Source organism: Haliotis rufescens, unplaced genomic scaffold, assembly GCF_023055435.1.
Source record: "Haliotis rufescens isolate VD_foot unplaced genomic scaffold, xgHalRufe1.0.p SCAF_11, whole genome shotgun sequence".
In the NCBI taxonomy this organism is placed as follows: Eukaryota; Metazoa; Mollusca; class Gastropoda; order Lepetellida; family Haliotidae; genus Haliotis; species Haliotis rufescens.
The window spans coordinates 35699340-35771428 of record NW_025963791.1 but is presented as its reverse complement, the minus strand read 5'-3'; the positions used below and the strand labels follow the sequence as shown (position 1 = coordinate 35771428).

At 40.4% G+C, this 72089-nt stretch overlaps 1 protein-coding gene across 2 annotated transcripts; it reads left to right on the top strand.

The window, feature by feature from the left end:
• The first annotated feature begins 39288 nt into the window (after nucleotides 1-39288).
• On the top strand, nucleotides 39289-66365 carry LOC124152298 (diencephalon/mesencephalon homeobox protein 1-like). 2 transcript variants are annotated; one of them, XM_046525195.2, is made up of 7 exons: nucleotides 39289-39481; nucleotides 48729-48852; nucleotides 54856-54947; nucleotides 55191-55292; nucleotides 59667-60358; nucleotides 61000-61079; nucleotides 64608-66365. In XM_046525195.2, exons 2-7 carry the CDS (start codon nucleotides 48765-48767, stop codon nucleotides 64775-64777), a joined length of 1224 nt encoding a protein of 407 aa, XP_046381151.2. In that variant the 5' UTR covers nucleotides 39289-39481; nucleotides 48729-48764; the 3' UTR covers nucleotides 64778-66365. The 2 variants fall into 2 exon arrangements, with proteins under 2 accessions (XP_046381151.2, XP_046381150.2); XM_046525194.2 differs by lacking the exon at nucleotides 39289-39481 and adding an exon at nucleotides 44034-44191.
• The last annotated feature ends 5724 nt before the right edge of the window (nucleotides 66366-72089 follow it).

Here is a 72089-nt window from a genome sequence, read left to right as displayed (position 1 = left end):
CCCATCACACCACTGTTGATCGTTATCACCCCGAGGATTGTGTTAGAATAGTGTCCCAGCACACCACTGTTGATCGTTATCACCCCGAGGATTGTGTTAGAATAGTGTCCCAGCACACCACTGCTGATCGTTATCACCCCGAGGATTGTGTTAGAATAGTGTCCCAGCACACCACTGCTGATCCTTATCACCCCGAGGATTGTGTTAGAATAGTGTCCCAGCACACCACTGTTGATTGTTATCACCCCGAGGATTGTGTTAGAATAGTGTCCCAGCACACCACTGCTGAATGTTATCACCCCGAGGATTGTGTTAGAATAGTGTCCCAAAACACCACTGTTGATCATTATCACCCTGAGGATTGTGTTAGAATAGTGTCCCAGCACACCACTGTTGATCGTTATCACCCTGAGGACTTGTGTCAGAATAGTGTCCCAGCACACCACTGTTGATCATTATCACCCCGAGGATTGTGTTAGAATAGTGTCCCAGCACACCACTGCTGATCGTTATCACCCCGAGGATTGTGTTAGAATAGTGTCCCAGCACACCACTGTTGATCATTATCACCCCGAGGATTGTGTTAGAATAGTGTCCCAGCAAACCACTGCTGATCGTTATCACCCTGAGAATTGTGTTAGAATAGTGTCCTAGCAAACCACTGCTGATCGTTATCACCCCGAGGATTGTGTTAGAATAGTGTCCTAGCACACCACTACTGATCGTTATCACCGAGGACTTGTGTTAGAATAGTGTCCCAGCAAACCACTGCTGATCGTTATCACCGAGGACTTGTGTTAGAATAGTGTCCCAGCACACCACTGCTGATCGTTATCACCCTGAGAATTGTGTCAGAATAGTGTCCCAGCAAACCACTGCTGATCGTTATCACCCTGAGAATTGTGTCAGAATAGTGTCCTAGCAAACCACTGCTGATCGTTATCACCCTGAGAATTGTGTCAGAATAGTGTCCCAGCAAACCACTGCTGATCGTTATCACCCTGAGAATTGTGTTAGAATAGTGTCCCAGCACACCACTGCTGATCGTTATCACCCTGAGGATTGGGTTAGAATAGTGTCCCAGCAAACCACTGCTGATCGTTATCACCCTGAGAATTGTGTTAGAATAGTGTCCTAGCAAACCACTGCTGATCGTTATCACCCCGAGGATTGTGTTAGAATAGTGTCCTAGCACACCACTACTGATCGTTATCACCGAGGACTTGTGTTAGAATAGTGTCCCAGCAAACCACTGCTGATCGTTATCACCGAGGACTTGTGTTAGAATAGTGTCCCAGCACACCACTGCTGATCGTTATCACCCTGAGAATTGTGTCAGAATAGTGTCCTAGCAAACCACTGCTGATCGTTATCACCCTGAGAATTGTGTCAGAATAGTGTCCCAGCAAACCACTGCTGATCGTTATCACCCTGAGGATTGTGTTAGAATAGAGTCCCAGCACACCACTACTGACCGTTATCACCCTGAGGATTGTGTTAGAATAGTGTCCTAGCACACCACTACTGATCGTTATCACCGAGGACTTGTGTTGGAATAGTGTCCTAGAAAACCACTGCTGACCGTTATCACCCCGAGGATTGTGTTAGAATAGTGTCCTAGCAAACCACTGCTGACCGTTATCACCCCGAGGATTGTGTTAGAATAGTGTCCTAGCACACCACTGCTGATCGTTATCACCCTGAGGATTGGGTTAGAATAGTGTCCTAGCACACCACTGCTGATCGCTATAACCCTGAGAATTGTGTTAGAATAGTGTCCCAGCACACCACTGCTGATCGTTATCACCGAGGACTTGTGTTAGAATAGTGTCCCAGCACACCACTGCTGATCGTTATCAACTTGAGGACCTGTGTTAGAATAGTGTCCTAGCACACCACTACTGATCGTTATCACCCTGAGGATTGTGTTAGAATAGTGTCCCAGCACACCACTGTTGATCGTTATCACCCCGAGGATCTCTGTTAGAATAGTGTCCCAGCACACCACTGCTGATCGTTATCACCCTGAGGATTGTGTTAGAATAGTGTCCCAGCACACCACTGTTGATCGTTATCACCCTGAGGATTGTGTTAGAATAGAGTCCCAGCACACCACTACTGATCGTTATCACCCTGAGGATTGTGTTAGAATAGAGTCCCAGCACACCACTACTGATCGTTATCACCCTGAGGATTGTGTTAGAATAGTGTCCTAGCAAACCACTGGTGATCGCTATTACCCTGAATGTGAGTGTGACAGTGACTATGGCTTTGTTGTGAGTGTGACATTGACTGTGGGTATGGTGTGGTGTGAGTGTGACAGTGACTATGGGTGTGGTGTGGTGTGAGTGTGACAGTGACTATGGGTGTGGTGTGGTGTGACAGTGACTATGGGTGTGGTGTGGTGTGACAGTGACTATGGGTGTGGTGTGGTGTGACAGTGACTATGGGTGTGAGTGTGAGTGTGACAGTGACTATGGGTGTGATGTGGTGTGAGTGTGGCAGTGGCTATGGGTGTGATGTGGTTTGAGTGTGACAGTTGCTATGGGTGTGGTGTGGTGTGAGTGTGGCAGTGGCTATGGGTGTTAGTGTGAGTGTGAGTGTGAGTGTGAGTGTGAAAGTGACTATGGGTGTGATGTGGTGTGAGTGTGACAGTGACTATGGGTGTGATGTGGTGTGAGTGTGACAGTGACTATGGGTGTGATGTGGTGTGAGTGTGGCAGTGGCTATGGGTGTGATGTGGTTTGAGTGTGACAGTGGCTGTGGGTGTGATGTGATGTGAGTGTGACAGTGACTGTGGGTGTGGTGTGGTGTGGTGTGAGTGTGACAGTGACTGTGGGTGTGGTGTGGTGTGAGTGTGACATTGACTATGGGTGTGATGTGGTGTGAGTGTGACAGTGACTGTGGGTGTGAGTGTGAGTGTGGCAGTGACTATGGGTGTGAGTGTGAGTGTGGCAGTGACTATTGGTGTGAGTGTGAGTGTGACAGTGACTATGGGTGTGAGTGTATCAGTGACTATGGGTGTGAGTGTGACAGTGACTATGGGTGTGGTGTGGTGTGAGTGTGACAGTGACTGTGGGTGTGGTGTGGTGTGAGTGTGACATTGACTATGGGTGTGATGTGGTGTGAGTGTGACAGTGACTGTGGGTGTGAGTGTGAGTGTGGCAGTGACTATGGGTGTGAGTGTGAGTGTGGCAGTGACTATGGGTGTGAGTGTGAGTGTGACAGTGACTATGGGTGTGAGTGTATCAGTGACTATGGGTGTGAGTGTGACAGTGACTGTGAGTGTGAGTGTGAGTGTGGCAGTGACTATGGGTGTGAGTGTGAGTGTGACAGTGACTATGGGTGTGAGTGTATCAGTGACTATGGGTGTGAGTGTGACAGTGACTGTGAGTGTGGTGTGGTGTGAGTGTAACAGTGACTATGGGTGTGAGTGTGAATGTGGCAGTGACTATGGGTGTGAGTGTGACAGTGACTGTGAGTGTGGTGTGGTGTGAGTGTGACAGTGACTATGGGTGTGATGTGGTTTGAGTTTGACAGTGGCTGTGGGTGTGATGTGGTGTGAGTGTGACAGTGGCTGTGGGTGTGAGTGTAACAGTGACTATGGGTGTGAGTGTGACAGTGACTGTGAGTGTGGTGTGGTGTGAGTGTGACAGTGACTATGGTCGTGGTGTGGTGTGAGTGTGAGTGTGACAGTGACTATGGGTGTGGTGTGGTGTGAGTGTGAGTGTGACAGTGACTGTTGGTGTGGTGTGGTGTGAGTGTGGCAGTGGCTATGGGTGTGATGTGGTTTGAGTTTGACAGTGGCTGTGGGTGTGATGTGGTGTGAGTGTGACAGTGACTCTGGGTGTGATGTGGTGTGAGTGTGGCAGTGGCTATGGGTGTGATGTGGTTTGAGTTTGACAGTGGCTGTGGGTGTGATGTGGTGTGAGTGTGACAGTGACTATGGTCGTGGTGTGGTGTGAGTGTGAGTGTGACAGTGACTATGGGTGTGGTGTGGTGTGAGTGTGAGTGTGACAGTGACTGTTGGTGTGGTGTGGTGTGAGTGTGACAGTGACTGTGGGTGTGGTGTGGTGTGGTGTGAGTGTGACAGTGACTATGGGTGTGGTGTGGTGTGAGTGTGACAGTGACTGTGGGTGTGGTGTGGTGTGAGTGTGACAGTGACTATTGGTGTGAGTGTGGCAGTGACTATGGGTGTGAGTGTGAGTGTGACAGTGACTATGGGTGTGAGTGTGAATGTGACAGTGACTATTGGTGTGAGTGTGAGTGTGACAGTGACTATGGGTGTGATGTGGTGTGAGTGTGGCAGTGGCTATGGGTGTCATGTGGTTTGAGTTTGACAGTGGCTGTGGGTGTGATGTGGTGTGAGTGTGACAGTGACTGTGGGTGTGGTGTGGTGTGGTGTGGTGTGAGTGTGACAGTGACTATGGGTGTGATGTGGTGTGAGTGTGACAGTGACTATGGTCGTGGTGTGGTGTGAGTGTGAGTGTGACAGTGACTATGGGTGTGGTGTGGTGTGAGTGTGAGTGTGACAGTGACTGTTGGTGTGGTGTGGTGTGAGAGTGGCAGTGGCTATGGGTGTGATGTGGTTTGAGTTTGACAGTGGCTGTGGGTGTGATGTGGTGTGAGTGTGACAGTGACTGTGGGTGTGATGTGGTGTGAGTGTGGCAGTGGCTATGGGTGTGATGTGGTTTGAGTGTGAGTGTGACAGTGACTATGGGTGTGGTGTGGTGTGAGTGTGAGTGTGACAGTGACTGTTGGTGTGGTGTGGTGTGAGTGTGACAGTGACTGTGGGTGTGGTGTGGTGTGGTGTGAGTGTGACAGTGACTATGGTCGTGGTGTGGTGTGAGTGTGACAGTGACTGTGGGTGTGGTGTGGTGTGAGTGTGACAGTGACTATTGATGTGAGTGTGGCAGTGACTATGGGTGTGAGTGTGAGTGTGGCAGTGACTATGGGTGTGAGTGTGAGTGTGACAGTGACTATGGGTGTGAGTGTGAGTGTGACAGTGACTATGGGTGTGATGTGGTGTGAGTGTGGCAGTGGCTATGGGTGTGATGTGGTTTGAGTTTGACAGTGGCTGTGGGTGTGATGTGGTGTGAGTGTGACAGTGACTGTGGGTGTGGTGTGGTGTGGTGTGGTGTGAGTGTGACAGTGACTATGGGTGTGATGTGGTGTGAGTGTGACAGTGACTATGGTCGTGGTGTGGTGTGAGTGTGAGTGTGACAGTGACTATGGGTGTGGTGTGGTGTGAGTGTGAGTGTGAGTGTGACAGTGACTGTTGGTGTGGTGTGGTGTGAGTGTGACAGTGACTGTGGGTGTGGTGTGGTGTGGTGTGGTGTGAGTGTGACAGTGACTATGGGTGTGGTGTGGTGTGAGTGTGACAGTGACTGTGGGTGTGGTGTGAGTGTGACAGTGACTATTGGTGTGAGTGTGGCAGTGACTATGGGTGTGAGTGTGAGTGTGGCAGTGACTATGGGTGTGAGTGTGGCAGTGACTATAGGTGTGAGTGTGACAGTGACTGTGGGTGTGGTGTGGTGTGAGTGTAACAGTGACTATGGGTGTGATGTGGTGTGAGTGTGACAGTGACTATGGGTGTGATGTGGTGTGAGTGTGGCAGTGGCTATGGGTGTGATGCGGTTTGAGTGTGACAGTGGCTATGGGTGTGAGTGTGACAGTGACTATGGGTGTGAGTGTGACAGTGACTGTGGGTGTGGTGTGGTGTGAGTGTAACAGTGACTATGGGTGTGGTGTGGTGTGAGTGTGACGGTGACTGTGAGTGTGGTGTGGTGTGAGTGTGACAGTGACTGTGGGTGTGATGTGGTTTGAGTTTGACAGTGGCTGTGGGTGTGATGTGGTGTGAGTGTGGCAGTGGCTATGGGTGTGAGTGTAACAGTGACTATGGGTGTGATGTGGTGTGAGTGTGGCAGTGGCTATTGGTGTGATGTGGTTTGAGTGTGACAGTGACTATGGGTGTGAGTGTGACAGTGACTATGGGTGTGAGTGTGACAGTGACTGTGGGTGTGGTGTGGTGTGAGTGTAACAGTGACTATGGGTGTGGTGTGGTGTGAGTGTGACGGTGACTATGGGTGTGGTGTGGTGTGAGTGTGGCAGTGACTATGGGTGTGGTGTGTAGTGAGTGTGGCAGTGACTATTGGTGTGAGTGTGAGTGTGACAGTGACTATGGGTGTGATGTGGTGTTAATGTGACAGTGACTATGGGTGTGATGTGGTGTGAGTGTGGCAGTGGCTATTGGTGTGATGTGGTTTGAGTGTGACAGTGACTGTGGGTGTGATGTGGTGTGAGTGTGACAGTGACTGTGGGTGTGGTGTGGTGTGGTGTGGTGTGGTGTGGTGTGATTGTGACAGTGGCTATATGTGTGATGTGGTGTGAGCGTGACAGTGACTATGGGTGTGATGTGGTGTGAGTGTGACAGTGACTGAGAGTGTGGTGTGGTGTGGTGTGAGTGTAACAGTGACTGTGGGTGTGAGTGTGAGTGTGGCAGTGACTATAGGTGTGAGTGTGAGTGTGGCAGTGACTATTGGTGTGAGTGTGGCAGTGACTATGGGTGTGAGTGTGACAGTGACTGTGGGTTTGATGTAGTGTGAGTGTAACAGTGACTATGGGTGTGAGTGTGAGTGTGGCAGTGACTATGGGTGTGGAGTGAGTGTGGCTGTGCCATTGATTCTAGACTGGTGCAATGAACCTGCTTGAAATGCATCTCACTTCCCGGCGTACCAGTCTCGTAATTAGCTAATGTCTGAGTACATACATACCGTAGACCTACGTGTGCTGCTTGTCAAGGAAGATGAAAGGGGGATGAGAACGCCATACTTCTATACACATTACAAAATGACAGCACAAAGATCAAATAGCAAGAGGCCAAGTTTAATGTTATTAGTTTCCCTGCTTTAAAGATGAAGCCTTTGTTCACAGCAATGTATCACCTGTAGTTGTGGCAAAAAACTCCCTGCGTCTGTAGCAATGTGATACATGTGTGTGTGTGGCAATGAATGACCTTTGCCTGTGGCAATGTATTAAATGTATGTGTGTGTGTGGCAATAAATGTCCCTCGTCTGTAACAATATATTACATGTGCCAGTGACAATGAGTGGTGTCTGTAGTAATGAATTACTCTTGGATGTATAAATGTATTACATGTGTGTGCGTGCGTGCGTGCGTGCGTGCGTGTGTGTGTGTCAAAGAATAAGCCTTCTCTATCGCGATGTGGAGAACATTTTCAAATTTGACGCATCAGTGACAAAAATTATGTCCGATGCAATTCTTTATTTTGACTTGTACCATATGTTCCCGTGTTTGTTTTCAAGTGAACAATTGACTTGCCTTTGCATGAGTTTGTGACGGGTGCAGGATACGCTCACCTTTTCGCGTACACATGGTGTCATTTCTATTTGATAGTGATGCATAAACACACGCTCATGATATTGACGGAATCGTACAATTGACTCTGCTTTTTGCAGATATTTCTAGTGGATATGGAAAGTTTTTGTTCGCTTCATTTACATGTGTGTGTGTCAATGAATGTCCCTCGTCTGTAGCAATGTATTACTCGTGTATGTGACAATAAATGTCCCTCGTCTGTAGTAATGTATTACCTCTGTGTGAGTGGAAATGAATGTCTCATGTCTGCAGCAATGTATTACACGTGTATGTGGCAATGAATGGCCTTTGGTCTGTAGCAATATATTACCTGTGCGCGTGTGGCAATGAATGGCCTTTAGTCTGTAGCAATGTATTACATGTGTGCGTGTGGCAATGAATGTCCCTCGTCTGAGGCAATGTATAACCTGTGTGTGTATGTTGCAATGAATGTCCCTCGTCTGTAGCAAAGTATTACCTGTGTGTGTGGCAATGAATGGCCTTTGGTCTGTGCAATGTACTACCCGTGTGTGCACGTGGCGATGAATGGCCCTTTTCTGAAGAAATGTATTACATGTGTGTGTTGACATGAATAACCTCTATCTGTAGCAATGTATTACATGTGTGTGTGGCAATAATGACCTTTGCCTGTGGCAATGTATTACACGTGTATGTGGCAATGAACGACCCTTGTGTGTAGCAATGTATTAAATGTATGTGTGTGTGTGGCAATAAATGTCTCTCGTCTGTAACAATATATTACATGTGCCTGTGGCAATGAATGACCTTTGTCTGTAGCAATGTATTACACGTGTATGTGGCAATGAGCGACCCTTGTGTGACGCAATGTATTACATGTGTTTGTTGACATTAATGACCTTTGTCTGTAGCAATGTATCACCTTGTGTGTGTGGCAATGAATAGGCTTTGTCTGTAGCAATGTATGACACGTGTGTGTGGCAATGAATGGGCTTTGACTGTAGCAATGTATGACACGTGTGTGTGTGTGGCAATGAATGTCCCTCGTCTGCAGCAATGTATCACCTTGTGTGTGTGGCAATGAATGGGCTTTGTCTTTAGCAATGTATGACACGTGTGTGTGTGTGTGTGTGTGTGTGTGTGTGTGTGTGTGTGTGTGTGTGTAGCAATGAATGCCCGTCGTCTGTAGCAATGTATTACACGTGTATGTTGCAATGAATGGGCTTTATCTGTAGCAATGTATTATCCGTGTGTGTGGCAATGAATGGCCTTTGTCTGCTGTAATGTATTACATGCGTGTGCGGCAATGAATGGGCTTTATCTGTAGCAATGTATTACACGTGTATGTGGCAATGAATGGGCTTTATCTCTAGCAATGTATTATCCGTGTGTGCGGCAATGAACGGTTTATGTCTGCAGCAATGTATTATATGTGTGTGGCAAGCAGTGGCGTTGCCTGCAGCAATGTATTACATCTGTGTGTGGCAATGAATGGCCTTTCTCTGCAGCATAGTATTACCTGTGTGTGTGTGTGTGGCAATGAATAGCCTTTGTCTGTAGCAATGTATTACAGGTGTGTGTGGCAATGGTGGGCCTTTGTCTGCAGCAATGTATCACCTTGTGTGTGTGGCAATGAATAGCCTTTTTCTGCAGCAATGTATTACATGTGCGTGCGACAATGACTGTGTTTTTGTCTGCAATAATGTATTACCTGTGTGTGAGGCAATGAATGGCCTTTGTCTGCAGCATAGTATTACCTGTGTGTGTGGCAATGAATGACCTTTGTCTGCAGCAATGTATTACATGTGCGTGCGACAATGACTGTGTTTTTGTCTGCAATAATGTATTACCTGTGTGTGTGGCAATGAATGGCCTTTGTCTGCAGCAATGTATTACAGGTGTGTGCGACAATGAATGTTTTTTTGTCTGCAATAATGTATTACCTGTGCGTGTGGCAGTGAATGGCCTTTGTCTACAGCAATGTATTACAGGTGTGTGCGACAATGAATGTTTTTTTGTCTGCAATAATGTATTACCTGTGTGTGTGGCAATGAATGGCCTTTGTCTGCAGCAATGTATTACATGTGTGTGCGACAATGAATGTTTTTTTTGTCTGCAATAATGTATTACCTGTGTGTGTGGCAATGAATGGCCTTTGTCTACAGCAATGTATTACATGTGTGTGCGACAATGAATGATTTTTTGTCTGCAATAATGTATTACCTGTGTGTGTGGCAGTGAATGGCCTTTGTCTGCAGCAATGTATTATATGTCTGTGCGGCAATACATGTGTCTTCAGCAGTCTATTGGGCGTGGATTCCCTCAAGTTCCCAATGTATCCATTTAGACTATACATTGAATGCTGTTAGTTAAACCTTTTATTCATTCTGGCTATTCTCAAGATGTGCCATTCACGCGAATTGTCATCACTTCACAGAAAGAAGACACAGTTTGAAATTGTACCTGAATTTACGTTGAAATGTCAACTATCGATGATCAAACGCGACTGAGTAGAGTGATCGCAGAGACTCTTGGTTGCAAGCTATGCCAGCGGTAGACGACGCATTGTCTGAACACAAAGGCATGTGTTTGTATGTTTGCCTTTAAGAAAGAAATCAAAACCAAATACTTGATCAATATTAAACAACGCCAAGGTCAAATGTAGATCTCAGGAACAGGTTAACAGGTCAGCTACTAAATAACCTAAATTCACTGAAAGTTCAAATATCTTTTTAAGAAAAAATAACCTACTTTGGCCACCGGCTGTGATATAAATGAAATTGAATCAGTTAATGAGATGATAACATTTAATAAACTATTTTGTAATTCAGTTTTTCCAAAGAAATGGGTCATTTAATGTAACTACAAGTATCTCCATACCTTTGAATAAAATCTAATGAATTAATTTGCCAAGTAATGCCAAGATATCATTGATCAAATCCATCAACTTTCCAAGCAAATCGCTTCCACGACAGACCTAATAGATTGCCGTCACTCCTGGTGATCATTCTCATTGGTGATTTTCACCTGACTCTTACGCATTGTCCTCTTCAATGATGAGTCGACACATTAAATTGTTATAATATTTCACGCGACAGGTTTAGCTTTACTGGAATTATTACAACTATTAAAGCCAGACATTCTACTTATCCGATTCCGATGTCCATAAATCGAAAGAAAGAAGATATTTGGGTAGGGCTGGTGCCATTCTCCAAATTATGTTTACAGGGCAAATTGGAAACTCGTGCTGGCAATAGATATAGTATGTTTTGTGTTTCAATTAGTTTTCTCATTAAATATAGTCATAATGTTCCCCCAATCAACAGAGACGCCTTGTTGGAGAGTCCGTAGTGTACAGGTAGGTAATATACAATCTAAACTCTAAAGTTTCGTAAATGAATTTAATATGATGGTACCTTGTAAATGAATTGGAAATGAAATGGTGATTTGAAGAGTGATTGTTCATTTGTAAAATAATTAAAATCGTTCATAAAGCCTCGAATGGAAAACTGTGACAAAAGAACTGAATTGATTCAAGCTGTTAAGGGTATAGATCTTTGTGATAATTTTCACTTTGAAAGAATCAGTTCGTTGTATATGGTATTAGGTGTCTCTGGCAGTTCATCATAATCAACTTTATGAAACAAAATGAGGTTCTATTTTGAAAGTACCATTTTGAAAGTACTATTTTGTTGTAAAGGGTATTCAGTCTCAAACGGAATCAGATCTGACAAAGGAGCCCAATTAATCGAAATACTACTTGGAAATAAATGTTTAGATATTTTGGAAAGACCGAGTATAAGATCTTAAACGATATATGAATGACAAAAGAGCAAAAATAAACAGATTACATAACTCAAATGTCCAAAACATGATGCTGGCAACTATTTCTAATATTGTTAATAGTGCAAAAACAGCGTTCAATTTATAAAGCCTTCACTGAAAAAAATTACAAACGAGCTCAAACGCTATAAACTGTTTTCGAGCAAAGGGTTTTGATGATACTTGATTTAACAGACGTTCATGATTGTTGATGGATTTATGTCTGAGTTTACAAACAGAACAAATGATTTCATGGGATTCAAACGCTTTTGAAACAATTTGAAAAGCACAAGTCTGACATTCAACAAAAGCATTTATTTTTCAAAGACTAATGTTCGATTCCTTGACAAGGACAAAGCGTAATACTTGTGGACCCGTGAAGATCCGGGTTAGAATAGATTTTCAGCAACCCATGCTTGCCGTAAAAGGCGACTATGCTTGTCGTAAGAGGCGACTAATGGGATCGGGTGGTCAGGCTCGCTGACTTGGTTAATGCATGTCATCGTATCTCAATTGCGTGGATCGATGCTCGTGATGTCAATCACTGGATTGTCTGGTCCAGACTCGATTATTTACAGACCGCCGTCATATAGCTGGAATATTGCTGAGTGCGGCATTACACAACAAACATAATACCTGCAACATAAGAGCATTCTACATAATGAATATATCCCTCTTTCTTGATGGAATTGTGTCATACTGCCGAATTATCATCATGTTCTTCTAGCCCGTGGGAATTCCGGCTGATAATTGGTCCCCAACAACCAATGGTAGTCGTGGTCTGGATCAGTGATTGGTTGAAGCGTGTCACTGTGCCCGACGGCGTGGATAGAAGCTCATTATATCAACCACTGGATTTCTGGTGCAGACTTGATTATTTGCGGGCAGCTGTCACATAGCTGGAATATTCCAAACAATCAACTTCATGTGATATCGGCAAAATATTGTACCTTGTTTCAGTAACATTCACTCAGGTTTGTTGGTTTGTTGTTTAACGCCGCACTCAGCAATATTCCAGATATATGACGGCGGTCTGTAAATAAACAATCCAGTGACTGACATCATGAGCATCAACCAAGTCAGCGAGCCTGACCACCTGATCCCGTTAGTCGCCTCTTACGACAGGCACAGTCGCCTTTTACGGCAAGCATGGGTTGCTGAAGACCTATTCTACCCCGGATCTTCACGGGTCTCACTCAGGTAATGTACCCGGAAGTCACTAGGTAGTCCCTAAGCTTGACCACTGTTCAGCTCTTCCCTTGTTCGACCAGGGGGCACGGGTGACCCTGTCGTCTAGGGCGCCGGAAGTGTGTGTCACAACACATCCGCAGCGAATAACAAGTACCGTTTTGACTGGTCCTAATAGAACATGAATTGAGAATCTAAAACCGACGTTTGTAATTATCTGTTTTCATTGAATGCTTGGACGACACAAATTACACATTTACTGCTTAAATTAAACAACCAAGTCGGTTGCAGAGTTCCGTCCCTTTTGACTTGCTAGGAACCTATGATTGTGGGTTCGAATCCCGGTTCGCCCCGATTATGTTTCTAGGTTTGTCAGCACCATACCCGTGCTCGTGGGTTTCACTGAAGTGGTAAACGTCTGAGACCTACATCACTTCGGGCTTTCCTCCCACATTAAGTTGACACGCCGCAATATAACTGGAATACTGTTAAAAGCGGCGTTAAACCCAACTCACTCATTCACTCCCCTTATTCGACCATTAAATATACACCGAGGAATCAAAACAGCCTCAGGCATACGTTTTAAAGGAACTCTCCAAACTTAAAGTTATGTATCGGGACACTAAGTGAGAAATGGCGTACCTAATGTTCGTCCTGTGGGTGTTGATATCACCTTTAATGCCGTTTGCCGACATATGACGTTTTTCACAAACGAAATTAACGCTGTGGACTATCACCACAATCGACACTGAAACACGTACGCGCTCATTTATTAATAAAAGATCAGGCTACGACCTTTTGATCACAAATGCACGTGACTCACGCTTGTGTGTGAATCCCATTTACTGCTTAATAGTAACCCTGCTGCGACCTTCAAAGTATCGATGTAGGCTATCTTCCATATCATGACGTGAATATTAATACACGTGAAAAATATATGCACAGCTCAACATTGTTTTTCGGGACTGTGAAGCCATTTGCGAGGGGGGGGGGGGGGGGGGGGGGGTGCTCCGGTAGAGTAGGGGATGCTTACCCATTTCGGGAATACCTGGCGTTATCAGTGATTTTCAGTGAGTGAGTGAGTGAGTTGGGTTTAACGCCGCTTTTAACAGTTTGCCAGTTATATCACGGCGTGTCAGCTTAATGTTGGAGGAAAGCCCGAAGTGATGCAGGTCTCAGACGTTTACGACTTCGCTGAAAGCCACGAGCACGGGTATGGTGCTGACAAACCTAGAAACATAATCGGAGCGAACCGGGATTCGAACCCACAATCATAGGTTTCTGGCGTGTCCAAGGGACGCAACTCTGCACAGCGAATCGCGGCGCCTTGGACGACTGGGCCACCCGTGCCCCCGGTGATTTTCAGTGATCCAGTCGTTTAAATTTCATCGCAACTGTTACCTTATACGCCCAATGGAATCTGTTTCTTTTATTCAAAAGACGCGGTGACGTAGTTAGTCACGGCCAATGCATTAACGTGGGCTGGGATTTTGGTTGGAGCAGAATAGTTTTTCGGTCGCTGACAAAAGGAGCTAAAGAATCGATAACTAAAAAAATCATAATTTTTGGTGAAACTTTTTTGGTCCCTTTCGCAGGCTTATTATACAAGTTTATAGAATTCCCTGTTCTTCACTACACAAAACTGTCAACAGCTCCCAAACGCTTGGTGTCAAATTCAACCTGAAACAAGTTAATCCGTACGGTTTTGAGCAATCCACTCTACCGAGTATTTCTGTTCCTCGTCTGTCGGGATAGAATATAATACTGTTATTTCCTGATATATTTCAATGTTTCAGTACAAGACTCTTTATCAACACGGAGACTGTATGCATCAGAATCCGCACGGTTGGAACAAGTCTCTCAGGAAATGTAATGTTTACAGGTACGTGTTTATATGGGGCGAGTGAGTGAGTATGGTTTGACGCCGCTTTTAGCAATATTACAGCAATATCACGGCGGGGGACACCAGAAATGGGCTTCACACATTGTACCCATGTCGGGAATCTAACCCGGGTCTTCGGTGTGATCGGCAAACGCTTTAACCACTGGGCTACCCGACCGCCCCAGTGTATTAAAAGAACAAAGTCGAGTTGATCAGGGATGAAGGGATCTCAGGAAAGTTCAAAATAACACTTACTATTAATGTTTTGTTTTATACTCAGTAAGTCCAATTGAAACTGAAGCTGAAAGTAAATACTAGCCGATAAACGTGAAAGTAATTTGAGTTAAACATCATATTGTCATTACAGACAAACAGTTTTCTAGTAAACAACTTTCTTAAGGATGTAATGAGATATTCTCGAGTTTCATGTACACTCAAGCTTAATGCTTTAATATTTTATCCAAAATCTTTCATGACCTCACCCGACACTTTTTCCCTTTAAAAAGTTTCACTTATGTATGTAATGCCGTTTTTATTAAAATCTGTTTTCCCTATCTCTGTTCTACAACCTAATGAAAACAGTAAATACTGGTTAAAAGTTTATATAAGGCCGAGTCTGGTGTCCCTGTCGAAACTGTGCTTCAAATTATATTAGCAAGTTTCGGCATACACGGGATCCAAAGCGGCTCAAAGTATCTCGGCATTGACTGGCAAATACATCGGCTTTGTTTGTCTGTATTTGGCTGTTATTGGAACCAGTGTTTAATGTATTTTGGTATCTACTTGGATTAAGCTGCTCCTTTGTTTGGAGGATACGGTAATTTGCTCAGATAAATATCTAATCTCTCCTGTAAAGGAATTACAAGAAAATCTAGAGAAAGCATTTACGGCCATGTCTAAAAGCATCAAGTTGAGGAATAAAAACGGCGATATTCCTATGTAGAAAATTAAATCTCACTAGGGGTTTGATCATAGCTCTTATAAGCGTATTTCCCTGAGTATATCAGGCAGTAATTTCATTACTGAGAGACACTGCATGCTTGTAATAGAGTCATTTGCTGGTAAATCACCCTGTAAAATTAGTTGCACGAGACCGTTAGTGAAGGATCGTGGATGGTTCAGAGCCACGGGCAACTGGGCGCTGTGTTGGGCTAGTCAAACAAGCTTATCTGATAGGGGATTTCTGGGCCTGATCTTATGATGGGAAAAGCATTATCGGGCATGCGCCCAGTGTTTGTAGATTCTATTTAATCTAATACACGCATCACATTATTTCAATGAGATTTTAATTCTGAGCCGGGACCAATCAGCCACGTGAATCTTGATATAGTTTGCCAGGAATTCCCACATCGGTTCCAACCCACAGTCAGGCTACATACTAATTTATTAAATGCAAAGAATGCAAATTGCATTATGGCCGGGTAATTTGTATAGAGATCGTCAAGCCTATTAGCGTGGCGAAAAGTAACATGATCCTGTGTGCTTGGGGGTCCGTGGAGGAAAGCCGGCGAGTCCGGTCCCCCTCGTCCCCGCCCGACGCCCGCCGTTACTGCCGCTTAATGATGAACAGCGTCTAACCCAATTCTGCGTCCTGCGTTGGTTCGACTTTAATCTAATTGGAGACAACTACATCAAATCAAACAATTGCTAATTGAATCCAATGAACTTTGATATTCGCTAAGGTAGTGCTTCTCCCTGTCCGCTAATCGTGTTTACAGTCGCAAGCCCACGAAGCGCTCGCCTCTTTCGGGAAGCGTTGTGTGCAAGCCGCGAAATAGCTCTACACTACCGCATGCGGGCAGGTAAGGTGGCACTTTATTGTAAATTCAATTTCCATTTTTTCTAAAGTGAATTAGTTTTCAAAAGTAAATGGACGACAAATACTGTGTATGTGCTTCGGGGCAGTCGGCCCTAGTGATCCTTAATTGTAGTCGGGATATAAAGTCTGTTGGAGTCACGGGAGAAATCTAATGAACCGGCTCCCGTAGTTTACCGTTAAACCTAGTTCCAGCATCGACCAGTGTCCGTCGTTTGACCTTCTTTACAAGTAATAACTGTGTGTCATTGTGCCCTTTGATATTAGATTTCATTTATTGTGTTTTCTGACATATGCATGTTTTGCTTCGATAGCATTTTGCCGTGTCTCGGTACATGGTACCGTACATCACTAATTTATAGTTCCTAATGGATCCACTCAAATAGAATAAAGATACAAAGATAGATTTCTGAAAATAGAACGAATTTGAGATAATTCTGTAATTGAATCTGGGCCTGATTCATTAATTGAGGGTGGCAGTTGCCGATCACGTGTCCGTCAGACAGGATTCAGCCCTACTTGCCACCGGATGTAGCTACTACTTACAAAACGTTTCGCTATTTATTGAAATTTATTTTAATTTATTGTTATCTTCGTGGTCAGTTCTAATTGTTTGGATTCATTTGGGAATTGTAATTTATTGTATGCCATCGATTATTGTAAACAAAGGAAAATCCGATTCATTTGAATTAGGTAGACACGAGGTGAATGACGTCACGTAATTGGCGTCAATTGATCTTAACACTGCTCTCGTGCACTGCCTTAAATACCAAACACTTTTCTAGAGGAATCCAGTAAATACCTAACACTGCTTTCGCGTACTCCTTTCAATACCAAACACTGCTCTCGAGCACTTCTTTAAATACCAAACACTGCTTTCGCGCACTTCTTTACATACCAAACACTGCTTTCGTGCACTTCTTTCCATACCAAACACTGCTTTCGTGCACTTCTTTACATACCAAACACTGCTCTCGTGCACTTCTTTACATACCAAACACTGCTCTCGTGCACTTCTTTACATACCAAACACTGCTTTCGTGCACTTCTTTACATACCAAACACTGCTCTCGTGCACTTCTTTACATACCCAACACTGCTCTCGTGCACTTCTTTACATACCAAAGACTGCTCTCGTGCACTCCCATTTTTACCAAACACTGCTCTCGTGCACTTAAATACCAAACACTGATCTCTTGCACTCCTTTAAATACCAAACACTGATCTCATCCGCTATAATACCAAACCTCACAGGGTGTAATCCTTCTATGATACCAAGCTCGGTATCGTTTAGTAATTAGTAATGCAAAACATCGATATCGTGCGATCTTAGTAATAACTCTTTACATTGCCAAACATAAATATCATGTGATCTCAGTAATGCCAAACGTGGCTATCGTATAACCCTTTACATTGCTAAACATCGATATCGTGCGATCTCAGTAATGCCAAACGTGGCTATCGTATAACTCTTTACGTTGCCAAACATCCATATCGTGCGATCTTAGTAATGCCAAACGTGGCTATCGTATAACTCTTTACATTGCCAAACATCCATATCGTGCGATCTTAGTACAGTAAACTACGGTTATAACGAACACGCTTATAACGAACTTACGGATATAACGAACTTACTTTTTTGGTCCCGACTATTTGCTGTAGTTATGCTGTATATATGCTTATAACGAACTACGGTTATAACGAACTAAAATTAGTAGTCCCTTTGAGTTCGTTGTAACCGTACTTTACTGTAATGCCAAACGTGGCTATCGTATAACCCTTTACATTGCCAAACATCGATATCGTAAATCCTGAATAATGCAAATCCTTGTCATAGTGTAATCCGTGATGAGAGAAGACATCCGTACAGTGTAATCCTTTATTACACTAACCTTGTAATAGCGTATACTTTATAATACGGAAAACTGATATTCCGCCATCCTTCTATACTTCTAAGGGGGGCACGGGTGGCCCAGTCGTCTAAGGCGCCGCGATTCGCAGTGCAGAGTTGCGTCCCTTGAACACGCCAGAAACCTATGATTGTGGGTTCGAATCCCGGTTCGCCCCGATTATGTTTCTAGGTTTGTCAGCACCATACCCGTGCTCGTGGGTTTCACCGAAGTGGTAAACGTCTGAGACCTGCATCACTTCGGGCTTTCCTCCCACATTAAGCTGACACGCCGTGATATAACTGGAATACTGTTAAAAGCGGCGTTAAACCAACTCACTCACTCACTCTATACTTCTAAACCGTGCAGTGTATCCTCTGTAGTGCCAAACTTACTAATTGCCATTAACATGTATTGGACGGAGTTCTTTTTGGCATAATCTAGACACAACTTCGATTATGATGCCTTAAGCCATTCATAATTGAAGATAATAATAATTTCAACATATACCTTGAAGTAAATGTATCCTCATTAGTGAAGTATTATCGTCAGACAGACATTGACGGATAAGAGAACTCAAGTCTTTTGCACTTTTGTGTTATGAAATATAGTTTATAGTTAAACCCATCGATTTTACTCTTATATTCATGCGCGGTTTCTGTTATCCTATATATGCATCAACCTATTTATTATTTATTGATACCTTCTTTTTCTGGTTGTTTAAGGGCTAATTGAAGTACGCAGAGGGCATGTTATTAATAGTCATGAGGAATAGAGCATATCGAAGCGTCTATGTTGACACGGAGTCAGAGTGACACATCCCGACCTGGTACGGTACGATATATCTTGACATATTTATTCATACAGTACCAATTTAAAAGAACTTCATCCAATAATATAATTACAATCCCTTTGGACAAGGCAATCCTACTTTTAATCAGTATGATGCAAATAGGATCAGCAAAAGGGATTATGATAACATATCCGACATAATAACTGTGTGAGATTAGCATTAATGTTAATTATTCAGATAAAACTAATTTGGCTGGTAATAATTTCACAAAACTTTATACATATCAATGCACTCAGAACAAAACAAAACATGGAACACGGGCACCCAGAGAATATTGATTATCAGGTCTGAATGGCAGCTCAATGGCCCGTTGTTCTATACACCGCGGTTGACACTGATACGTGCAATAACTAGTGTTTCCACCCATTAACTGAATTAACTCACATTAATAATTCTGGACATGCGTGCATGTTAGGCAGCTCAGGTGTACGCATCAATATTCTCCTGACATAATGCATTGCCGTCCCCTCCGTTACAGACATTACGTTATCAAAGTACCGGGCATGCGCTGATCCAGATTTCAGGAAACAATGAGGCGGAATGGGGTGCATTTGAATACAAAAATGCAAGATGAATGAATATGGTCTTACAAACGCAAATTGTTTCCGAAATAAATGGAAATAGTTCATTTCGGAAACAATGTGTGTTTATAATCCCACACAGAGTCAATTAATTGTAGTTTTGTTGATTTTTTTTTATCCCAATACAAAGGATGCAGCTATATGTTTTGTATTCGTCAACAATTATTAATATGCTCTCTTGATCTGTGTTGTTGGTGGTGTTGGGGGTTCCGAGTGTTTTCGGTCCGCCGGTTGTTTTAAGCCCACCCTCACACTTCTACCCCGATAACAACTTCATACAGTTGAACCTGATTAAACTGGATTTCGTTAAACCGCTTTTGGTTTATGAGAAAATACTGAACATAGAACCTAAGCTTGTTTTTTGATAATGGGTTACATACGCTGTTAGCACTGTGTGGACATGTGTTACGTTGAACCCGTTATAACGGACCTGGTTAATGTGAATACCTTACATTCCGGACATTTGGAAAGATCTATTTTATCAACTGTGTCTGTAGTGTGTGGTTGTGAAGGAAATCTGTCTGGCTTTATATTTTCATGGAAAGTTACGTTGTGGGAGTAGATGTGCCTTGACAAACCGTCTGGACAGACAGGGAGTCATTATTGACGGTCGTATTACGTTTCACTCAGGCTCCTCTCACAGACCACAGTGGGTTTAACGCCACATTCTACAGTATCTCTTTGATATCACAGCGTGTCAGCTGGGAGTTCGAGGAGATGCCGAAGTGACTCAGGTCGTGGACGTTTTCAACTTTGGTGTAACCCGCCTAGCACGGGAAAGTGTCATAGTTTCGAAGAAACTGGGATTCGAACCCATGACCAGCCTATCCTGGCATGGCAAGGGGCACAACTTTCCATGGCCATATACAGTGCCTTAGATCACCTGGTCCCCCGGGTCTACACTTAAACCAACCGAGGGGGCACGGGTTGCCCAGTCGTCTAAGGCGCCGCGATTCGATGTGCAGAGTTGCGTCCCTTGGGCACGCCAGAAACCGTTGACTCTGGGTTCGCCCTAATTATGTTTCTAGGTTTGTCAGCACCATACCCGTGCTCGTGGGTTTCGCCGAAGTGGTAAACGTCTGAGACCTGCATCACTTCGGGCTTTTCTCCCACATTAAGCTGACACGCCGTGATATAACTGGAATACTGTTAAAAGGGGCGTTAAACCCAACTCACTCACTCACTCACTAAACCAACCCCAAAACGCCAGAAGCACAATATCACACACACTGCTTTAGCCCCCCTGTATCCCCGACCCCTACCGCCCCCTCTCCCCGACCCACAACTCCCATCCTTTTGCTCCCTCTTAAGTCTACCTGACCCCCGGGACACGAGAGGCCCCTGGGTGATGTAGGGGGAGACAAAATGGTTAGTTCGTATTCTCAAACGTCCGGTCCGTGACAACTTAAGTTTAATAGAGAAATTACGATATTTCCAGCAATTTATTCTATGAATTTTTCACGACTAATCACATTACCGTCGCTCTGTGAAGCGTTGATGACAAAGGTTCCTGTGCCAGGGGAGGTTTTGACATGTGTGTCGGTCACGTGGTTGTCACGTGATTAGGGATGGCAGGTTATGCGTGGTCCGAGCTATTTAACTATTAATGACAATATCCTTCAGATTCCGGCGTAAAGAATCGGAGGTAATTGCTTCCTCTTTGATTGATACCGTGATTATTGATTTGTTTTTGTTGTCGTCCGGGCAGGGGGCCTAATATTATGATAGAGTTAAATGTCACCTTTATTCACGCACTCTTCACAATCTACGTGCATATTGGAGGCAAAGAGCCTTGTCCGTTATGCAAGCATACACTTGTCACTGGTGTTTACTGATTAGAAGCCTTGGTGTGAAGATGATGACTACAGCAACCACCACCACCACTACTACCACTACTACTTCTACTGCTGCTGATGTTTCAAGAACAACAATAACTACTACTGCTATACTACTACTACTACTACTACTACTACTACTGCGATACTACTACTACTACTACTACTACTACTATACTACTACTATAATATGACTGCTACTACAACGACTACAAATACCGTGATAAATATGATCAATACAGATAGATCACTATTTCTCGAAATGTAGTCACGACTACAATATTTGCCATACTGCGTCATAACATTTACTGCTGATGCTGTGACTGCTGTAAACAGTCGAGTCTGGGCCAGACAAACCGATGATTGACAGCGTGTAACCACGATTCCTCCCACGACATGTACGGAGCACTGGGATGAATATGTATTCTGCCCCGAAATCCCACAGACAGACAGACAGACAGACAGACAGACAGACACACGGACAGACAGACACACTGACACTCAGACAGACACACTGACACACAGACAGACAGACAGACACACAGACAGACAGACAGACAGACACATAGACAGACAGACAGACACACACACACACACACACACAGACAGGCAGACACACAGACAGACAGACAGACAGGTCAGGAACTGTATCTGTTTACCCCATATGCTGTTGGTGGTACTTGTGCGTAATAGTTGTGTTCACTGTATGCTCACTGCGAAGTACGAAGGTACGTGGGTAATGTCTGTTACCCACAGCCAGTCTATGATAATGCTGCTGCTGCTGATGGTGATAGTCATCATCATCATCATCATCATCATAATCATCATCATCATCATCATCGGGGGCAGGGGTGCCGAGTTGCTTCCATTAGACGTGCCTGAAACCTATGATCACGGGTTCGAATTCTCAGCACCCTACTTGTGCTCGTGGGTTTACCAAAGGTAAAATTTAATGACCTGCATCACTCCCCCCCTACAACACACATCAAACTGCATGATATAAATGAAGTACCGGCAGTTCAAAACGCGGCGATTGATAAAACTCACTTATTATTATTATTATTTCCATTCGAAGACACGACCTGAACCTGATGTATAGATAAACAGACGGAAGGATAAGGAAGAGAATAATCGATGTCAACTTCTTTATTATAAGGAACACAACGTTTCGGAATATATGCTTACTCCTTCGTCACCTTATAACAACGTTTCGGAGCATATGCTTACTCCATTATCAGGTGATGAAGGAGTTAGCATATACTCCGAAACGTTGTGTTATGAGGAACACACCGTATTATATTAAGATGAGCACGACGTTTCGGAGTATATGCTTACTCCTTCATCCCCTGATGACCATATACTCCGAAACGTTGTGTTATGAGGAACACAACGTATTATATTAAGAAGAGCACGACGTTTCGGAGTATATGCTTACTCCTTCATCACCTGATGACCATATACTCCGAAACGTTGTGATCCTTATAACAAAGAAGTTGACACCCATAACTCTCTTCCTTATGTGTATCACTTCTAAATGTCTTTCAAAGACTTTAAACGGAAGGATGAACCGCGTTATATGGTAAATATATCATTAACTTCAAAGTTTTACCTTTGTGATTTATAACATTTATACGTCCCACAACTCATGACAAGGATATACATATATGTATATATATTAAAAATGTGCTGATGAAACAAAAGATAACGGTTCACAATGTATGTTTGATGGATGCACAGCCTGTTACGTACTTCTGCACGAACTCTGAGTGATATGTTGAAAGTTATACGGGACAAGTGACAGGGATGACAAAGCCAGACAGTGCATCATGTTTAGCAAATATCAGCGAATAATTAACTTTTGACAGAGAGTGCACCTGACACATGCACATAGATCAGCATATGTTGCACAAATGGTTACCTGGTATTATCGACGTGTTATTCGATTTCAGTGAAAAGTCCCTTCGTTGGTCATTGCTATAAATATTCACACAATCTGTTGCTAGATAAACAGTCGTGCAACCCTTACGATAACGACTTCACCTATGATATTACATTTGCACTTGGAAATTATTGAAATAGGTCAATCGATAGGGGTCCGATGTTGAATCCGTATGAAAATTGTCCGGTAATTAAAGTCGGAGAGGAGTTATCACCCTTCCCGGATGTACGTGCACGGAAGTTTGAGATGGTTTCGCGCCAAATCTGACACTCGCTCAAAAGGCGGGAAAATCTGTTGCGCGGAATCAGCTTTAATAGCAAGGGAGGTATTCAAGCGGGGAACTTTTCATAATGTGACGCTCAAATTATTGGAAACAAAGTTAGTATCTTTAAAACTAATCGCATTTTTTTGTAAATTGTCGATGAAATATCTTAATGAATCACATTTTATCACGTTGGAGAAAAAGACAGCAAGCAATGTGACTATGGTCTAATCTCAGCAAGAAAGAAAAGACATTCATGGCGTCTTAATTTTACACTAAATACACAGTTAGAATTTTGTTGCGTGGGACCATTATTATCAGTTTTGAAACTTGCAAACAACCTTTTTCAAAAATTTAATTGAACTCATGTAATGTGAATATTCATATAGTTGTAATTGCCTTGAAGCTCAATTTGAGGCAGCCTTGACTTACAAAGTTGATCAGTGATAGCCCGGGTGATTTGTTTCTGATTTGAGTAAACCACGCTGAGACAAATGTGAAATGCGCAAAAAGAAAAATATTTAGACAAATGATAAACTTTCATAGTTGAATTTGAAAATCCTTGTTTTTTTAATGTATTTTTTGTGTGTTTATATCCCCTCTGGCTTTTGAAATATGACTTTAGATTCTTGAGGGTTTAAGTTAAAATGTCGTACGCTAAATGGTCTTAAGGCGATATTGGCACTTAATACAACTACAACAATCTTTTTTGTATTATATGTTTGCCTGAATCCAGTGTGAGACAAGTTTTATACTTGAAGCAACGTCTCCAGTTGACAAATGATCTTCAGTTTATGAAATTGTAGATCAAGTCAATTTAGTTTAACAGTTTTTTGGCAAAGAATATTTCCATTTCGATTGTATGACAGGCGATGAAAGTCTTCGGAGAGAGTTTAGATTAGAAATTCTAAAGAAAGCAATAGTTGAGATAGAGTTCCAGAAATATTCTTTTCCCGTTGATTTTGGAACCAATTTCAATTTTGCAAGTGCCAATATTTTAAATACGTCAGTAGCGGTCACGTAGGTAACCGGTAAGGATGTGACAGACTCCGCTGTGTCTAATATAGGAACTAGCAATAGTAGTAACATAGAGCTATATAGTACAGGCTGATCGTGATGTCGTGATGGTTGTGATATCAGTGACATAGAGGCACTGCCGTCCCCCCTCGTGGCGCAGTGGATAGAGTGGGGTTGCCATGTTCAAACTCCGGCATGGTATGTAAGCGGACTAGCTCTATGAAACCGGCTTTCGTCCGGACCAGCACACACACACACACACACACACACACACACACACACACACACACACACACACACACACACACACACACACCACGCCACGCCACGCTTCCACAAACCATGACACACCACGATACACCACACCACGACGCACCACATCACACATCGACAAGACACACCACACCACATCATAACACACCACACCACATCCATATCTCACACCACACCATGTCACACCATACCACGTCGAACCACACCACACCTTACCGCACAACACCACACACACACCATGACACACACTCAACATCACATCACACCACACCACACCACACCACACCACACCACGTCACACCACACCACACACACAGCATGTCACAACACACCACACACAATACGTCAAACCACATCATGACACACACACACACCACACCACACCACGTCACATCACACCACGACACACCATACCACACCACAACACAACACATCACTTCACACCACACCACGACACACCACACCAAAACCACACACCACAGAACACCATGACACACCACACCACACCACACCACACCACACCACACCACACCACGACACACCACACCACACCACACCACGACACACCACACCAAGCCATACACCACACACCACACCACACCACACCATTACACACACACACCATACCACACCACACCACACCACACCACACCACACCACACCACACCACACCACGTCACACCACGTCACACCACACCTCACCACACCACACCACACCACACCACACCACACCACACCACACCACACCATCTTGTTCGGAAACCACACACGTGGGACCGACCATTTGATATTCTGGGAGATGTTATCGAAAAATCTAAATTGTCCCAGAAAATGCATAACACTTACCTGGCAGTTCTTTCTGGGAAGAGATGGAACTCTATCGATGCCAAGTCTGGTGACTACGGACGAGGATGTTCAATAAGTTCAAAGCCGAATTCCTACATTGCAGCCATGGCGACAACAGTCTTGTGCACAGCTGAATTGTCTTTGAGAAACAACACGCCTTCCGTTTTCCACAATAGTTAGCCCTGATAAGCATAATAAGCATAATATTGGTCATTAATAGTCTGACCTTTCGTGGGTAAGTCATTCCACCAGAAGGATTCCTTTGGAATCCTCTAAAACCGAAACCAGCACCTTGCCAGCTGATGGAACAGACCTTGCCGTCCACTTCTCTGAGGGATTAGGTGTTCCTTAGCAATGACTGTAGAAGTGGTGGTTGAAGGTCTTTCTAATCTTGGAACATGTTCGAGTCCTATCTTCACATCTTCAGCTCCGCTGGCACCTCTTAACAGTAACAAAGGAAGGATCATCATCCTTTAACGTCGGCACCGTGTCAGCATGGATGGCTGTTGAAGTTAGCCCATAAAGTTGGAGATGACAGCGCTATTCATTTTCATCAACATTTCTTCCGGAGTTAGGGCGGTCGGGTAGCCTAGTGGTTAAAGCGCTCACTCGTCACGCCGAAGACCCGGGTTTGATTCCCGACATGGGAACAATGTGTGAAGCAAATTTCTGGTGTCCCCTGCCATGATATTGCTGGAATATTGCTAAAATCAAACTCACTCACTCCTTCGAAGTTAGGCTAAGAACGTTTCAGCAACCCTTCCTGAGCCCGATCACCGTGTAATCCTCTAGTGCCTTCAGCCAAAGAACAACAACCGGGCGAGTGAGTGAGTACGCCGCTTTGAGCAATATTCCAGCAATATCACGGCGGGGGACACCACAAGTGGGCTTCACACATTGTTCCCATGTCGGGAATCGAACCTGGACCTTTGACGTGACGAGCGAACGCTTTAACCACTAGGCTACCCCACCGCCGATGGTACAAGGAATTCAATGTATATAACAATATCGAAATCATCTCAAGTTTTTTTTACAGATTCAGTTTATTAATGATTTTCCATTTTTTTTCATGTAATGATTACAAAATGCGTAATGGATATTGTGGAATATAAATACCTCAAATAAAAACATTGAATAACGTTGAAGATAATATCCTTTAGGAAGAAAAACATGAAGATAACAATCTTCATGATGCATAACGTTGAAGATAACAACCTTAATGATGAATAAAGTTGAATATTACAACCTTAATGATGAATAACGTTGAAGATAAACAGCCTTAATGATGAATAACGTTGAAGATAACAACCTTAATGATGAATAACCTAACAACCTTGATGATGAATAACGTTGGAAATGGCAACCATAATGATGAATAACGTCGAAGATGGCAACCTTAATGATGAATAACGTTGAAGGAAACAACCTTAATGATGAATAACGTTGAAGGTAACAACCTTTATGGTGAATAACGTTGAATGTAACAGCCTTAATGATGAATAACGTTGAAGGTAACAACCTTAATGGTAAATAAAGTTGAATGTAACAACCTTAATGATGAATAACGTTGAAGATAACAACCTTAGTGATGACTAACGTTGAAGGTAACAACCTTAATGATGAATAACGTAACAACCGCAATGATGAATAACGTTGAAGATAACAACCTTAATGATAAGAGACGTTGATCAAACAACCTTAATGATGGATAACGTTGAAGGTAACAACCTTAAAGGTGAATAACGTAACAACCGTAATGATGAATAACGTTGAAGATAACAACCTTAATGATGAGAGACGTTGATCAAACAACCTTAATGATTGATAACGTTGAAGGTAACAACCTTAAAGGTGAATAACGTTGAATATAACAACCTAAATGTTGAATAACGTTGAAAGTAACAACCTTAATGGTTAATAACGTTGAAGATAACAAACTTAATGATGAATAACGTTGAAGATAACACACTTAATGATGAATAACGTTGAATATAACAACCTAAATGTTGAATAACGTTGAAGATAACAAACTTAATGATGAATAACGTTGAAGATAACAACCTTAATGATGAAAGACGTTGAAGATAACAACCTTATGATGATGAATAACGTTGAAGGTAACAACCTTAGTGATGAATAACGTTCAAGATAACAACCTTATTGATGACTAACGTAACGACCTTATTGATGACTAACGTAACAACCGTAATGATGAATAACGTAACAACCTTAATGATGAATAACGTAACAACCGTAATGATGAATAACGTTGAAGATAACAACCTTAATGATGAGAGACGTTGATCAAACAACCTTAATGATTGATAACGTTGAAGGTAACAACCTTAAAGGTGAATAACGTTGAATATAACAACCTAAATGTTGAATAACGTTGAAAGTAACAACCTTAATGGTTAATAACGTTGAAGATAACAAACTTAATGATGAATAACGTTGAAGATAACAACCTTAATGATGAAAGACGTTGAAGATAACAACCTTATGATGATGAATAACGTTGAAGATAACAAACTTAATGATGAATAACGTTGAAGATAACAAACTTAATGATGAATAACGTTGAAGATAACAACCTTAATGATGAATAACGTTGAAGATAACAACCTTAATGATGAAAGACGTTGAAGATAACAACCTTATGATGATGAATAACGTTGAAGGTAAAAACCTTAATGATGAATAACGTTGAAAGTAACAACCTTAGTGATGAATAACGTTCAAGATAACAACCTTATTGATGACTAACGTAACAACCTTAATGATGAATAACGTAACAACCTTAATGATGACTTACGTAACAACCTTAATGATGACTAACGTAACAACCTTAATGATGACTAACGTAACAACCGTAATGATGAATAACATAACAACCGTAATGATGAATAACGTAACAACCTTAATGATGAATAACGTAACAACCTTAATGATGAATAACGTAACAACCGTAATGATGAATAACGTTGAAGATAACAACCTTAATGATGAATAACGTTACAACCTTAATGATGAATAACGTTACAACCTTAATGATGACTAACGTAACAACCGTAATGATGAATAACGTAACAACCTTAATGATGAATAACGTAACAACCGTAATGATGAATAACGTTGAAGATAACAACCTTAATGATAAGAGACGTTGATCAAACAACCTTAATGATGAATAACGTAACAACCTTAATGATGAATAACGTAACAACCTTAATGATGAATAACGTAACAACCTTAATGATGATTAACATTGAAGACATCAACTTTAATGATGAATAACGTACCAGCCTTAACGATGAATAACGTAACAACCTTTATGATGAATAACGTCGAAGATAATAACCTTAATGATGAATAACGTAACAACCTTAATGATGAATAACGTTGAAGATGGTAACCTTAATGATGAATAACGTAACAACCTTAATGATGAATAACGTCGAAGATAACAACCTTAATGATGAAAAACGTAAGAACCTTAATGATGAATAGCGTTGAAGATCACAACCTTCAGTATGGAGGACATTGGACATGGACAACCTTCATGGTGAAAGACGTTAAGGACAGCAACGCCTCCGTGGCCTTGGGGATAGAACGTCTGTCCGGGTAGGGGAAGGCCCCACTGAAAGACTTTAAGAGATGATACCTGTTACCCTGTTTGGCGCTCGGTATTAAGAGGATAAAACAAGGACTGTCTGGTGACTACATCCCCAATCCCAGACCCTCCCTGATGATCATCATTAGTTTGCCAGCACCGTGCCTTGTTCGTGGATTTCACCGAATGCGTGAACGTCAACGTTCGGACTTTCCTCCCACAACAATCTCACACGCCGTGACAAAACTGAAATACGTTTCAAGAGGGCGTTAAACCTAACTCACCATCCCACCCATAAACATTGCCACAGCTTCGGTCAACCTCGATGACTTATACAACATCAGCGTGGACTGATGCAAGAATAATAACACGAGGGCTTACGACAAGGCATATCTGTTTATACATTCACGGTGCGACATGATACTGTGTCGTTGCTACAATACACGAAGTAATGAAACCCAGCCAACGTCCAATTGTAACCTTACACAGAGTTTGAAAAAATCAATGCAATCTTTTCTTGTTCGCCTCCCAGAGCGTAAAAAATTGCGAAGACGACGCTGTGATAAATACGTCTCGGTCGTAGTAGCAGCACACGTAATTGCCCTAAACTAGTTAGGGTGACTATTCCCATCCACTACTACCACGCGTTAGGTTGATATTGTTTTGGGAGGGATATTAGCTTGTGGATGAACTTCAAACACCCTTGTGTCGTTGTGGAACGTTTGGGCAAAAGTATAAACTTGTCAAGACGTGCTTTATCAAAATAACTGTCACAGAAATTATCATATTAGGATTGTGGGGATATTTTTGTGTAGGAATAGCACTTTAGCGGAACCTGCGGATGTCGTTCAGACAAAGCATGACGAAGCGTAGCCTTGTGTGTAACTGTGCTGCTAAAAAGAGAGTAGACTCGGGTTCAATTCCAACATGGAGGAATGGTTACATTATTGATGAAGAAAATGTATGTAACATTTAATGTTACACTATATGGAGTTTTAGATGGATTATGTTTTAGATAGTTGCATATGAGGGCTGGTCAAAAGGTTCTAAGACTGACCAACTTTCAACCATTGGCCATAACAAAGTGAACTAGTCAATGTGAACATTGTGTGAGTTGTTTATTGCAAGTGTACTTGATCTGTTGAGGGCGTTTGAATATTAGTGACAGTAAGTTGAATGTGATAGGGGTCCAAATGGACACAGAAATTAAGAAGAAACGAGTACCCAGCAGTCATCAAGTTTTTGACGTTAGAGAAAAGTACTCCCCCAAAAATTCATGACCGTATGTCGCAAGTGTATGGGGTTAAGTGCCTCAGCTATTCCATTGTTAAACGTTGGGCAGCTATGTTTAAGGCTGGGGGAACAAGCCTTGATGATGACCCTAGGTCTGGACGTCCCTCAACTTCCATCAAAGAAGATTCAATCAAGGAGATTGAAAAAACTTATACTGTCAGATAGACGTGTTGCCATTGCCGAACTTGAGGAAGACACAGGTTTAAGCCATGGATCTATTGAAACTATTATTCATGAACATTTACAGATGAATAAGATATCTGCTCGTTGGGTGCCAAAGTTTCTAAATTCTGATCTTAAGGAAAAACGAACTGACATTGCCAGAGAATATTTAGAGCTAATTTGAGGAGGATTTCGTCAAATTCCAAAAGAGATTAGTAACAGGTGATGAAACATGGGTCTACCACTATAATCCTGAGTCAAAACGTCAAACATGGAACGTCACTATTCCACTTCTCCGACACCAAAGAAATTCAAGTCTTCAAGATCAGTGAAGAAAATTATGGCCACTGTATTCTGGGATGCAAAGGGTGTGATCCTTGTTGGTAACTTAGAAAGTCAAATGAAGATTACCGGTGCCTACTATCCTGATTTGTTTCATCGCCAGAGAGATTCTATCAAAGATAAGCGGCGAGGAATGCTGACTGCTGGAGTTCTACTACATCATGACAATGCCTCTTCTCACACCTCTCGACTTTAAAAGACTGCTGTGCGACAATGTGGGTTCGAAGAGCTTCCTCACCCTCCATACTCACCAGACCTGGCTCTAAGTGATTTCCACCTGTTTCCTAAACTGAAAGAACACCTTCGTAGAATGCGCTATGTCGACTTCTTCCGGTCAGGAATTGAAAAGTTCACTATCGATATGAGAAGTGTATTGAAAAGCAGGGAGATTATGTTGTGAAATAAAATTAAAAACACTTTCACAATTGTTGGTTTTGTTTGTTAGGTTTAGAACTTTTTGACCACCCGTATGTTGACTGGAAAGAGTAGTCGTGAGATTTCATTACACATAAATATATATTTTCAAAAGGCAGTAATTATAGCTTAGTTAGACCCGGGCACAGGGAACTGTAGACTATCAGAATATTTACACATGGAGGCAACAGAGACTAGAAATTTGTCCATATCTGCAACATGTGCAAATTGCAATATAATTGAAGCAATGGTTGTCGTTTATAATTAGATATTATCTAGATCTAGATTTACATTAAATATCAAACAGTTTGATTTTATAGTTCGCATATTTCTGTTTGTTATGAACGTGTTTGACTGCCATGTATATAGATTGAATTAATGTTAACCACTAATGCTGTTACTGACGCTCAGATAAGATGGAAAGTCTTTCCACAAAGCATGTGGCCCGGGAGGCCGGAGATAAGGGATTTACTTGATAGAGTTTTATACGAGCCGACAGACTATGCGTGAAGATGTCCCACGGCCTGTTCTGTTTACTGATAAGTTGCTAGCCTGTACACTCGGGCACTGGTGTTCTGCTTGTCGGCGGTAGTTCTGCTTGTCGGCGGTAGTTCTGCTTGTCGGCCGTTGTTCTGCTTGTCGGCCGTTGTTCTGCTTGTAGGCCGTTGTTCTGCTTGTCGGCGATTGTTCTGCTTTCGGCGATTGTTCTGCTTGTCGGCCGTTGATCTGCTTGTCGGCCGTTGTTCTGCTTGTCGGCGATTGTTCTGTTTGTCGGTCGCTGTTTTGCTTGTTGGGGGCTGTTCTGCTTGTCGGTCGTTATTCTGCTTGTCTGCAGTTGTTCTGCTTGACGGCGATTGTTCTGCTTGTCGGCCGTTGTTCTGCTTGTCAAGGGTTTGTTCTGCTTGTCGGCCGTTGTTCTGCTTGTCGAGGGTTTGTTCTGCTTGTCAGCCGTTGTTCTGCTTGTCGGACGTTGTTCTGCTTGTCGGCGACTGTTCTGCTTGTCGACCCTTGTTCTGCTTGTCGGTCGCTGTTTTGCTTGTCGACCGTTGTTCTGCATGTCAGCGATTGTTCTGCTTGTCGGTCGCTGTTTTGTTTTTGGGGGCTGTTCAGGTTGTCGACCGTTGTTCTGCTTTACGGCAGCTGTTCTGCTTGTCGACCGTTGTTCTGCATGTCAGCGATTGTTCTGCTTGTCGGGGGTTTGTTTTGCTTGTCGGCCGTTGTTCTGCTTGTCGGCCGTTGTTCTGCTAGTCGGTCGCTGTTATGCTTTTCGGGGGCAGTTCAGGTGTCGGGTGCTGGTTTGCTTGTCGAGGTTTATTCTGCTTGTCGGGGGTTGTCTTGCTTTGGCCTGTCTGTGTCTAACCACGGGAAGGGCATCATGAGCCTCTGGTAGGTTCGACCCCGGAATCAGCTGTGTGGACAGCTGCACGACCTCCTGCCAACTGAGGGAATGACAACGAGTGGGATGAGGCGGAAAAGTGAGTCAGTGAGTGTACAACGGGTGTCGCACCGTTGTTTCACAAGCTTGCAGCAATACATCCCAGGGATAGACTATAGTGTCCAGCAATCGAATCGTGAACACTGCAAGATGGGCGAAAGCTTCAACTAATCCCTGTGCAAGGGGTTGTGGGGTAGCTCAATAGTTACAACGCTGGCCTGGCCCGTCGGAGCCCCGGGTTCGATTCCCAACATGGGCAAAATGGTATTTTTATGCCAGGTTCAATTACTACAACTACCTTCAAACATTCAAGGGGCGGTCGGGTAGCCTAGTGGTTGGATCGTCACGCAGAAAACCCGGGTTCGAGTCCCGACATGGGTACAATGTGTGAAGCCCATTTCTGGTGTCCCCCGCCGTGATATTGCTGGAATATTGCTAAAAGCGGCGTAAAACCATACTCACTCACTCAAACATTCAGCGAAGCTGGGAAGACATGCTAAAACTGAAATTGTTCTCATTAAACCCTGTGTTCCTAACGAATGTTGAATTATTACCGACCGCCTACGTGGTCTAGGGTAGAGCGTCCAACAGGAGAGCGTAAGGTCGGGGGTTCGAACCCAAATACCAAATACTAAAAGACGTTAAAAGATGGTACTTGTTGTTACCATGTCTGGCGCTCGGCATTAAGGAGGCTAAAAAAGGACCGGTCGGCTCGGTGTCAGTATATTGTGTCTGAGTGAGGTATTCATGTTAAACTGCGGCATGGTATCTCAGTTGGCCAGCACTATAAAATCGGCTTTCGTCCTGACCAGTACAAGCAGCCACACACGCACACTCGTACCCCAATGACGTTATATTATTGCAGTAATCTTGGACACGACGACAAACCCCATGTCACCTCACCTATCAAATAGGAAGCCCTTCAATCAAACTACAAGAATTACAACGCGTGTAGTTTTTGCCAAGACAGTCTCTCTCAGATATAAGTTTTAAGGATAAAAAGAAGAAAGGATGAATACACATGTACTGAAATAAGGGAACAAAGTTGCGATAAAGCCCTTTTAGGGCGCCATTGTACAAATTGATTTTTTAAAAATTATGGATAGTGTTATGTTTGTATGAACAAATAACTACACAACCCCCCACCCCCATTCTCTCTCTCTCTCTCTCTCTCTCTCTCTCTCTCTCTCTCTCTCTCTCTCTCTCTCTCTCTCTCTCTCTCTCCACCATTGCATCCTTCTTCTACGTAACAACGATTTTGGATTTGTTAGAAAATATGAAAACTCTAAACCTAATCCTCTGAACACGCAACTAATTGTATACAGAATTGTATCTTCCCAATAAATCATTATTGATTAAAGACATATAACGCAGTTCGGTTATACCGGTTTAATTGCGTATATCATGTCTAATGCAGTCTGCTGATCGCTACAACCATGTCGCATTGCATGTTGATTTCATAACCCAAATTATCAAATCGATAATGTTCTTAGCTGTCAGCAGGATACAGGAGTCGCATATAGTATTTTTTCGGCATCAAGAAAGGAAATTTGGGATTGGCCAGTTGTGAAATTAGTCCGTCACCCACCCGTTGACCTTTGTCTTTCTGCGGTAGATAGACTACTGCGGGTGATGTTTATTTTTGCAGACTGCTTTGGGCAATCCCATCAGGCCCTTGACAGAGACAAAAACCCAGTTCTGTGATCTTTCCCAGAAGAAACAAATAATTAATGTGTTAGCACGAGTTACCTGCAAAACATTTCCGATCCAACTAGGTTTTTGTTTCACAATTTCCTAAACATTTTATTTTGCGTTTGAACAAAGCCAGTAATCGAACATACACTTCATTGCACGGAAATAACGCTCAGAAAAACACCCGGATATAAGAGGAGACATTTCAATTAGCCTTGTAATTGAGCAACGCCTGGGTAGCGATCACTGACAGTCAGGGCGACGCTTTCTTTCTGTTGTCTGAGTCGAGCTCAGTCTGATCATCACTCACGACGACGTTTTGCGTTGTTTGTCGCTGCATGGAGCTTCCTCCCATCCTCTCCCCCTCGGAGTCAGGCGTTAGAGATTATTTACCCTCGAAGCTTCTCAGTCGTAGGGACAAACTTCGTCTTTCGTTTAAGCCCGGAGACAGTGCCTCAACTAGAGAGCTAATCAAATTTTTATCATCCGTAATTGCGCTTAATCAAATAATAAAGCTGAGAGAATAATTTGGCACGCTATCGCATGGTTTCGTTTATACGGCGTTGGAGAAGCGAGATCTGCTCCGTGTCAAACTTGCTGCGGGAGGGCCGTCTTATCTGTAAGAAAGCAAGCTGGACCGATGAAGTTCAATCTCCAAGCCATTCCCTTCATACAAAGTCGGCTGGCAAGCAAGGCGGCATCAATAAAACGCGATATAATTGAATAATACGATAAATGTTTTAATATGATTATGTTTGATGCAAGACATTATTATAGATATGAAACAAAGATGGCAGCTAAATTATTTATCCACGAACCGCCAAATAATCTAATAATTTTGATAAAGTGCAGAGGCACACCGCTCTTGTGATCAACGCAGTGACATAATACAATTTGGATGGCAGCTTGGAAAAATGGTGGCCACATCGCGCGAGAATGGAATGTTGTCCAGATAGCATGACGGTGTAACGTATTATTGTCTATTCTACGTAGATCATATGCCCTTTACCACAAAGCGACACGGGGAGTGGGATAGTAGGTCTGACACAAAACATATGTTTGTGGCATTCCCTTGAACGGCCAACAGTACTTACACCAATCTTTTCTAAAATTCAAATTTACAAATTGACAGATTTCATAAAGCATATGGGTTATTCAGAACTACCAGACACCACAGGCAAATATGATTGCAATAGTTGAATTTTTTATACATTCTTATGAAATTAATCATATATGTTTGCAATGTAGACAAAACATATATTGCCAATTAAACGAAACATATGGGGTTTGTTGTATGTAATACTAAAATGCACATGAATTATGTATTTTCAAAGTACATTATTTTCAATCCGCTGGCTCTATTGTTTAACAATACGTGATTTTACATATGTGTGTATGATCTGGAATGATAGTGAGTGAGTGAGTGAGTGAGTGAGTGAGTGAGTGAGTGAGTGTGAGTGAGTGAATATTTATAGTCACATCGGCAATATTTCAGCCATATCGTGACTAAATCAAGTTATACAGTAATAATACATACAGTCTGATTATAAAACCTGTCGGCAAAGGACAGTAAATCAACTAGATTATCACAGATGTATATTTTAAAACAAGTATGGAACCATAAAAAGATATCGCGATAAATAACATTATAAACACTAGGAATGATAAAATACAGGCACTGGCGAATTCAGTTTCTACCATTTTACAGAATACTCAAGTCCGTGAAATGCACTTATTGCAAGGATGCAAATTATTATCCTCATTAAATTGTATTTTTAATAATTTCGTTTGGGACAGAATATAATGATGATTAACAACACATGTTTTTAGAGGCATCATTGTAGCCACAGTTTCAGGTTTTCGTATTAAAAAATCAGGTTCAAATTTATGCAGGGAATACTATTGTCAGTAGGATGACGAGTCTTGTATTTTGTATTAGATGCGAGACGATATGGCTACTCCAAGTAACCCAACCCAACCAGAGGCCAAGACGTTGTCGATAAAGATGTTTTGTAGTGGTAAACGACCGTAGCGGATTGTATGGCGCTTCGTTAGTATCGTGTAACAATATTGTGTTACCTAGCACCGTGTTGCTGAACAATTAATAGTTGTTCCTGTTCTTGTTTAACTCTTTCGTTAGTCCGCCTCTTTAGTCTTCAGATCCATAACAGAATAGGTCCTTTATACATTCATTTATGTTGTGGGTTTCTGATAGCCATTTATATATTTATTGTTTTTTTGTGTTTTAATATTGTAACGCCCGGTATATGGAGGTTTTATTTTACTGTCAGAGTTATCTGGGATAACATTTTTGCTATGTATGATTTGAAGTGTTGTAGAAATTCTTGATGGAGTTTTTTAATATTTCTGTCGAATTTCTCATTAAACCGATTAACATAATCCTTAAAGCTAGCGTGTTTATAAAAAACCCATTAACCTGCTTTGAAAAATACTATCACCATAATTTGGAAGCAAACGACAGATTATATTACTGTATTAAATTTGGAAGAATATGACACCTGTATTATGTATTCTGACACCATAAATTGTGCTGTACTTCGTATTCGTTGTGAAAGTATTCCCTATAACGCTTCCTGAAATATCGCTAAATGTTTGAACGAAGTGAGACACGAGGAATATACTAGGAACACTATTTATCGTTTAAAAAATACAGCTAAATTTATCGATAAATTGTTTTAGTGTATTTTTATAAGCACATCGTGCTAAGAAAACTGATAAAAATAGAAAACTCTTTGGAGTGCAGACCGACTAGGGGGCACTTATCTGAAATAATGACACAAAAAAATAAAATTTACGGATTGTCCAAAATAATAGTTGCTATAGTGCAAACTACAAAAGCACATCCTTCGAAATAACTGAACTATGTATGTGTATACATGCATGTACATTATTATATTAATAATTGATGTTGTCTATGTACGACTGTGTAAGCAGAAAGGCTTTGGTAGATTTTCCTTTGTTATTATCATGATTTTATACACTGTAAACTTAAAGTATGACACATCAATATCATATTTTGCTTCTTCTTCTCCTCCTCCTCCCCCTTCTTCTTCTTCTTGTAACTGGTCGAAGTGTCCAGTTCTTCTTCTTCTTCTTCTTCTTGTAACTGGTCGAAGTGACCAGTAGCGCTTGAATAGTTACAATATCAACAATCACCAGGGAACAACGCATTATATGTGCTGCGAGAGAGGTAGCAATGTTGTAGTTCTTTTTAAGAAATACATAATCGGGCATTATCGTCTCTCAAAATATTTTTTTACAAACAGGAAAAGTATCAGTTAAGAACATTAAAATTAATTTAAAGGTACTGAGAACCGATCTTATCAGGCCACCTGTATTTAAAATATGGCCCTTAATAAACACACGAATATCAATTGTGAAAATTGAGGTTCATGGAGGTTTTCAGTGCGGTCATTGTGAAATAACCTGGATATATATATTCCAGACTGGTGGAATAGGAGACTCAAGTAATTAGTATAGTCCGCCTAGTATATTACTAGCCACGGGTTGACGGACACTCTTTAAACACTAACTAATATCCTTCGTTTTGCGCGAACATTGTTAACTTTATAACGCTATATAACAGTTTGTGATATATTTCATTTATTTTAATTTAAAATTTATCCAAATAAACAAATTGGACGAAATGATACCAATAAATGTGCATGTACTCACTGACCTACACAAGACCGTAATGTACTGTACAAGTAAACCATGGAGCTTGTAGTTTCGTGAAAGTGTCTTGTCAGTGGTCCCAGTAAATGAAAAACAGATGTTTCAGAAATAACATAATATTTTTTCTTAAAATATATAATTCATAACGTCATGTCGTTTTAAAAAAGATCACACGAAGCCAAACGGAATGAAACTTTCCTTCAAATTCTATTAATCTTTCATTTGTGCGTATTAAAATTGTTGATTTATTGGGTCGGGGCGTTGATTCATTGCAAATTACACCCCGGGCAACATGAAGCATAAATTAAACATATGATAAGTTAATTTTCTACTGCTTCGATCATATTTCCCTCTAGCGATTGTTTAACGTGGCAAAGCAAAATATGTTTCACTTTTATGTGAAAACAGCAGTGAGAAGCCGTGGGCGCCAATGTGACAGCTCAATTAAAGTACTGGCTGTGACGACCGCACGTCTCTCCGAAAACGAACGCCTTAACGCTGGACCCGAGTTATCAGGCCGTGCGGGCCATGTCCAGTGAGATGACCATACGTTAGATGTCTCCGGGAGAGAGGAAGGGACTTACTCGCATATAAATTATGCACAAAGTAATTTGAAGTGGACACTATCGATCGCAGACCGACTATACACAAATGCGCGTGTAAATCGGCTTTCCTTCCACCGAGGGTCGAATAAACTCAAAGAATCTTTCTTTCTTTTGAGGGATTAGTGCTAATTTTCCCCACGGAGCGATATTAATAGCAGTGAAGAGTTCTTGTACCCTGACGGATGACACGCGTGCAATAAGCTCCCAGTTCGCAAGATTATTTTCGCATTTCCATCACCGAACCAAACCGCCACCGAATGGCTTGTTGTAACGCTCGTTGATAAAGATTCATCCCGACTATATTAGATTACAGGCTGACATAATCAAGTCTAATTTGACGACCTAGCCTTGTTTTCCAACTTCGGCTAATATCCCTCCGTGGAGAGGTCTCCATTGCGAGTGGTCGATCGCAATCGACCTCTGACCTCTTAACTCTGACCTCCGCGGCGAGCGTTTAAAACCTCATTATGCTAATTAAAATCCTGTTGTCATGTGTCCAGACATCAAAGAGGGGTTGACGGGCGACGATGATATATAATATTGTCAGTATCCGTCGCGTCGCGAGTAGGAGCACATCGCTGATATTGACAACGTTTGTACACGGCTTCTCGGACACCAGTGACAGGCGTCACTTCCTTTTACACTGAAACAGACATCATAATCTATCAAGGTGAGACAACGTCCATAACGTACTTCTAATACAGCACTCTTTCGTAATATTTCATTCGGTAATAACTCTTTCTTTCAGCTGATATTTAACACTTCAATTTTTAAAACACGTTTTTTAGAAAAGGGTGTCTATTGGTGTTAATTTCGCCCTTCCTAAGAAATTATGTTTACTACTGTTTGTTTCCGTTATTTCTCTATTTGATGGTAAATTTCAGATGTTTAATGACAGATAATTAGAATCAAATATGATCCGGGAGAACGTAGAATTAATTCGTTCATTACTTCATACGCTGTTACCGACAATAGTTGTCATGTGCAGTTTTGCAGAGAAAAACAAAGGGAGATAAACTAGGAAGAGAGCATTAAATTCCCCATAACGAGCTCGTGGCATGATGAAGACTTTCACCGTTATTGTTTCGTGCGTGAAGGCGGATATACACATTTTACATGATATTTGTTTCGATCAATATCAGCCGCATTTCATGATTGTTCGCAAGTGTATGGTATAGCCTATCGAACAACAATCGGGCTGATTTCAATGGCAACATCCTCTGAGCCTAAAGCAAATTAAGATATCATGTATATAAAGGGGCATTTAACAAGTTGTCATATGAATAACACTTAACAAATAAATGCTTAATAAAGGGGGTTAGTTATTGAGATAAGCTGTTTATACAAATTAGTGTTATGACGTAAAGTAAAAAAACCCGGTGTAATTATATACCGTTATACGTGGAGCGTAATCCTGGCCGTGGCACACAGATTTCACTGTGAAGTGATGACATGACATTCAAACATGAATTGATTTGATTATATTGTACTTAATAATACAGATTTATACACATATAAAATTTGACAGTTGATGAAATATAGAACTTAAATATAATTAATATCAAGTACTAGAAGAACCATAAGAAGCAAATTATACTCAAAGGTTTATCCGAATTGTTTTATATCCACATTAAAATCTGTTCATAATATATATCTATCTATCTATCTATATATCTATATCTATATCTCTCTCTCTCTCTCTCTCTCTCTCTCTCTCTCTCTCTCTCTCTCTCTATATATATATATATATATATATATATATATATATATATATCAGTAGAATCTGTAATGTTGCTAAATAAAAGCATATACACAAAAATATTCGCTCACCTTTTCATTCAACTTTCCAAGCAATATGTGTCCATTAATAATTCCCGAAAAATAGTTCCTTTTAAAAGTACCTGCCGAGAAATATTATATTCTAGTTTTAGTTTAGATTCATATTTTTGCATATACTTGCAGTATGGTATATCATACGGATATAAGCACAAACCGAAATATATGTTTGACCAACATATTTGTTAGATATATAAGCGACTAATTTCTTTCTTTGGTACGCAAAGCGTTCTACTTACTTTTAGTGACGGGCCTGGCATATATAATTTAGTTAAAAGCCCCAAGTGAACAAAAACGAAAGGGGAATAATAGCCATCCCTCCTCCAAACCGGTCATATCAGTTACACGATTATTTCCTTCTCTGTCGACAAGAAAAATCCATTTTATGAAAAACTATATCTAATTATTCAATTAGATGTTGTTTTTAAGCTAACCTATCGAAACGAACGACGTTAATTGCATTTATCCAGTTTAAGCTCCTATTGCAAGATGGGGCAATGCAAAACATGAATTTTTAAAAATCCGAAGTTCGCTTCCTTGAGAGAATATTTTGCTCGAAAACAAGCCTTGAGGTAAAGTAAATCTTGAAGTTTCAAAGTCGCGCCCTGAAAAGTGTTTATCTCAAAATGTAATTGACTTATTAAGTTTTCCTAATTGATGAATGATACGACTAGGCTTGCATCATTTTAATTCGATCAAGACTTGTAAGTACGTCATTTATCACGCAAATTAGGTTATGGGCAATCGCCAGTATGCGTTACATCGCTAAATAAGCAAATTGAATTAGGTCTCAGTCGGTCTTTTGTCTTTTTCGATGGCTTCACCGTGGTTTGGCTTGTCGCTGAATGAAATCTCACAAGCAGCGCTAAGACAGCAAACAGCATTTATGCAGATCTCTTGAAGCAATAAAATACAACCTTTCACAAATTTGTATTTTGTTAGCGATCGTATGTGCTATGTAACATTTGGGAGCAAACTGGTATTGATCAGATAGAATTTGTGATTGTTTGTATGTGTATAGGTATACAGCATTGGAGGTGATAGGGCGGCGGGGGGGGGGGGGGGGGGGGGGGCAAACAGAAACAGGGGTTTGGGAGGAGAACATCGGTGGGACAGCAAAGAGGAATATCATAATCGGGGAGGGAGTTATAAGTTATTAGTTATATTTTAAGGATGAAAAGAAGAAAGGATGGATACACACTGAAATAAGGGAACAATCAGAGAGAGAGAGAGAGAGAGAGAGAGAGAGAGAGAGAGAGTTGCGATAAAGCCCCTTTAGGGCGCCATTGTACATATGGTGTTTTAAAAAAAAATTATGGATAGTTTTATATTTGTATGAACAAATAAATACACAATCCCCCATTCTCTCTCTCTCTCTCTCTCTCTCTCTCTCTCCAGGCAGACATCGTAAGTGATGGATGGAGACTAAAGCTCATATATATGTGATAGAAAGAAGGTAGGGAGGGACAAGGGAGAGGGTGAGTGGTGGAGGGAAGAATAAAGGACACATGGACAATATTTATGGAGAAGAATATGGAAGATGTGTTAATTCTTTGTGACTAGAATTAATTCCAGTATGAATCACTATCGCGAGGAGAAATAGACACCGCTTCCCTCCACATTAATTATTTTAATGGTCCAATCTTTTAATCTTCTATCAAAAACAAGGAAAGTTATTTATAGACGGAAGCTAACATAATGGCTCTAAATTATTTCTGTTCTTGTTGCAACACGACTTATTTTTCTCAGCGCATCTTATCCTTAAATGTAGCGCTGTAAGGGTATATGTTTTAATATAAACAATTAAAGATAAGTAATCATAGAATAATATTAAAAAAACGTTTCAGAAGGTATCTTGTTTTGTGACATCGCATTACAATGTTTTACATTTTTCAATGTTCAAAGTTTTCTTTGAGAACGAAAACCGTGTATTTTAGACATTCCCTGTAGATACGGACAGTAATGTTCTTAGGGTACTATAAACATGATTCAGCCATATCCTCCTGGGTAATAAATCTGTTACCCGTCAGAATGATAATAATTATTACTCGAAAGACATTGGTTGCATAAATATTGCTGAAATGTCTATAAATGCACACTCCTTGAGACAAATACAACAGGAGCATATCTCATACGTTGTCAATTTGTGCCTTCACAATATGTGGCCTGCAAATCATATCCGCTGTTTAAACCTTTTATGATATTCGTTGTGTATAGTACAGCATGACATGTTATCTTGGATTTAAATAAAAGTCCAATTTCAATAAGTTTTAACGAAAGTTGTATCTGTATTGATAAATGTAAATACACATCCAGATTTTAAAGGCATTTACAAGTGATACACATAAGGAAGAGAATTTATGGATGCCAACTTCTTATGAGGATCACAACGTTTCGGAGTATATGCTTACTCCTTCATCAGGTGATAAATACTTGACTATACGTTGTTTTGAAATATAAACGTTTGTTTCACATGTGTTAAACAAACGTAACTTTCTTGTCTTTTGTATGAGATATAAAATGAGAGTAAAATACGATAAGTTATATTTTATGAACACAGAATGACAGCTTATTTCGTCCATAAAATATTAACGACTATCAGCACTCGATGTTTAAGTACAGCCGTAAACATGTATCACTGAATGTGTGACGAGGTGTCTATTGCAAGACGAATGACACGTGTCAAACCATGTACACATCAATGTTTAAATCGATGGGGAATTGATCAGTAGAATATCAAACATTAGGGGCCTCTGATTCACTAAGCGTCACCATTAAGGCTCGTGAGTGACATCCCTATATATTATGCATGTCCTTTGATCGGTTTCGACAGTTAAAGATGAAATTACGTGAAAAGTATGGGGAAACGAAATCACCTTAAGAGTAATACAACAATTTGCACGTGATAAAATTGCAGTGGATTGGTCGAAATCAAAGTGGGTGAGATATCCGTGTCTGTACAGTACCTTTAACGTCATCAATATTTATGGCCGTAATCTCATGTCAGCCCCCTACCACGGTCTCAGACAAACCTACCGTTGATGACAAATTTGAAAATTGGCCTCAGCTAGTGATCGCAATTGGTATATTATATGTTTATATTACCATGTCCTCGAATTTGCTCTCGGTTAATCATTTGACTCTGTGAGAGAGCGCAGGCTTGCCCGCGGCAAACGCAATTTCTCATTATGACTGCTCTATTTAGCTGATTAATCGAGACTTACACCAAGTAAAGTGAATTAGGAAAAGTGGCCCCAAATCGGCGTTAGGGATTACATCGATGTAACAAACGCCGATAAAGCGCATTGGCTTGTGATAAGGCCCAGGCCACTATCGCTTGCAAATGCTTGCCAAATCACATTACGCGAAGCTATCTTGCATTACCTCCGACCGGCGGGCCCAGTCGCCCGCTGCCCAGGCAAGGGACATAATACCGTCAGTTTAAGTCTCGTCAAAGAACAGACCGCACGAGCTCCGCACGCGACAGGGTGCAGGACCGCAGATATAGGAGTCTTTACGATCCCATTGGTTGACTTGAAACACAGTGAGTATTCGCGCTGCCATGTACATAGTTTGATTTTGAAACTTTGTACTAGATTTAATACTTACTAGATCATTACATGTAGTGATAGAATTTGTTTTGTTGTATTTTGACATAGCTCTACGGGTGTCATCATCCATTGTGTTGATTCGTTTCTTGTAGCAGGTAAACTTTCATTTTCATTTTTAATATTCTCTTTTTGGATTACGATTTTAATAGGAAAACCCTCACTTGAGTTATTTTTGTATAAGAAATTGCAGCACAGCACTCCGTGGCTGTAATGTGAAAAAGCTGACTACAATGACGGCAAACACCAGACAATAACACTGACAGATATTTCATCTGTCCATTCCTTAACATTGAACTTTAGCATCTGGGTTTCCGCTATATATTTCTTAAGACTATATTTGTTGTAAGTTACATCAATAGACGCGTGTGTTACCAGTCAAATGAATATTTTCTTATTGACTAAACGTGAATTGATATATGAATGCTATCATCTCGTACGAAGTTCACATTTGACAACCATTGTGTAGCGACTGCTGTTAAGGTAGGCCATCTATACCCAGAGGGGACTTCTGTTTTATGCAATCACTTCGTTTTTTGCATGTATAATTCAAACTCAGAAGATTGAAATCACTTAGTTCTACAATGCCCGTTATAAAATACGTTTGACTACAAGTATATTACAGCATAGAACGCATCCAAGATGCGTAAAGATTGGCCTATAGAACATGTATTCTTTTATACACCTTTGTGTACTCTTATAAAGTTGGTACTCTTCAATATTCATCATCTAGCAAAGGATATGAAGTTTCGGCCAAAAATATTTTGTAAATCTCATTTTGGAAGCTTCTTTTGTTTATGTTTTCCAATACACTGTTCAACTTTCATAATAAATCATAAAGAGTTGTTTTGGGGAAACCAAATCATGTTGAGGTTTTTTGTCACAAAACATATACATTGAATGTATTAAGATATGCGTAATTATTTATAAAAGGGATCCTTAAATAACTGTTCATTAATTCTGTGGAATAGATGCACACGGAAACAGAGGTATCAATGTTTGAAATGCTACGTTTTTTAACTTTATACATGTATTACGTGAAATTTTGGTATCACTTGAATTGCTGACCTTTGACAGACATTGCATTCATTCTATTACTTTTCTAGCAAGGCATATATGATATCTGTTCGTTGTTGTATCAAATATGTAGGAACTAGTGCATAAGTTTAATATGCATGCTATATAAAATGTGTTTATGCAGTTTAATATTATGTCAGTTTGCACGAAGTATAAAATACGAGGTAATAGTGAAATCATCAAAGTTAGCACGTAGCCCGCCGGGCGAAAGAAAGTATGCACCCATGTTTGACAGTTATTTAAAATAGAAACAATCAAGCGTTGTTTTTCGATGGTGAAATATTTGAACGGGTATCATAGTTGTGTTTTGGACCTTGCTTTTGCAGTGTTTCGGCGACTGTTTTTTAAACTTTTGTAATCGTTAGAACCAATCCAATTTTTAAATGTTTAGTATTGCTTTAACATGCCCGTCAGTTCATGAACTAAAGGTTAAAGCCATCCGCCTAAACGTTTGTAAAGTGTACATATCTCTATTACTAAGTCTGCAAAGTGTTAGATATCATTTTACCGATTTGAAATAAATATTCAAAACACGAATATATTTTTAAAAACGTTTTAATATCTAAAAGTATATCTATATTGTTATATGTATGTCACAGTTTACTTCCAAAGTAGTTATCTGATTTGGTATCATATATCTCAATCAAAGAGTCAGTGGATCTACGATGATGGCCACATAATTGAATATTCTGATGTTTTTTCAATATTAACGAGTTTTGAATTACGCTAATATTCAGCTCCAAGTTGTTATAAAAAATCATTAAATCTGCACAATCTTTATCAAATAACCCGAGTCAGTTCAGATTTATTTTACATTAAAACATCTAAAATGAAATTAAAAATCAATTACGAAAAATCTATTTTCGGATTATATTAATCAATTTACTCTTTTTCAAGTATATAATACTCTACTAGTATCTCAAGAGGCTCATTATGTTGACTTAGAATGTTATTAAGAAGACGAAATTACTCGACAAATTTACGACTGTGTCCCCAAGCAATTCAAAATCAAAATTATTAAAACAATTATGTGACATATAATCCTACAGATATATTACGCTAAATATTTCACACGTGTTGAGGAACTCATGTGTTTTCCAATTTTAGTTTAAATTTAGAATCTGCTCTTTGCCTAATGTGTTTCTCAAATGGTGAAAGAAAATATTATTTCTCACCTATTTCTTTATATCTTAAGTATGTCTCATGTGGAGCATAGTGATGAATTGTATAAAACCAAGACATACATTTCCTTTGTTTGATAGGCATTTCTTAGAAGGTGACGGATGACAAAGTAGACACAATTTGTGGAAAACAACTTTGTTATTATACTGTACTAGAAACATTTCGGTATAGATCCTTATACCGCCGTCAAGCAAGTCTTGTGTCGAGTTTGTCATATTTCTCCATTCGTCGAACTGTTCTCGAATTGTTTATACTGCACCAATAAACAGACAGTCAGATGTGCTCGTTTATACATGACTGATAGACCAAAACGCCCACTTGAGATTTAAGAAATATATGCATTCCCCCTTTACACTAAGAGTTATATAATGTAATTTTATTATTATCAAATGTGGATTATTACCGTTCAAATTCGAATAAATGGCGGTCTGGGTATTATGCGTATAACTGTTCTTCTTAAACCGTTAAACTGCGTTGCACATTGCTTCGATATAATATGTTTGGAGGACGAGACGGGATATTGATAACCGTTCCGTTACATTTCGCTTTTCAGATATACTCTCAGCGTATTCATAAATAATTATTGATTTTGCACTATGTAGGCAAGTAGCACAATGGGAGTGGATATATTGTTAATCTATTAAATAATGTTTGTACCCTTTGGCGTTGTACACCAATCGCTGCTCACTCAAAATATGAAGAGAGTTAAACATTATTTATTAGGAAGCGGGAAAGAGATTTGTCAACAGCAGATTGGCCTATTTCCAACATCTATAGCGTACAGGATCAGGAAACAGACGTTTGATATGGCAATACCTGATGCACGAGCAGCCTTAATATCATCCCGTGTTTCTGTGATCTACAACACGTTTTCGATTGCTTATTTATAAAGCCGAATATGTGTTAAAATGAAACTAAATATTTAAAAAAAAGAGATGAACATTAATATGTTCTAATATGGAGAATATCGATTAAAAGTATAACTAAATTTTGAAGCAAGATTCCATGTATTAACGTGAAATTAAATCAAAAATTAAAATAAAATTTGGGTTGTATTTTCTTACACTCGAATATGAACCAGTGTGATAAACATATGTAGGTTTGTGTTCTACAAACATAACAGTAACCACATCATTCTGGAAACAATTAAACCAGCGTACAGTGTACCTCACTTACTGACTGAATTAGTACAGTTAATATAACAGTAATTGCATCTCTGTATGCGCTTCATGCCAATTCTTACTTCACCTGTCATTATACGAATATCACAGGTGTGCAACGTCTGTATCCCGCAGTGGCAATCACAGCTGAAATATACAATATAATCCTTAATGCGGTTGATAGAATTTAACACATATGTCACCGTCGTGTGACATCAATTATACCAACTTCCTCATTGGAAACTCAATATTGGGGTTGCGGCCTGGCAGTACTCTTCGCTCCAGGTGTGACCCTTCCTCTCAGGTGCGAGATCCGGGAAAACGTTACTACCTGTACAATTACCTGAAACGCTTCGGGAAACTTTCAACACGTATCTCCTAAATGAAATGCAGGCATTTAGAAATGGATCATTTAATTGCACACGGCTGGTTAAAAAAAGCAAACGAAAACACCGGATCTGTATTTTTTATGACCGGCAATATGTCTCTCCAATAGGACATTATTCAGGAATGTTACTTGTTTGGGACAGGCGTTAATTTCATCTCGGATTTATTGTCCTTTGGGAAACTGTTTCAAACCTGTTTCCACGAGAGCCTTTTGTTCGTTGATATATAATTCATTTATTGATTTCTGACGAGCAACAATGAATATTTGACGCTGGAAAAGTTTATTTCTATATTAGCTAACGTCTATCTATAAGAATACTAAGAATTACAGAATTTCTGCCAGTAAAGAAGTAAAATTTAATTATCTAGGTATATATGTTAGCCTTTTCCCAGTATTTACTTTATTTACTTTATTTCACACTAACACTAACAGTTATTATAAAATTTGCAAATAGAATAAAGGCAAAAAAAACTGATTTTTTAATGATTCAATAACAAATAGCTACTATATTTTAAAGTTTAGTATCAGAATATCTCATTTGAAATTCTAGTGTAATTTAAACGATATCAGATTAAGTGTGATTTACCGGTTTTGCTAGCGTGATGGAGGCCTGATTGCAGGTGCGTGAGCGTCAAGCGTTGTAACACTATCGGTCTTTGATTGTAGATTTTCCCCAACTCAAACCGAGGTCTGCCTGGCAGCATGTTCCCGTGTTTTCACTGTCCACCGTCGCTTCACCCGGCAGTCCGACCCCTGGGGCTTGACTACAGCTGCCAGCCCCACACGCCATGTAAGTACCCTGACTGTCACTGTACTGTCTGTATATATGGGTGTCAGTTTAACTGGTCTTCCTGTCAGTGTCCAGACTCGCTCACTCACTCACTCACTCACTCACTCACTCACTCACCGATAAGTCCAACCAGACCCACCCATTGGCTCAGTTAATTTCCCGTCTCACACATTCCCCTCCCCTCTCTATCATATACATGCATCTCCTCTTCTTTTTCCTCACTCACACAATAACACATCCGCACTCACGCACTGCTTGCGACGTTTCTTCGTTCAACCATCCATCAACCCCGTTCCTGCATCTCTCGCTCATTCTTTCACTCTCACTCAGTCAACCACTTAACCCCGCCCCCCTTCACTCAATCAACCATCCTTCGACACCTTCCCTCACTCACCCACACGTCAACCTTATACCTCTTTCACTCACTCAACGGGGCGGTCGGGTAGCCTGGTGGTTAAAGCGTTCGCTCGTCACGCCGAAGACCCGGGTTCGATTCCCGACATGGGTACAATGTGTGAAGCCCATTTCTGGTGTCCCCTACCGTGATATTGCTGGAATATTGCTAAAAGCGGCGTAAAACAATACTCACTCACTCAACCACCCAAGCAACTCCCGACTTCTTCTCTCATTCACTCTTCTCCTCTTCCTCTCACACACCCATCATCTTCCTCTCCTCACGCTATATGGCTGAAATAATGCCAATGCAACGATAACTCACTCACTCTCCCCACCTTACCCCCACCCCAATCAACTACCCCACCACCCATCCTCACTACCCTTTAAACACTACATCTCTTCATTTGTGTGCAAATCCTGGGTGTCAGCTGTTAAACCCTGCCCAGGGTCAGAATCTGTACAACCCCGTCTGTGTACCTCGCCCGGCTATGGATGCATAGTCTACAGTAAACTACGGTTATAACGAACACGCTTATAACGAACTGACGGATATAACGAACTTACTTTTTGGTCCCGACTACTTGCTGTAGTCATGCTGTATATGTACTTATTACGAACTACGGTTATAACGAACTAAAATTAGTAGTCCCTTTGATTTCGTTATAACCGTAGTTTACTGTACTTACTTCACACCGTCAGTATAAGTGCAAGTCTGTCCGATGTCGACAGTGCCCGTGTCTATGACAGCACCATCATCATTCATCAGCGCACTGCGGTCATGTCGGCATGCTCCAGTACCTATCTCGCACTACGTCATGCACGCTCTTTCGTGATACACCAACAAACATACCGTTAATGATAACACTCTGATCAAAACAGGGAAACATGTGACAAAGATATACATGTATTTATACACGGATGTCCTTCAGACTAGCAACAGCTGACCAAGCGGACAAACCATTTCAGCCCCGATAGATGTTTCATAAAGTTATTGTCTAGGATGTCGGGTTTCAGGACCAACCGTGTTCCACTTCGCATGGACTAATATTTCAATACAGTGTGAAAATCCGGGTTAGAATAGGTCTTCAAAAACCATGCTTGTCGTAAGAGGCGACTAACGGGATCGGGTGGTCAGGCTCGCTGACTTGGTTGATTCATGTCATTGTATTCCAATTGCTTAGATCGATGCCCGTGATGTCAATCACTGGACTGTCTGGTCCAGACTCGATTATTTACAGATCACCGTTATATAGCGCGAACATTGCTGAATGCGTCGTTTAAAAAATAAGAAACCAAAATATTTCAATATCTAAACATTAATTGGACGTGTACATATGTACTTCGAGATATCCGTGCTTAGTAAATCCGTACTGCTTCGACTCGTCAGCCCAGGGTCATCTATATCAACATCTACAGTGACATAATTAATGGCATTTTGAATTATTTATTTATAGTGGAATGATCCAGGTCACTAAGATTGTTTATGCATTCACGAGTGTTATTTTCCCATAATTATGAGACTTTTTTTTTCAAATTATCACATCACATTGTTACTTTGCAATAATTTAACCTGACCACATTCAAGGTTATTCAAGGCCCGTGTTTCGGTTATCAAAGTCGACGGTCTTTGGCATGTAAATACATCCGCTGTTCTTGAATTCCATAGTGAAAAACTGTCATAAAAATTCCATCAATATCAATAAGGTTAGGATAGGTTTACCAAATACCCTGAGATCGGGCAGTAATTATAGCATTACCGTTGTTTGATCTGGCATGTTTTTCTAGACCTCCTGAAGGCGATTATAAGCGCCATCAGCTCGTGGTGCAATGCTTTGTCTTTCACGACTTCTTATATTTACATGTTGTTACAGCCCAACAAATAAAGACTCCCACACAATAGAAAAATATCCGGCTCATATCGGATAAAATACACAAAGAGTAAATTGTTTATTTTATAAGTGATTTCATTCAGTCTCACCACACAAACCACCCTACATGTGTTGTGCTGTTGTCAAGTACTAAGTCATGAGGCGATAGTTCTTCTTGCCCAGAAAACCTCGACAGTCGGCATCCATCGACAATCTCCGTGGGCAAAAGGCGAGATCAAAAGGCACGACAATGCCAGAGAGAACATAATTATCTCTAAGTTTATTATGCCGGGCCCCTAATGGACACTCTGACGCAAGGAAAGGGCTTTTTAAGCCAGAAATAATTCAATGATGATATAATTCTATTTTATCTGTTTAAGAACCTTGTGTGGTGGTTGGACTCGCTACGCTTCTGTTGTTACAAGAAATATCTGAACGTAGTGTGGGTATTTTAGTCTTTGTAAGCTGATAATTGCAGATACTCGGCCGAGAGGAAATGCTATTTGATTCATTAATGTGTTCGTGAAAGCTCTGCTGGAGCAGTTTTTCTGCTAATTTTCTGCTTAGCTCGGTCGTTTCTCGTTAAGGAAACATACACAAAAGCGTTGACGTCCTAATGTCCTCCGTCGTTGTTTTTTTGCCGGCGAAGTGGCATCTTTTGACTGCTGTGTGTTTTTAACTACAATAACTTGTTAGGAAGACAGCATTAGCTTTTCCAATCGATACGGAGGACTTCCTCTGGTTAGCGCGATGATTGCGGAAACAAATGCTTTATGCCGTTTGAGTGTGTCTATATACTCTCGCGAAATAAACAATTTCTATATGCTAAGTGTGTCTTGAAGGGGTTTATTATTCTGGTACATTATTAGATGAGTAAAACGACGTATGTTGTTAGGAATAAGTTTCCTTAGGCACCGGGGCCAAATTCTTGGAATAATGGTTTCTTAAACCCTCAACATCCTAATGAAAGCAGAGATGAAAAGATCTGAATTTTTCGATGTATACATAGAACGCTGACGTCTCAGAATGTGGTACCGAGTTCACGATATATATAGAATTATTGCACAACGTAGTTTATTCACATACTTTGCCTCATGCAAATGGAGTCATAGTATCTAAAATACACTCATGACATTTGGCGTGTTGGTTAAGTGTTAAAATGCACAGTGCATCTTTTAGCTGTATATGCACGTTGAAAAATTGTATAATACAATTACTATGTATTTCAATTTTAAATATCAATTTAAAAAAGTGTATTTTTTTAATGTATGAATGGGGTATCGTAAAGTATGCATATATCAGAAATGGGTAAATCGTGCATACACGTAAACGTGAAAAGTTAATTCATTTCAATGTGTCACGAAAACAGGTGACACTTTAATACTTTAACATCGTATGAATGTATCGGACCATTATCACCTGAAAAAGTCATACAAGATGCATTTATCATTAATGACGCATATTTATATTGTCGATAGTTAATGTCAAACGTTAGTCATGGTATAAATTTCAATATGGAATAATTAATATTATAATTATGTTAGATCTTACAATCTCGTTCCATGGAGGGTATTTTATTTGTATTTTTTAATATCTCATAAAATGTATGGTTACTTGAAAAATATTTCTTATTTTCCCTGTAGGGTATGTTTAAAGGAACATTTCATGCCTTTCATTCATACCTGTATCTAGTTTTAATCTGTTCTTGCCATTAGAGATGGTCGTTTAAAGGAATCGACAGGCATACGTACAAACACGCTTCTGACGAACCCGAACCGGTTATCAATAGTAACCAATATTTATATTACCTTATTAATATTTTCGATCTCCTGACGATTTGTATGATAGGAATAATTAAATGTATAATGTGTATTGCGTAATATTCAATTCTAAATCATCATTCGGTTTTGTAAAAAAAAAGCCGGATCTCATATTTTAACGTTCATGTCAAATTCTACGAACAAATAAAACCTTTCATTCCATGGCATATTCTTCATGGCAGGATATCGCCATTGGCTGTAGCAGTTTCAAAATGATTGATGTAATTCCTAAAATTGTGACAATGGTATTCTTCCAATTGTTTAAATTGTTTCAAAGACAAAGAATGAAAAAAGCGTGAGTCAAGTTGTTCTTAATTATAAGGATGACAAGAATCAGATCAACGCCCTCTAGCGGTGAAACTGAGACGGGGGATAACTGTTAAATGCGTTTTTTCTTGTCATTATGAAAGTTCAAACACATACCTTCAAGCCGTTGAATTGTCAGGCCGTTGTAGGGTTTAACCTACTCCCGCAATACTAACAACTGTCAAGGGCTAATTGTTCAAACTTTCGTATTTTTTCCTTTCAAGTATATTTTTCTAGTTACGACAATGAAATATACCAGAAGGCATTGCTGCTATTTCCGCTTCCGGCTTTCGAGACACCTTGGGACATTTGCGTCTGGGACCATCACTAAAAGAAATGACATTTATTTTTATTATACGCCCATTTCAACAGTATATTAACCCAACTGTAAGCTCATTAGTAGCATTGTGTACGGCTTCGCTTCTTTTCTTCTTCGATCACAGTTTTTCTTCAAAGCAATTACCAACAATGAAGTGCTATTAATAAACCTAATGTGGGAGCCAGTACTGGTCGTAATAGCGTTAGTCTTGACGGGCAATTATCACAATAGTAGACGTCAAGATTCGGGGCATGACTCTTCCCGACTGCCTCTGGATGCGTCCTGTCGCCCCAAGAGGTAGTGAAAAATCACAGAATGTCATTTGTGACTCTTTTTTGCGTGAATATTAGGTTTTGGGTCACAAATTAGTTTGATTTGTTAGACTCGTTTAGTGAGAATTAGTTGATTACCTAGTATCTAAAAGCGATTTGGACAAAATCAGGGAACAGAAGCGTTATCACGTCGGTGTATTGGGTTAGAGGCAGGTCTTGAATGAGATTTCCCTATTTTACAATGCATTTCCGACAGCCATTCAGCGATTTATCGCCAGTCCTGATTTAATAACATATTTTCAAAAGATATTTGACGTTTTGTCCTAAACGGCATAATTATTGTTGAATATTCGTAAAGACTGATTAATGAGTGAAGCTGCCTCCCACTTGATAAATTGTAATATCAAATCACGGTATTTGGAACAACAAATGTCATCGTGTTAGCTACGCTATCCTCGCCTCTGCACATAGTGACACATATTGGTCTAGACTAGAGGCTTTTGTGCAAACAGTCCTCAGAGGTTCATTTGCTATTTGCCGCATATGAAATTGTGGTGTGCAATATTTGATATATTTCCCTTTAGCCGCACCGGAGTTGGGCAGTGTTGTAGCCGCTTGGCGTCCGCTCTTCAAGTCAAAGACCCGGGTTCGATTCCCTATATCTGTACAAAATGTGAATCCTATTTCTGTTTTTCCAATATGGTTGAATGTTAGTAAAATATAAGCGACAAACCCCTTTCCACATTCATATGAAATTTCTGCCCATCGATTGTACGATTATATCGACTGTATCATGGGCATGTATGTTTTTAATCACTATCAAATAGGGATGATACCAGATATCATTCAAGCGACGTACAACTCCATTCACTCGCAGTCGCAGCAGAATTGTTTCTGTCACATATGCATACAAAATCATTCGTTTATTGTTATGTTCTTAAAAATAACATCATAATACCATTTAAAACCAATGACAATATATTTCCACATAAATATTATCAATACGTGTGTTGTGTTCACAGATCCGGCATATGGTCTACATACAGATCTCCATGACGACACGTTTGCGCGGCGGAAGCAGCGCCGCAACAGAACGACCTTCACCTTACAACAGGTAGGTCAACTTCCGGCGTTGTTACTTATTGTGTCAGCACATATTCTTTTAGCATATAATTTGACAACGATCGCAATTTATAGACCGTTCTTTCATTTGTGAAGTCTGAGGGTAAACGGTGCCGCGTGGGCAGCTTATGTATATCATGTAAAATGATGAAATTAGTAACTCGAACATGACAAATATAAAAAATATAATATATATAATATAAATATAATAATGTAATGTTTCCATTTCTCGCAGCTGGAGGAACTTGAAAAAGCCTTTGCGCAGACCCACTATCCAGATGTATTCATGCGCGAGGATCTGGCGATGCGCATTAATCTCACAGAAGCTCGAGTTCAGGTCAGTGGTACCACGTACTAGTACTCTGATACTTGCATACTGTCTTGGAGAGGAAACACTTAACCAATGCTAGCAAGTACCAATCGCAGTTGACATATTTCATGTGTTAATTAAACCAATACGTGTGTGGGTATTTTCATTATAATTGTGTGTCTACAGTGTTCAGTGTATTGCTGGAGTCCTGTACAGTCGTTATGCAATGTAATTACACTACTCAAAAGAAGTTAAAGACCACCCGATTCTTTCATATTACTATAGTTCATCAAAGTTGTCAAAGCAACACAGGGCCGTCGGGTAACCTAGTGGTTAAAGCGTTCGCTCGTCACGCCGAAGACCCGGGTTCGATTCCCGACATGGGTACAATGTGTGAAGCCCATTTCTGGTGTCCCCGCCGTGATATTGCTGGAATATTGCTAAGGGCTGCGTAAAACCAAACTCTCAATCATAGCACGACAGATTAATTAAAGTAAAATGAAAGAATCGCGTGGTCCTTAACTTTTTGTATGTCGTATATATGGCCTGACTAGGATCCGTATTTACACTATGGTCCAATATCGCCACTCCCCTTTTCTCGACCTATCTATAACTCATATATTATCAATAGTCTCGATGACTTCGGTTTAACGATTTGTCAGTGTATGGATACTTGGTATCATGAGCTATTACACGTTCATCAGCTGTTTGTATTCTTCAAACCCTCCAAAAAGTGTGTATGTCAACTTTTTATGACGCGTTAAAATGGTACACATATATTCACTATTTTCTATCGAGTACCCATCTACGTAATATCTATAACAGAACTGGCTTTTCTGTCAACACTAGCACCCTGCCCCGAGGGAAGAAAGATGACTTGATTTGTAAAACTCCAAACCGTTCGCTCGTCACGACAATGACCCGGGTTCGATTCCCTTGGACATACTGTCTAACCACGGTCCCATACCGTCATTTAACTTAAATAGCGTAAAATCTCACTCTACATCATGACCTTTTTTATTTGCTTGATTTAGACTAACCAGGTCATAGTTTTCCTTTAAGAATACGCCTTAGAATAAGACGAGCTAAGTCTTTGATAGTGTTAGGAAGGACTCGTAAAGGACTACTTTCTGGTAATAGGATAAAAGGAGATTAACTTTTTGCTGTGATCTGTTCAAGTAAAAGCTGCGTTACATTACGAACTGCATTAATTTATTGTCAAGGTGACCGGTATCAGTTTTAAAATCCATTTATATTACTTATAAAGAACACAAATACACGTGAATACATGTGACTACAATCAATAAGATTTCAATAGTGGATACACTTAAAACACTCATTTATAGGAAAATAAAATTCTATGACTATTCGGTAATTTAGATTTAGTCGCCCGGGGACCTGCAATAGCATTGTATATTACACCAACTCACTTTTGAGATCGCGAAAAAAATCACAACGATTTATCACCAGGTGGTGCACTTTTACATAAACCTCGATATTCCTTCTAAACCAAAGGATATTCTGATAAATACGATATCCCTTCTCATACTTTCGATATTCCTTAAAAAAAATCCGATATTCCTTCTTATAAATCCGATATTACTTCTCTTAAATACGCTATTCCTTCTTATTAATCCGATATTCATTCTCATTCATTCGATATTCTTTCTCGTAAATCCGATATTTCTTATGAATTCGATATTCATTTCAAACATTTGCTATTCTTTCTCATACATCCGATATTCCTTCTGAAAAACCTGTATTCCTTCACATACACCCGATATTCTTTTTCTCATTAAACCGATAGCCTTCTTGTATACAGTGGAATCAATTCTAGACACCGTATGGCGATAGCACTCGGCGACCATGTAGAAAACTTATTCATGTGCCGAGAAAGCAAAACAACCAGAGCTAAGACGATGTTCTCCTCGACTTATCTCATATGATCAATTAGATCTCAACCATTAGGAAGTGTAAATCTGGGATGTTGAAAGAGGTATTTACGCTCTGATGTAATTTGTTTCCATCGCAAGGCAAAATGTGTAGACACCTTATGTGATTCACTCGATTTACTGGTTGAACGTGTGACAAGCTCCTGACAGCGTGTTGGTGTGTGGAGTTTAGCTAGTGTCGGGATGCGCGGAAGGACGACTCACCATCCTCGCTGTGTCTTAATCAAATAGATTAACTCAATTTAAAAAGTTTTAGCCCCCCTGTATTGAGCACGCTGGATTGACAAGAGCTTTCCGCTGTGGTAGCGAAACGGAGCTAATGCGCTAGAAGAAACAGTTACTTTGCCTCAGTGCCCGGATGCGGAAGCACACACCACCAACGCCTGAATTTAATTCAAAATAAAATTGACAAACTGACTTCGTTTGATTCGATTAGGCTAAAAACATGTCTCAAGCTACTCTTTAATGTTTGATGAGGGAAGGGAGGTGGTTTTGTCAGCCAAATGGCTTTATTCCGTCTCCGTTTCACGCCTTCTCACTTGGTCTACCATTCAGTGTTAAAATTCTCCACGCTTTACACTCCAATCTCACGTTAGACCCCAGCGGAACTTAAGGATCCTTGGAACTTCTTCACAGTCGTCAGAATAAACAAGAAGGCGAAACAGAGGTAATCGCCATAATGACAATGGAAAGGATCGCTGATTAAATTAGAAGGTAATGGCTAATTAATGAGCAAGATGCATTTGTAAATTGAGGGACAAATACCCATCAAGACCGTTCAGACCCTGAGCACATGAAATATTGCCCGATGACAGTACCAACCAGATTAAACCTAATTACATCGATTTGGGGATTTGGCTGAGAAAGGTATGGGTCACGTGACTATTTGGATGAGAAGTTGAAGCGCTTTGTGAGAGACCACGAGTCAGGTTGTTTGGAGGTATGAGGCAAATACAGACTTATGACGCGAGTGGAACTGCCCACGGGAGCACGCATGGTAGGGGATAAAAATCCAGTTTTCCTTGGCACAAATCAATAAATTAAGAGTCAACAAAAGTGACATTTTGGCATAATCTTTGTCACGCCACGTCTTTAGGAAATAATCTTATTGTACAGCCGACATGTCAAGGCTAATGCTGCTGTGAAAGGGATTCGAAAAACGACAAGGCACGTGACTCTATTATCAAGTGACCTGGATACACGGCACGTATGGTTGTGTCGAACTCTTCTATTTCCCGACTATTTCTCGCTCTTCACTTTGTCCCATCACGCTAGACGATGACAAGACACATTCGTTAAAAGAGAATAGGACGTGGAAGGATAAGGGGCCCTTTTGTACCCACAGAAAATGTCATTTTTATAAATTTATGAAATCTTAAAAATATTATTAGATTGGTTTAAATGGCTGACAAGTATTTACATCTTTCTTACGCGTGGAAGGGTTGGTCTTCCGACATCATCAAATACATCAGTTTGGCCAAAAATGAGTGAAAAAGGCCGATTTATTGGTGAATCTATTTCTATGAGCAAGTCCTTGACTAAGATGAACTGTTATATATGTCTGCTGTCTTTATCTATATCCCCTGGAAATTCATCTTGGGTCAAGGGCCCGTCATATATTACAAAAACGCTTACAGAGAACCTTGAACATCAACCTTTCTGACACATTTTAGCCCCGCTGTCCATTAAGTGTTGTAGTAAGTAAACACAATGTTGAGATGAACAAAATCTAATTTTCCTTCATATGAACACATTTGATAAGAAGTATGATTATGCAGATCCAGTGGTAATATACCTCGTCCTGATTGATTGAAAGGTTAAATGCACCCAGGTATACGATTACTAGGCACTTGTGATGGGAACGGTGGAGTTTCTCTTTATATTTACTTGAAAAGTGTAACTGCTGGAAACCTTTTGAATATATACGGTAACATAACTCTTGTATCACTTGCATTCATAATTTTAATTAACTGTTAACGTTGAGAGAGTCACCATCCAAGTCTGTGATGAAGAGAGTTTTCTAAAACATAGACTGATTGGAATATGTGTGTGTGTGTGGTTGTTTTCATTTTTATTTATTTATTTTATTGTATACTATTTTTGTTATTTATATATATATATATTTTTTAATTTGTAAAAAGAATTAAGTTTCTTTCTTCCTTTTCTTTCTTTCTTTCTTTTTTGGGGGGAGGGGGTATACATATGCCTCTTTATTTATTTAGAAATTTCCTATTTACACAACATCAACGATTATTTTGAAATTTGTGTATGTCAAACTGCGGTTGCTGTGTACTTCGATTTCTTTCTTTATTTAGAAAGTTCCCATTTTGACAACATCAACAATTACTGTGTACCTAATGTAAAGTGTTCTTTCATTATTTTGAATTTCTATTTCAACGATTGTTTTTGTACTTCGATGTCTATATGGTGAATCTCTTTATACACACAGGTATGGTTCCAGAACCGGCGCGCCAAGTGGAGAAAAAGTGAGAGATTTGCACAACAACAGCCCCAGGGGGGTAAGGGTGATATGCCCGGGGGTGAGGAGTCAGAACAGCACAGTGACACCGATATAGGTGTGGAGGTGGGACAGGAAGGTGTGAGACCGGAAGATAGTGAGGAGGTGAAGGACACACTGGGTGAGACAGGGGAGATCACTGTGGCTGAGGAAACAAAACTTTCAGGTGTCGCGTCACCCGTTTTGGAGTCTAAACCAATTGTGTGTACAGAAACGCAAGATACTAGTGACATTCCAGAAAACCTTGTGATCAAAGACGATACGGAGGAATCTGATCGGGACAATAAAGGTGAAGCACGAGATTTGTGTGTGTCAGATACCGAAGGGCGGGAAACACCAGACGACCACGAAGGGCCAGACGACAGGAGCACGACAGCAGACGACAGACAGCAGGCACAGACAGAGGAGGATACTAACAGACCCACGCCGTCTGAGTTCGACTCCCTGGCACCTGGTGAGCCTTCCTCCCCCGCAGGTCTGAAGACATCAGTCAGCACCATGCCGTCACTTGGATTGCCTCAGTCAGACTTCTTCGCCAAAGTGAGCGCAGGTCATCTCCCGTTCTCCCAGTCTCTACTTGTGGCTTCAGCTTCCAGGCCAGGGTTCTTCCCTATGTTTGACGGGTAAGCAGAAATAAGAATCACGGAAACAATACCCGTGTTGTTTGTCCTTTTCATAACCGACTGACGAATCCCTGATACTGTAACGGTTGAGTCATGGAAATAGAAGTTGAACATATATGAGTCCCTATCATATCAATATGTAACGAAGTTACACGACAAAATAATGTGACGTTAGGCATCAACATTCGCTGTGTTGAGTGACGTCTCTGCGGATCCGTTAGCTGTGTGTTTGTATCGCCGCGATTACGTTTCTAGGTTTGATGGCACCAGATCCGTGTGTGTTGGTTACTTTAAGTGTCCATGATTTGCATCACTGGCCTTTCCTTCACAATACGCTGATTTCTCTTAATTATCCGAACAACTTGTGAAAGCGGTGTAAAACTAAAGTCACCCACTTTATATCTGACTTGGGGTGGTGGGGTAGTCTGATGGTTAAAAGGCGCTCTCGTCACGCCGAACACCCAGGTTCGATTTCCCACGTGAAGCCCATTTCTAGTGTCCTTCGCCTTGATATTGCTGAAATACTGCTAAGAACGGCTGAAACGATACTCCCTCAGTCACCTACATCTGAATTCTTTAATATTGTGTAAAATAATAATCATGTGCTACTATGTCACTATAACATTTTATTTCTTCATCAGGTCCAGCATGAAGCCATGTTACGACGCTCATTTTAACCATAGACCCCTGCTTCAACACTATCCACATCCGGCTTTTAAAGGTATGTACTACGCATGTCAAACCGGATGGGTCACTTGTATAAGAACAAGTTCAATTGGAACTTGCGTTAAATATCATGTAGCTTATTCAAAGTATATACACAAGCTTCACGAAAGAACATGTCTTCGTTCATGCATGAGTGAGTTAGTATGCCTTTAGACCGCTTTTTGCAATATTCCCGCAGCATCACGGCGGGTAGTTCATGCAAGAAACTTATGAACATAAAAAGTTTCTTGACGTTTGTTACGTTATAAATATCTTGACTATACGTTATGCTCAGAGTTTGCAAAAGGAACGTCAGACCATTTGATTCAATAATACCCTATTATGGTGTTCAAAAAGTGGAATTAGCTCTCATCTTGTGAATAAAAAGACGTATAATCTACTTAGCCAGAGGAAAACCGTTAAACCTTATTGCGAAAAAACTAACAATCGTGTCATTTAGTACATGGAGCGAGAAAACTAAATTTTAACGTTAAAAATCAACGTCATTTCCAACTTGTATATAACGTGATCAAACCGTGCTAGATATATTCCTCAGTCGAGGTGGCGTGACGCCGAACATGGATTGATGTTAAACGTTTTCCATGAAATTCTAATCCTCTAAACGCCTCGTCTCCTTGGCAATCAATACGTATATTTGACATGCTACTCACGTATACAGTTGAGTAAATTAGATAGTTTTTCTCGATAATACAATTTGAGCAATGTAATTATATCTTACTAAAACATTTTAAAATAGATTAAATTTAGACTTGTTATCGTAAGAGTCAGTGACTTATGGTCCTAGGGGAACCCCAAGCATAGCGGAATCAATTTATTTGGTCTTTGCCACCAAACCTGTGTCATTCAGATTCGCTTGAGTGTCGCTGCGACCTCATTTAAGCAGAGAAAAAACTTTAATTTTCATCCAAACCTAATTTGCCGCTAGTTTCTTCGACAGAAAAAAAACAAATGTATCTGTGCTTGGCGTACTAAATATTTTATGTTGAAGCAAGAAGCTCACTAGATAGCCAGTGAGAGAGACAAGAGTTGCACAGATCACTGCGTGAAGTCGCAGTATTACTCGCCTGTAATTTAGTGTTGTACACCGACAAAGGAGATTGGACGTGCCTCGACTTCATTATTAGTGTTATGAAATGCTTTGTGTGAAGATGTATTATATTGATGCGGGCGGCGATGCAGTAGGTGCTGTTATACAAAGCAATGTGCTATTAGAGTGAGAGAGTTCACATTTACCGGCACATCGCCAATGTTTCTGCCGTACAGCGACGAGGTGTGATAAAGAAAAGTAAGGCTAGGCAGATCGTTGGTTAAAGTAAGACGAGGCAGATCGTTGGTTAAAGTAAGACGAGGCAGATCGTTCGTTGGTTGAAGTAAGACTAGGCAGATCGTTCGTTGGTTGAAGTAAGACTAGGCAGATCGTTGGTTGAAGTAAGACTAGGCAGATCGTTGGTTAAATTAAGACCAAGCAGACCGTTGATTAAAGTAAGAAACGGCAGATCGTTGGCTGAAGTAAGAAACGGCAGATCGTTGGTTAAATTATGACTTGGCAGATCGTTGGTTGAATTATGACTTGGCAGATCGTTGGTTAAATTAAGACTTGGCAGGTCGTTGGTTAAAGTAAGACTTGGCAGATCGTTGGTTAAATTAAGACTTGGCAGGTCGTTGGTTAAATTAAGACTAAGCAGATCGTTGGTTAAATTAAGACTAGGCAGATCGTTGGCTAACTTAAGACTTGGCAGATTGTTAGTTAAAGTAAGACTTGGCAGATCGTTGGTTAAAGTTAAACTAGGCAGAACGTTGGTTGAAATGAAAAGAGGCAGATCGTTGGTTAAAGTAAGAATGGGCAGATCGTTGGTTAAAATAAGACTAGGCAGATCGTTAGTTAAAGTTAAACTAGGCAGAACGTTGGTTAAAGTGAAAATAGGCAGAACGTTGGTTAAAGTAAGAATGGGCAGACCGTTGGTTAAAGTAAGACTTGGCAGATCGTTGGTTAAAGTTAAACTAAAGATAAGTCTACACATAGATGCATGGTAAACAAAAGATAAGTCTACACATAGATGCATGGTAAATAAAAGATAAGTCTACACATAGATGCATGGTAAATAAAAGATAAGTCTAAACATAGATACAAGGTAAATAAAAGATAAGTCTACACATAGATCCATGGTAAATAAAAGATAAGTCTACACATACATACAAGGTAAATAAAAGATAAGTCTACACATAGATGCATGGTAAATAAAAGATATGTCTACACATAGATGCATGGTAAATAAAGATAAGTCTACACATAGATGCATGGTAAACAAAAGATAAGTCTACACATAGATGCATGGTAAATAAAAGATAAGTCTACACATAGATACAAGGTAAATATAAGATAAGTCTACACATAGATGCATGGTAAATAAAAGATAAGTCTACACATAGATACAAGGTAAATAAAAGATAAGTCTACACATAGATACAAGGTAAATAAAAGATAAGTCTACACATAGTCGATATACAACTCAACCTGGTTAATCCGGACTAAAATTAACAAGTGACATTGACGTAGTTCTGGTTCGGGGTGATGATCCTTTGGATAAATATGGATGTTCCTGTACAGAAAAAAATAAACCTAGAACGGTAATGAATAGATAGATAGGTAGATCAATAGGCTTTGTGCGAACACATGTTATCATCACTATGGTAAACATGTTGAATATGATATAGTCGGCATCGTACAAAATACGATTTCTTATGATCATGGAAATGCTTTTTGTCGCTTGTATATATTACGGTTGATGTTTAGATTGAAAATATCCAATACGCATGGTTGTATCAACCTAGATGCCATAACTGACAGGAAATGTTGTTAGTGAAGCCTTTATCGTCCTTCACCTTGATACCGACATGTTACCGACGTGTTACCGCGGGGACTCCTGACTCTGTTACCACTGTTTGACACAAGACAGACACTCCCGCACCCAAAGGAGATTGACACATCAAACATTCATTTACCACAGTTTTCCATGTAGTGACAGAACCTGCATCATTTACGATTATGGCATGCATTTCCTTTGAACATATGCCTTGTAAAGTTCTTTTGTAAGGTGCCTTTAATGCTCTTACGACTTAAATGTCCATGCTGACAAATAATATTATTTTTTTTAGTTATTGTGAATACTCATCATCAAATTATAGTGGCACGAATGAAGTTTATATCTGTTTTTGAATTGATCATGGGGGATATTTTTATAATAATCCCCAAAACGCACCTTTGAAAAGACAAGATAGAGGTTTTTGAATATCTTGAAAGAACTTCAAACGTTATAAAAAGAAGTGTGAACATCACAGGACAGAACCGATAGAGCTTAACGACGTTGACGGTCAATCTTTATTATTTCGTGGAATATATATTAGAATAAGTGGATCCATATTTTGCAATTTCGATATTTTTTCTCATTATATACAATATTGATGCATTATGTATTCCAGGACTCCATTAAACATGTACTTACAAGGATATTTTCATTTTCAGGTTGTATGCCATTTTGCCTGTGTTCCAACCCTTCGCGACCAACATGGCCGCCATTTCTAGCGATGCACGAGCACCGGAACTCATCTGTAGCGGAACTGAGGCGACGTGCGCGTGAGCATGCGGAGGCCATGGTTGCCAGTTCAACTGACCGATTATTCAAACCCGAGTGATCAAGATCAAAATATCATATCAAGGACTGATAGCATTGTAAACTAAGATCACCATGCCGCATATGTATAATTCAATGACAGATGAATAATTCATTGTCTAAAGTTATGGACATCTTTGTTCTAAATACGAAACCAAAGAAACGGCCATTGTATCATGTGGGCGTATAGACGTGTTTGAAATATGTGGACATGTCATGTGACCGGAAGTTAAAATGTCCTCACATGGCCAAGATGGCGTCATGAACGGTCAAAATAGTGCTGTTTTGTATATAGTGATTACCGTATTCAGGCCAAAAACATAAATGTTACACTAATTAATACGCATATGTAAATACATATCATGCAAAATGACATGATCTCTAGACGTGGGGATGAAGAAGTCTTTAATGTATTATTTGAACCCTCTGAGCCCATGACTGATCACACGTGAATATAAAGATATTGTCTGAATGTGAAATTGTCAGTGTAAATATGAAGCGTCTGTGTGTATGTATCGATGATTACCGTTATGTTTAGAGCGATATATTACGGGTGGGGGGCGCTTTTTTCTTCGTGTAAATGTTGGTAAGAAACTGGTAAAGGTTTCCCCACAAATATGCTCCTTTTGTAACAGCGTTTATTATGATTTTCATATTTTTGTATTAATACGCAACGTCGCTGTGATATTTCATTCTATTTGTTGTCTTTTAATCATTTGATGATTTTATTTGGACATACGAGGTTATGATAGTTCAAAGAACACACATTTTAATTCCGCTAAGACATGATCAAGATTGAGTACATACAAAACACATTATTCAAAATTCATATTATATATCCTTTAGTATTATATATATTTCATATTGCCGAAATACACTGCCGGGCAAATAAAACTATACACTTTGGATACAAAATTGGATTTGACCCAAAAATTATAAAAGTTATTAAGATGTTACTAGGCTGAAATATTCGCCTTAACACTGCAAACATAAGGTCTAGATACATCACCATCGACTAAGCATTATTTTTATTTTTTTCATTTTTAACCACATGGGTGTACACTTTTTTGGAGCGACAGTTTAAATCACTGATGCAAACAATGTTTATAACCTTGAGAATTTTTTTACGCCGACTTCGGGGTGTCGTAATTTTAAAATAGAATTTTAAATTCTGTGATTAACAACGTTGACGCATAAATATACGCGGTTCCATAGATACGCATTTACATAATCTAAAATTGTATAAACTTATTAACAGTTGTGAAAAGATCAATGTTTTCATGTAATATTACCAGCTCTGAATCACCATAAATAACATTTTTATCATTGCGTATCTTCTCGTTTACCTTGCTTCTTCTCCTGTTTAACAATGCTTGTGCAATAAACTGCTTCTCCTGTTTTTACAATGCAAGTGCAATAAACTGCCATCAGAATTGTTGCATTTGTTTAGGCCATGACATTTTGGTGCAATCGTTTATGTTAGCAAGTAATTGATGATTTTTTCATTATTTGTGGCAACTTTGTTTATTTACAAGATGTATATGTATGTTCAAATGTTGTAATGATTGTTGAAATGTTGAAATAATGTTTTGTTTTGAATAAAAAAATCTAAATAATAACATCTTTTTGTAATGTTTTTAGCTATCAGTGCTCCTTCTTGTTTACGATGCTTATGATGCTGACTTTTTACACTAGTAATCAGTGTTGGTGCTTCTACCTTAAAGCAACACAATCGATGGAAGGTATCTGGAAGTTAGGATTCACATTAAATACTCATAAGTGATGCGTTCCAGGAACCGGAACTCACTCACTCACTCACTCACTCACTCACTCACTCACTCACACAGCTGTTAGCAATATTCAAGTTATATCGTCGTGGCTGGTAACGTCACTCAGAATAGACTGAAAATGTAATACCCATTTGGGAATCGAACCCAATAAGCAGCAAGGACGCTTTAACCACCAGGAAACCAGAGGACTTTGAGTATTTTCACAAACTCACTATACATATGTAGGTCCTGCATATATCGAACATACATCGAGTTACTTACATTTCGTTACAAGCGGAGTTCCGATACAAATGATATTGATTTTAATAATGACATGTCGAGTCAAAAAGGGGCGGTCGGGTTCGATTCCCCACATGGGTACAATGTGTGAAGCCCATTTTTCGGTGTCCCCCGCCGTGATATTGCTGAAATATTGCTAAAAGCGGCGTAAAACCATATTCACTCACTCGAGTTAATGGAGTTCGAGTTTCTAACATCGAGTTCCCTACAACAATAATTTCCAGACAGTGTTTATGTTGTACAGCGTGTTTTGTACAAGGGTCTGGAGACACGAGGATGACCTGGGAGTGGGTACAGAACCTGTATGTTCACAGCTGGCTACAAGGCGTGCTTCAGACAACAGATGTCTTTGTGTTTCACATCTCAAACCTCCTGTGCCGTGTCATACGACTGGAAGTTATTAGGCATGGGAACGGCAGGGACAAATTCGTTTTCTCCCATCCGTCATTTGCATACTGGTGCACGTTTTGAGACGCCAGATGATATACAGCTCTGTTTCCGACAGCTCTCTGTGAAAGGCTTGGGGTACCTAGACTCTGAATATACCTACAATGAAGGGGATGCGTGACACGATTCATGTACTCTAAGTCTCAGTAAACCTACAATGCAAGGAGTGCGTGACACGCATCATACACTTCAGCTCCCAGTACACCTACTATAAGGGAAACTGTGACACATTTCATGAACTTTAACTCAGCTCGAATTACACCTACAATACTGGGGAGTCGTGACATACTTTATGCAATGTAACCCAGCTCCCAGGACACCTACAATACGGGAAACTGTGGCATGCTTCATCCTCTTTAACTCAGCTCCCAGTGCACGTTCAATACAGGAAACTGTGACATGCTTCAGCCTCTTTAACTCAACTCCCAGTTCACCTACAATACGGGAAACTGTGACATGCTTCATGTACTTAAACTCGACTCCAGTGGCACGTACAATACAGGAAACTGTGACATGCTTCAGCCTCTTTAACTCATCTCCCATTGCACGTACAATACAGGAAAATTTGACATGCTTCATGTACTTAAACCCAGCTCCCAATGCACCTACAATACGAGAAACGGTGACATGCTTCATCCTCTTTAACTCAACTTCCAATACACCTACAATACAGGGAACTATGACATGCCTCATCCACTTTAACTCAACTTCCAGTACACCTACAATACAGGGAACTATGACATGCTTCATCCACTTTAACTCAACTTCCAGTACACCTACAATACAGGGAACTATAACATGCCTCATCCACTTTAACTCAACTTCCAGTACACCTACAATACAGGGAACTATGACATGCTTCATCCACTTTAACTCAACTTCCAGTACACCTACAATACAGGGAACTATGACATGCCTCATCCACTTTAACTCAACTTCCAGTACACCTACAATACAGGGAACTATGACATGCCTCATCCACTTTAACTCAACTTCCAGTACACCTACAATACAGGGAACTATGACATGCTTCATCCACTTTAACTCAACTTCCAGTACACCTACAATACAGGGAACTATGACATGCCTCATCCACTTTAACTCAACTTCCAGTACACCTACAATACAGGGAACTATGACATGCTTCATCCACTTTAACTCAACTTCCAATACACCTACAATACAGGGAACTGTGACATGCTTCATCCACTTTACCTCAACTTCCAGTACACATACGATACAGTTAACTATGACATGCTTCATCCACTTTACCTCAACTTCCATTACACATACGATACAGTTAACTGTGACATGCTTCATCCACTTTACCTCAACTTCCAGTACACATACGATACAGTAAACTGTGACATGCCTCATCCACTTTAACTCAACTTCCAGTACACCTACAATACAGGGAACTGTGACATGCTTCATCCTCTTTAACTCAACTTCGAGTACACATACGATACAGGAAGGTGTGACATGCCTCATCCACTTTAACTCAACTTCGAGTACACCTGCAATACAGGGAACTGTGACATGCTTCAGCCTCTTTAACTCAACTTCGAGTACACATACGATACAGGAAGGTGTGACATGCCTCATCCACTTTAACTCAACTTCGAGTACACCTGCAATACAGGAAACTATGACATGCCTCATCCACTTTAACTCAACTTCGAGTACACCTACGATACAGGGAACTATGACATGCTTCATCCACTTTAACTCAACTTCCAGTACACCTGCAATACAGGGAACTATGACATGCTTCATCCTCTTTAACTCAACTTCGAGTACACCTACGATACAGGGAACTATGACATGCTTCATCCACTTTAACTCAACTTCCAGTACACCTACAATACAGGGAACTATGACATGCCTCATCCACTTTAACTCAACTTCCAGTACACCTACAATACAGGGAACTATGACATGCTTCATCCACTTTAACTCAACTTCCAATACACCTACAATACAGGGAACTGTGACATGCTTCATCCACTTTACCTCAACTTCCAGTACACATACGATACAGTTAACTATGACATGCTTCATCCACTTTACCTCAACTTCCAGTACACATACGATACAGTTAACTGTGACATGCTTCATCCACTTTACCTCAACTTCCAGTACACATACGATACAGTTAACTGTGACATGCTTCATCAACTTTACCTCAACTTCCAGTACACATACGATACAGTTAACTGTGACATGCTTCATCCACTTTACCTCAACTTCCAGTACACATACGATACAGTTAACTGTGACATGCTTCATCCACTTTACCTCAACTTCCAGTACACATACGATACAGTAAACTGTGACATGCTTCATCCACTTTAACTCAACTTCCAGTACACCTACAATACAGGGAACTATGACATGCCTCATCCACTTTAACTCAACTTCCAGTACACCTACAATACAGGGAACTATGACATGCTTCAGCAACTTTAACTCAACTTCCAATACACCTACAATACAGGGAACTGTGACATGCTTCATCCACTTTACCTCAACTTCCAGTACACATACGATACAGTTAACTATGACATGCTTCATCCACTTTACCTCAACTTCCATTACACATACGATACAGTTAACTGTGACATGCTTCATCCACTTTACCTCAACTTCGAGTACACATACGATACAGGAAGGTGTGACATGCCTCATCCACTTTAACTCAACTTCGAGTACACCTGCAATACAGGGAACTGTGACATGCTTCAGCCTCTTTAACTCAACTTCGAGTACACATACGATACAGGAAGGTGTGACATGCCTCATCCACTTTAACTCAACTTCGAGTACACCTGCAATACAGGGAACTGTGACATGCTTCATCCTCTTTAACTCAACTAGTCACGATATGGCTGAAATATTGCCGATGTGACTATAAACATTAACTCACTCACTCTTTAACTCAGCTCCCAGTACACCTACAATACAGGAAACTGTGACATGCTTCATCCACTTTACCTCAACTTCCAGTACACATACGATACAGTTAACTATGACATGCTTCATCCACTTTACCTCAACTTCCATTACACATACGATACAGTTAACTGTGACATGCTTCATCCACTTTACCTCAACTTCCAGTACACATACGATACAGTTAACTGTGACATGCTTCATCCACTTTACCTCAACTTCCAGTACACATACGATACAGTAAACTGTGACATGCTTCATCCACTTTACCTCAACTTCCAGTACACATACGATACAGTTAACTATGACATGCTTCATCCACTTTACCTCAACTTCCATTACACATACGATACAGTTAACTGTGACATGCTTCATCCACTTTACCTCAACTTCCAGTACACATACGATACAGTTAACTGTGACATGCTTCATCCACTTTACCTCAACTTCCAGTACACATACGATACAGTAAACTGTGACATGCTTCATCCACTTTACCTCAACTTCCAGTACACCTACAATACAGGGAACTGTGACATGCTTCAGCCTCTTTAACTCAACTTCGAGTACACATACGATACAGGAAGGTGTGACATGCCTCATCCACTTTAACTCAACTTCGAGTACACCTGCAATACAGGGAACTATGACATGCTTCATCCTCTTTAACTCAACTAGTCACGATATGGCTGAAATATTGCCGATGTGACTATAAACATTAACTCACTCACTCTTTAACTCAGCTCCCAGTACACCTACAATACAGGAAACTGTGACATGCTTCATCCACTTTACCTCAACTTCCAGTACACATACGATACAGGGAACTATGACATGCTTCATCCACTTTACCTCAACTTCGAGTACACATACGATACAGGGAGTTGTGACATGCTTCATGCATATTAACTCAGCTCCCAGTACACCTACAATACAGGAAACTGTGACATGCTTCATCCTCTTTAACTCACCCCCGGGTACACCTTCAGTACATGGGATCAGCGACGTGTTTCATACACCTCAACTTTCAATAGAAGGGGAAACTTGCCACGTTGTATTATTAGCCTAAAGGGTGTTTGATGTTGATAATTACTTATTATAGAATGCATTCAGGGTACCGCTAGCACAGACTTTGGGTGGGGAGGAGGCTTAGTGTAAGGCGTGTACGTGTCACTCCGAAGCCCCTTCTTCGATTCCCCAAAGAGATACAATCTGTGAAGGCCATATTTGGTTCCCCCGTCGTATATTGCTGGGTATGAGCTACAAGCGACATAAAACCATGCTCAAGCTGTCACCCATTTCGGATAAAACGTGGGTCCTTCGCTCACAAACTTCGTTTTAACCGAGGGATTAAAATTATGTTCGTAATAATCGTTTATTCGGTATATCCAATTTCAGTATGCACGGACATTGACTATTTTTAGAATTATTAGTCAAATAATGCATATTTCAGAACAAATTTTATTTTCGCCAAAGTCAAATCCTTCTTTGACCTTAAGGCTTCTAACGATTTGTCCAAGTTCATATTGGGCAGAGTTCGTTTTATCGTTATCTGTTGTTTAACGACTTAAGTGAAAGGCTTAATAATGTTAATGGCATCAATGTGGAAAGATATGCTCTCACAGCTTTGGTTATAACAGAGTTAACTCTTACTTGAACGACTGCCCTATTCTGAAACTCGTTATTGATTAAACGTAATGATGTACCTCATCCCCATTACAAATCTGATTTTCGCTTACCTTGATAGTATCATACCCATCGCACCATTACCACTCAATCAATCAGGCACCTAACCAACCAAACTACCTATCACATATTGCAATACAACAGCAAAACTTACAGCATTATGGCATTAACAGTTTAAAA

Coding starts and splice junctions, on each gene's coding strand:
- LOC124152298 (XM_046525195.2), top strand. CDS start 48,765: ATGTTCCCGTGTTTTCACTGTCCACCGTCGCTTCACCCGGCAGTCCGA. Junction 48,853..54,855: donor CTGCCAGCCCCACACGCCAT/GTAAGTACCCTG, acceptor TTGTGTTCACAG/ATCCGGCATATGGTCTACAT. Junction 60,359..60,999: donor TTCTTCCCTATGTTTGACGG/GTAAGCAGAAAT, acceptor TTTCTTCATCAG/GTCCAGCATGAAGCCATGTT.